Here is a 71201-nt window from a genome sequence, read left to right on the forward strand (position 1 = left end):
TTTAATTATGAAGACCCAGCTGAGCACATTAAAGTAAGCTCTCTCTATGAACTTGATCACTCAAAGTTGCCTCATAAGTCTCCTGATCAACTCCACAAAATCCGGGTTGCCATGGTATTTATTATCAACATTCTTTAAAACCCCACTCCATTTCCCACTTCTTTGTCTTAAATATTTATTAATTAACCGGGTTAAACTTTTACTAATTATTTCAGGTGAATGAAAAGACCAGAATGAGAGTTTCTCTGAGGTTTCCAAGCATCTATTCTCTAAGATCTTACTTCAATGAGACTAGTGAACATACTAAAAAGAAAGACTTGAGGAAGAAACTGCCAGCATTCGATGACAAGTACATGATAGGATCAGAAGTTGCAGCAGAAGCTCTTTACAGGAGAGTCTCTTCTCAAGAAATTGCGGACAAGAGTAGCTCATGGAGTTTCTGGGTGCTTAAAAATCCTTCGGTTTCACCTCAAAAAGTGTCAGACTCACCTAGAAGAAGTGCGAATGTTAATGTTGGTGCAAGAAAATTGTCTCTCATAACTGAGCTTAAGGGAACCGGTATGGCTAAGTGGGGTCATGAGCGCCGGCGGGTCAGGTTCTTGGCTAAACACGTAGAGGATAAAGATAAACGTGAAATTGTGGCTGTATCGAATGACGTAGTTAAAGGCGAAGAAGAGAAACACAGTGATGGTGGCGATGATACAGAAGAAGAGGAAGAGGAGGAGGGTGATGTTAAGGTAGTAGTAAATAAATCGAGAGAAGCTAAAAGGAAATTATGTAAGAGAAAGGGTCAAGGTGGGTCTGGTGGCAAATCATCACCGAAGAAGAAAAGGCCTAAAAGTGAAAAGAAGAATCAGGTTGCGGTCTATAAGCAAAAGAAGAACAAGGTCATAAAAAAATTTATTGATAGATGGTCGGCTGAGAGGTAACATAGCTTTTAGTTGTTAACAAATTAAACTCGTAGCTTGGTTTATATCAATTTATTTGTTAGTGTTTATATGTAGCTATCTAGCTAGTAACTAATTTGGTTGGTTGATTTACGTGAAGGTATAAAATGGCTGAGGTTAGCATGTTGAAAGTAATGAAAGAGCAAAATGCAGTGTTTGGAAACCCAATTCTAAGGCCAGAACTGAGAGCTGAAGCACGGAAGTTGATTGGGGACACTGGATTGTTAGACCATTTGTTGAAACATATGGCGGGGAAGGTAGCTCCAGGAGATGAAGAGAGATTTAAAAGGAGGCATAATGCAGATGGGGCAATGGAGTATTGGCTGGAGAAGGCTAATTTGGTTGATATTAGGAAAGAGGCTGGTGTGCAGGATCCTTATTGGACTCCTCCACCTGGGTGGAAACCTGGTGATAATCCTACTCAGGATCCTGTTTGTGCTAGAGAGATCAAGGAGCTCCGAAAGGAAATTGATGAAGTTAAAAGGTAATTGGTCTTTCTGTTTTGTTAACTAGGATTGATCATGGACTTTGAATTTTGTGGTCTTTTAGTTTGTTAGTACTCGGTACTACTGATCTTAGTATTGGTCGTCGGTTTTTCTCCGTTACTGTTGGGGCGAGTTATGTATGCTCGTGATTCCATTTGTCGCGTATTTGAGGTCTTATTGCTATTGGTGCAGGGAGATGGTGTCCAGAAAATGTGGGAAGGAACTAGCCATTATGGCAGTACCAAATTCTTCTCCTGCAAGTCTGGACATGGAGCATGGCAGCTTACTAATTCCAGTGGAGGTAATAAATATGAAAGTTTGACTAGATTTTGACCGACCCAAATTCTTCTGTTGACAACCCGTGTATTATTTTTGCAGGAAATGTACATTTATTTGGTGAATAAGAAGGTAAAGATGGAGGAACAACTAATGGGAATTTCACATTCTTTGTGTGGGATGGAGGTAGGAAATCGTGAAAATTTACCCTTTAATAATTATCGTTTTCTTTTAGTATAGCTAAATTTAAAGCTGAAAATCCTACAATAAAATCGTTTCATAAATGATGAATGTTTTGGTGGTGAACTTTCGCCGTCCTTGGCAGTGCTTTCTAGTCTGGATAACATTTATATCGTAACAATGTTATGATTAATGATGATTTTAGGATGAATTGGTTATCGTATCAATGTTATGATCAATGATGATTTTAGGATGAATTGGTTACTCGTGATTGGTTTGTCCTTACAGTACAACAGGGAGGCTTGGCAGTGTTTATTGTCGTAGCATATTATGTATTGAACCGTGGTGTTATGATGATTGAAATGTCTAATTACCGCAGGAAGAAATGAAGAAGCTAAAAACCGGAGTGAAAAAATCAAACAGAACAGAATCAACAGAAAGGCCAGCATTATTAATGGGATCAACAGAATCAACCACACCAGCTGGATCTGGAAGAAAGGGGAAAGAAGTAATGCACCAGGAAAAAGAAGAAATGGTTTTAGGGGAATTAGCACAAGAACAATGTCAGTCATCAGGAGGCAACATACCACCAACAACAAAATCAGCAGCACCAACGGAGGACAGGGCGGCAAAGATAGAAAGGTTGAAAAGTGGGTTTAGGATATGCAAACCCCAGGGAAGTTTCCTGTGGCCTGATATGACTACCTCAACCCCTCACCCTCAGGGTGAGGTACAACTCCAAGACCTCATTGCAGTGCACACGCCTCCTTCTGTGTCCTCCACTTCACCAAAACAATCTTACCTTCTGTTTACTCCCCATGGACCCCGCCATACTTCCCCTGTGAAGGCATCAGCTGAGAGAAGGCCTGTCACCATTTCTCAATCCACAGCTGCCACAACTCCAATTACTTTTCCTCCCCTTGATCGAATGATTCACAACCAGTATGAGAAGAGCAGCATTTCCACTTCTACTACCATCACCAACACTATCAAAACCCCTCTCATCAACCTTAATGAGCCACTGAATACCAATCAAACTGATGATTATGGGTTATTATGTTGGTCTCATTCCCATGCCCATGCTCATGCTCATGCTCATGCTCAAAGCTCCCCTTACCCTGTCACTTACCAAAGAAGACATCATCAAGATTTGACTACCACTATTGCCGTGCCAAGGGTATGTGTGCTGACTGATAAAATCCCAGTTTCAGTTCGCACCCATATTTTGGTGATATAAACTTGGTATATATGCTGACTCCTTTTTCATGTTCTGTATGTTTTACACAGTTGGGACCTACAAAGAAAGAGATGTTGAGCCAATGGGAGGGAGGTAATCCAAGAAAAGGAATGATTAGGAACTGTGAGCAGGCGCAGCAGCAGATGGGATGCTCCTGTGCCTCATCCATTGCATCTTCTTCCATGTCAACGGAAGTAGGGACTTGGCTAGCTCTGGCTTCTTCTAAGCCTTCCGTGGAGCACAAATCTAAAAGGGGTTAAACATTATATATCAACAATAGCAGCAGCAGCAGTATTGGGTAGTTTATCATGCTAAACAAATTACTAGTGTTAAATTTAAAACAATTAGTTAAGCCCCTGATAGAATACAAACAATTAAGTTGGGGATTTACATTTTGCTTCCCTTGTCTTGTAGATGGGCGCAAAGAGCTCTAGCCTAAAGAGAAAAGATAAAGGTAAAAATCAATACGATATTTGAATAAGATATACTTCGGTTACCCTGATGTTGAGTATGTTTGGTATTGCGGTAGTTGTTGTGGTTGTGGTTTTAAAAAAATTATTTTATAAAAAATATTTTTAGTTGAGGGGTTTGAAAAAATAGATGTTTGGTTAAAACTGTGGTTGAAATTGAGGTTGAAGAAAAAATAGTTTAATATATTTGGTTAAAAATGCTTTTAAAATTAAGGTTATAAAATAATTTTAATATATATATATATATATATATATATATATATATATATTGATGGTTTTAAATTTAAATATTATAGAATTAACTACTCCTATTACATCATGAAATAAATAATACTTGATATAAAATATTTTTTATTATTTCATTAAACTATTTAGAATTCCATTACATACAAAATTCAGCCGATAAGAACTACAATTTTTATAATTTTGTGAGCGTGTAATAAAATCAGATAAAATATTATCAGGTATAAAATTAATATTACAGTGCGAGTAAATTTAATTCACTCTATACTAGTTTTTTGGGGGAAAAATATTGTTCACATCACAATAGGCTTTTTGTTAAATATATATTGTTATTATTATTATTGGTTTTTTTATATATTTTTTGATTAAATATATATTTATGAAAAAAAATTCAACCTATTTTGAATCCTTATTTTGAATTGCAGATTTGAGGGATTATACCATAACATCTATAAGCTTTTTGTTTTTGTTTAATGCATTTTTTATCTCTTAATTTTAATTTTTTTTTACTCTTTATTATTAATAATTTGCATTAGTTATCTCACTCCCACACACTTATCATAATTGTTTTTTTAAAAAATATTTCATACAAAAAAAATCAACATGCTTTTTATTGTCATATAAATTTATTAAATTAAAAATAATATTTGAAATTAAAAAAATTATTGAATTTGATAACAACAATCTATTAAATAAAAAATAATATTTAAAATTAAAAAAATTATTGAATTTGATAACAAGCAAGACTTGCATCGTGACTTTAGTTGTTCGACTTGAATTTATTTGGATTTTTTTAAAAAAAATTTTTTTTACTAATTTTATTCTTCAATACTAAATTAATTGTAGATTTAACTTTATAATCTATTTTTTTTTAAAGATTATCTCTGTAAATTTCACATGTCAACATAGGTTAACCCAGGTAAATTCAATTAAAATGCTTCCATCTCGATATTAGATAAAAATATCATTCAATATACACCTAATTTAAAATTCTTTTTTTTCAGAAGATACATTAGCAATACTTAGAATTTTTTTTACATTTGAAATTTTCTTTTTACTCTCAATGGACTAGTATACACCAAAATAATCATCGGAAAAGGAGAAATAAATTACCGTGTGATCATTTTGATGCATGCTAAAGGCTTTCTGGGATCTGGAAGTTCACTGTGATTGGAGAGTAAATTAATGGCTGTCTTTAATCGGCATGGCAAATGTGCTGCCCAGTGATCACTGGTACTATTATTGTACATGAAGAATAGTAGAAACTAGAAAAGCCACTCTTAGATTATCGTATGCTTACACCGACTCGCAGAAGAAATAAACAGAAATGACTAAAATCAGTAAATCTTATTAACAATACCTAATCCTCAATGCATGCCAAAGGTGTAAGTCAGCATCTCATTTGCTTTGCTACAATGCTTCTTGCTTCATCATCCTTGGTCAGAAACAATGGTCTAAGATAATTTCTAGAGCCTAGCAGTTCCTCTCGAGTTACAGAGACTAATGTCTTGAAAGTTGATGCAACAGGATAGTGCTGCTGTCAGTTTCTTCAAATCATCTGTTGTATGTGTTGCGCACAAAGTCACTCGTAACCTGATTTTGAAAAGAAAATAATCGGATCAAAAAGGATTTATTCAGGTGGATAGAAAAAGTAACAACACAAGGGCATCCAAGTTGGAACCACATGTTGACTCAAACCTTGCCACGATTAACGGCATTGATTTTTCTTAGCTCCCAGATACAGTACGTTAATTTTTAAATCGAACCTAACTTGAGGTTTTGAAATATCTTGAAGAACTTTCTGATATCTGTTGGTCTGCTTAAAATAAATGACTTCTAATGTCAACTTTCTCTGCTCAAGTGTAGAACCATAGGTGACAAATAAGTTCTTGTGTAAATAAATCATAGCACAGCAGGCCACTGCTGACTAGCACAAACTCTTCGAGTGTGAAATATGAAAGATGCATCATGTGTAGGCATTTTGCGCTTTATAAGGCACTAGTTTATATTTGAGCCGAGCATCATCAACCTATATGTCTTTTCTGATAAGAGTTTGAGCAAGTGTGCATCAAATTGCATTCCCTGACACTGAAATTGGGTGAAAAGGAGCACTACGTCGAAGGAACCACAAAGAAAGTGCATCTAAAACAGAACAGATATCCTTGCACAAAAGAACATTAAGAGGGTCATCATGAATATGCAACAAAACCTGCATGAGTTGGGAGGCACGGTTGGGGGCCTGATTGCAGTCACGTGAAAACCAGATTTCAGCAAGTGCCTGATCCATCAAAATTATTGTAGTTAGTAGCTGTTGCAGCAACCACACAAGGTCTGTGCATGTGCAAAAGAGAATTCATTTTGAGAGAGAGAGAGGAAACCGGCTGGCTTTGAGGGCTTTCTCTTCACTCCCTACAATAAGCGAAATTATGGGACTCGTGATGGGAATTCCAGTAAGAGCCCGAAACTCTTGCACCCTGTTCCAGATTGCCTTTCTACGCCATCCTTCCTTTTTCCCAACAATAACAGCAGCTGTCAGGTTGTACACAAGTTGTTACAGCAGAAAGTATTTTACCAAGAAAGCAAAGGCTATAAGACATGATAAAATTAAGTTCTCAGCTAATTGTAAACAACTACGGAATTTCAAGGTTTTTTGTCGTAGACTTCCTAATTAAATGAAAAATTACTAGTATCCCCACCAAAGGCCGAGCAAGCTGCACACGAATGACCTGCAGAAAATGGCATCAGAAATCCCACGAGCTGCAAGTTCTTGTACGTGGGAAATTAACCAGATTGCATGATGTTAGGTGCTGGGAATCAGTCAGAGGTCCCATATAAAAAGAAAAGGAAAAAAACAAGAAAAGAAAAGAAAGAAAGAAAAGAACCAACAGACTGAAGTTTACCGTGAGCAGCAGCAACAATAGGGACTGGTGAAGAAGTTGAAAATATGAATGAGCGGCCTCTTGATTGTATGAGTTGCTTCCACTTTTTGCTGTTCATATAGCATTGACATAACTTCATCAATTACTTTCATGTGCAATGCAACCTAAAGTAAACTTTTAAAAGTAGAGGACACAAGGGTAATAACAGGGTAAGTAGAACATGAGAGTTGTTAATTTAAACAATGTTAGCAAAAACACAAATAGTCCTTCAATGTATCCTCTTTCAAAGGTTTAAGGACTATTTTAACAAGAGACAAATATAATGAAAGGTTTCGTTTTCTTGGGAAATGAGAAACAAGTGTTATTGTAGTGATGCATCACTATTGCTCTCCACTAGTACCTGCATGCTATAAATCCACCATGGCAACCAGCAGCCTTACTCAGAGTTCCAATGCATATGTCAACTTGCCTATCACAATTGAACTCCTCAGCCACTCCCCCACCATGTTTCCCACAGACAAAAGTTCCATGAGCCTGAAAAAACTCTTAAGTTTAATTCTTTCATTATTCATAGCATTTAGTAGCATCAAAGTAAACTGTCAGCAGATTTTTATTTTCTTGATAAAGACTTTACGTTCTCTAACAAAAGATTATTATATTTCACGTTTGCAATCCATACCATAGAAGTTAAATCTCAGAGCTTCAGCCCTTGGACAAGATTCATGCGTGCAAGACAGTTTGAAATAGCTTCTTACATACATCAGCCTTCAAGAAAACTTACATCATCGATGACTAACAAAAACCCATGCCTCTTGCGTAAATTCACAAGCTCAATCATTGGTGCAAAGTCTCCGTCCATGCTAAATAAGCTGTAATAAGAACAGAAAAGACAACATTCAAACCCACCTTGTCCACACTAACAAGCACTCAAAAACATACCGCAAGAAAATTGTTAGCAGTTTATCAAGGATGCTATCCTATAAAAGAAATAGGATAACAATAAAATTCAAACACGCAACAAGCATACTGACAATGGATACGAGTCAGAAAAGAAAAATGGGCATCTGTGGTTGTTTAACAAAATAATAGTTGCTTATGATTAGCCAACACTTGCAGCAAAAGAATAGAAGTTGGAATGGCATGCTAACCTATCAGTCACAACAACTTTCTTCTTCAACTCACAACTTGATCTATGGAAAAAAATAATAAAAACAAAGTCAGATATGAACTCTGTGAAGAAAAAATGCAATGCAAAGGAAAGCACCAAAGGAGTAGATAAAGGTAAAGAACCTACAACAATGAACTAAGGTGGGACATATCACAATGCCTGTAAACATACACATCAACAGTATGTTGTCGTTCAGCAAGACGAATACCATCAATTATTGAAGCATGGTTCAGTGCATCAGAAAAGAGAGCAATCCTATCCTCCTTCATAGGTTTTTCAGCTGCAGCTAAAAGAGAGACAATGTTTCCAAGAGCTACCATCACTGCCATATTGGCAGCGAACCCTGTAGGACAAAGAAGACAATCCTAGCATATATTAAGAACAAGCATGCATCAGTGTTTCAGTTGAATATCCCAAACATTCAAAAGAGTATTAAAACAAAGCATTGTGTTTCCTAGAAATCAAACCGAGTTTCATGGATTTTCATTACGTGACAAGATCAGGCAAGCACCCTCTTAGAGAGTAATATAAAACTATCTTGGAGCCTCACCTAACAGCTTAAGCTGTTAAATGAGGCCCCAAGATATGATTTATATAATTCTCTAACACACCTCTTTAAATGAAAGTTCTTTGAGCTTGAAACTTGCACAAGCTTATAATACCTTCTGCTATTAATTAGAAGAGAGAATGAAAGTGGTGAGATTCAAACTTGTGACCGTTTAGTAATCGAGGCTATAATACCATGTCAAAAAATCATCTCAATTCAATAGCTTAAGCTATTAGGTGAGACCCCAAGATAATTATTAGGTGAGCCTTAAGATAATTTTATATTACTATGCGAAACACACCCCTACCTCCCAAAAGCAAGGGGATAAAACAAAGATGAAAATAATAAATGAATGAATGAATAAGTTGACAATAGTTTTTCATTGTCTTCCTTACTTTCCTATAAATCCACATAACATGATGAAAATCCCATGACCTGAAACTGTAAGTGAAATGTATAACGATTGATCAATTTAATCATGCCAGAATTGTTCTCATATAATGTATAGCTTGATAAACCATTCTTATTTTTACCAATAATGTAATAATCATAACGATAAAGTGGTTGGATAGTCTTATAACAGCAATTGCAAATCACTGAACTGACAGAAGGCATTAAAGCCATTGAAGCTCATACCTCTTTCTTCTTTAAGTCCGCCAAGGAAGACTCAAGTAACCTGTGGTAATTTGTATATCCACAGATTAAAGCAGAACCTCTAGGCCCCATTCCATGCTCTTGTGCTGCCTGATATAGTATTAAATCATTATATCGTCGAAGCAGGGAAAAAACAAATAGCAAAAGTTTTTTTTTAAAAAAAGTACCTTTGCAACTGCCCTGGCAATAGTGGGATGAGAACTCAAGCCCAAGTAATCATTTCCAGAGAACAAAAGTAGCTTCTTGAACCGTCCATTAGCTTCTTTATTGTCAGCGACGCCATTGCTCCATGTATCCTCGTCTCCTATAAACCTCATTACTGAAATTAGACTAGAATACACATTTTCTTGAAATGAGAGACAAGAATCTAAAACAAGGAATAAAATTTAAAGAGAAATGCACGATTACTAACAATTCTAAGAGCAACCATGTCTTTATTTCACTCCAATAATGCATAACAAATTTAAGAAATGAAGAAGAGGATACCTGAACTGGGAATGTCAAGGAGCCACTTCTGAAAAGTGGGCTCTGAAATGGAGATTTCAACCGAGGATCGATCCCAAGGCTGCATTTCGTCGAACACCTGATAATCATCTTCACAGTTTTTGTGAGGTTGAGGGGAAAGATTAATGGGTCTTAAAGATCGAAGTAGTTTTAAAGAATGAAGCTTTGCAAGTGCCTCGTCTACCCATGAGTCCCATGAGTCACCATAATTGTTATCATTCTCCATTTTTTGTAGAGAGAGAGAGAGGCGGAGAGGTAGAGAAGACGGAAGCTCAAGCTCAAGGAAGTAGTTAGCAGTTGTTATATGATGTAGGTAGGTGGTTTCTAGGCAGAGCAAGTCCTGTCCTGCCTGCCGGCTGCGTTCACGTTTTTATTATATATATGTATATGTATATGTATTCATTTGAAATTGAACACCGAGTCCTAATACGAGGCAACTTCTTTTTTGGGTTTAAATTTCAATAGGATGGATTCACACATCTTAAGCTTTTGTGTTTATAGATTACAATTCTTTTATTATCTGGGTATTTTTATAATTGCTTACATACTCTTTCTACATGTGTGTGGGGTCTGCATCTAGCAGTGTTTCAATCATTTTTAAATTTCCAATCGTGTTTTCTTTTTTTTTTATTTATCGTGGGGTGTCCGGGCCAGCTTGCGCGCACTACAACTATTCCCCACGGTCCACTGAGCATCTTGCAAGCCCAGTGAGCAGGTAAGGCACTGCGGGGGTGACAGGTGTGCACATAGAGGATCGAACTCAGGACGGGGGCGGAACAAGTCACACGGTTAACCACTGAGCCAAACCCTCAAGTGCCCAATCGTGTTTACTTTTCAATACGCCATGTGATGGAACTATACTTGGAGTGTAGGGATAAAAAAAAAAGAAGGAAAAGGATAATTTTGTAGAATATGTCTTCTTTTCCTCTATAAGATACAAGTTCAGATTAGATTATAATAGCATACAAGACATTATATAATTACATTAAAAGGAGTAGCAAAAGACGTGGTATTTGTAGAATTTGATCGTCTTTCTAATTTTATTCATGTGAATTTTTTAAATGATATTGTTCCACGTTTACAAACTCATGGAAACCAAAGGCCTTCGCACATCGATTTTGTTTGTGATAGAATTGCAGCAAGTCAATGTTGTAATTCGTATGACTGTTTTTACAATATATTAATAAGAAAATGCATATTAATATAATTACAAAATAATAAATTAATACATGTCTGTTTAGATTATTTTATTACCAAAATTAAGTTCAACCATAATTTTAATCAAACATCATGAATATGTTTTTTGTTAAACAACAACTTTAACTATAGTTTTAACTTAATACATATTTTAATCAAATCAACCACAATTAAAAGTGATTTTTCTAAACTTATTTTTTTCAGACCACAACCACAAAAGCTATCACAATACCAAAACATACTCTATTTCTTTTTCTCTCCCTTTCTTATCTCTTTCCTTTTCTTTCCTTTTTCCTTTATTTTTAGTTATTTTATATAAGAAAACTAATGTGATATCAGACCACTAAGAACACTAACAAAAATCAGTCTTGTGCTAATAATAAAGATGACATCATATTATGTTAGCATAATATAAGCATGTAAATTGACATTCTTTTCTTACTTCTAGAAACTCTTTTATCCAACAACAAAAGCCATGTGGTTTCAATAAAAATTGATGCATTTACTTTGCCGATTTGTAAAAAGATGGTTTGATAAAAAGGTCATTTTTTTTTAGTACAAGGGACTAGTTGATCAAGATATTTAGGGGTTTTTTAAGATATTTTAAGCTAGGTCTACCTTTGTTTTAAGGATCAGTAAAAGTTAAGTGGTCTCTTATAGAGCTGAGATTGATTTTGGTTCAATTGTACTAATTTAGACATGGTATAAGTAAGTTCAGGTGGAAACTCGAAAATATCATTAATGAGAGTAAAATAAAAGTTGAGTTAGAGCTCTTAGTGATAATCCCTCACTTCAAATTAGTCATGTCAAACTAGATGGAAACGATTGTCTTGATTGGTCACGTTAATGCTTATTAGTTATCAAAGCTTGAGAATTGTATGGTTACATTATGGGAGAACAAGTAAGGCTAGTGATAAATCATGTATCATTTAATCGATGAAATTAAAAAGAAAAATCATTAGTTATGTCTTGGCTTGTTAACTTCTTGTAGCCTTCTATTGCTCATGGTTATCTGCTCCATGATTCCGTATCAAAAATTTAAAGTGTTCTGAATCAAATATACTTTTAACTTAGTAATAATGCACAAGTTTATGAGCCGTGTAAGAAGGTGCATGAGACCAAACAAGATGAGATGACAGTAGCTTAATATTTTGCAGAACCCAATAATTTATGGAAAAATTTGGATTTCTATTAAGATTTTAAGTTGATTGTCCCAATGATGCAGTTAGATTTCAGAATTTAATGGAAAAGGAATGAGTTTATAACTTTCTTGTTGGACTCAATATAGAGTATGATCAAATTAGAGTTCAAGTTATTAGTAAAAATATTTTTCTTTCATTAAAGCAAACATACACACATGTTCATGTTCAAAATGAAAAGAGTACGAGGAATGTTATGTTATAACTTGTAATTCCACAAAGATTAACCATGGTTGTCCACTCTTCTCAATGAAATAACAAAGGACAAACTTGATTTAGTAATCAAGGAGTATCAAACAAAGAAAAATTAAAATAAATTATTGTTGGCATATTAAACACACTAAAGAAACCTACTGAAAATTTCATGGACATCCTATGAGGGGACATTGAGGGAAAATGGTTGGACCTGTCGCGGGGTGCGAGAGCCGGCATGACATCGTCTGGTGACGACGGAGGCTCTCAGTCGTTCCTCCCGTGTGAGGTGTGGTGTGTTGGGAAGGTTTTTTGGATTTAATCATAAAATTATGATTAAAGTTCAGGAGTCGCCACGTAGTATTATGATCACTAGGAACCTATAGTTTGCGAGAGTCTGAGTAAGGGACTGGTTGTGTAAGGGGAAGACACATCACCCCTAGTGCACCCTATCTAAGGTAAGCTGCATTGTTGTTTAATTGTTTTTTTCTAAGTCGAATTTCTATTCCTTGGTCTTTTCTAAGGCTCAAGGCAGATCTATCTTCATAAGAGAGTCTCTGCCTTGTCAGGTTAAATCCTAACCGTTTTAAAGTCTGAATTTTAGTATCATAATTATTTACATCTTGTATGTTTAATACCTAAGCGCGTACTATATTGTGTAATTTTACACCCCATAAATATTAAAGTCTACATCTGGATCCTAAAAAAAGATTGGAAAATAATTTTTAACATGTTGGCCAAATTCTAATGGATAATCATAAATTGGTTATGATATCCATTTTTTGATTTTTTTAAACATGAAAAAGATGCAATTTGTTTTGTTTTTTTTTTTATGAAAAATATGTTTGGAAAAATTTTAGGATTTGGCCATATGCAATAAAATATTTTTTCTTTATGAAAATGTTTTGAATTTGTTTTTTGTTTTTGAAACATTTTGGAGAAAACTGGATATTTTAATACCGGATTTGTATTTCATAATTTTCTCCTCCCTCAGGCCATCAACTTAGCCTCTATTTATAGGCGGTGGAAGAGGGTAATCTCGTCTACACTGGGGTAAAATTTCAGCCCTTAATTCTGTTAAGATGGATCCCAACCATTAACTCAAAGTAGGCATTGTGCATTATCAAATCTGCAGAAAAAGCTGCATGAGTTGGCATATTTAGGTCGGCGCCAGCGTCGATAGGTTGTCAATTTATGGTAAAAATAAAGTTTTATAATTTATGGTTCTCTATGTTTTGTTTCTGGGAAAGGTTTAGTTCAATGCATTCATACATTATCCTTGTCTTCAATTCTTGTTTTTTTTTTCTTATTTTTCAAATAATTTGTTGTCTGTTAATAAAATAATAAAATATCTAAATTGTAAAGTCTTATTTTCTTTTCTTAAATTATTATGTTTTTTAAGACTTGAAGACTAGGAAGGTGATTGGCTATGGTAAGGTGGAAAATGGCTTATATCTACCGAATATGGATCTTGTTCATCTGGTTGGGATAAGTATAGCTAAACATGCTCAAAAACTTTATTCTTCTATGATTGCTCAACAATAGTTATATCAATGGTATAATTGTTTAGGGCATTCTTCTTTTGTAGCCTTAAATAAGATCTTTCCAACTTTGTTCAAATAATGTAATATAAAAAGCTTATTACGTAATGCATGTGAATTTACAAAGCACACATTTTATATATTCACCTGTTAATAAGGGAAGTATTACAACTTTTTATAACTATTCATTATGATGTTTAAGGTTCTAGTCAAATTGTTCCATTGCCTAGTTTTCAATGGTTTGTCACTTTCGTTGATTGTTACTGTCACACCACTTAGATTTACTTGATGCATAATAAAAGTGAAGTGTGCTTATATTTCTAAAAATTTCATAAAATGGTGTGCATACAATTCAATACTAAAGTACAAGTTTTAATAAATGATAATGATACAAAATATATGGATGGAACCTCTCAGAGTTATCTTGTTGATCATGATATTGTTCATTAAACAAATTATGTAGACACACCAAATTAGAACGGTGTGGCTGAACAAAAAAAATCAATATCTTTTAGAAGTAGCAAGATCTTTTATATTCATAATGAATGTTTCAAAATCCTATTAGGGCGATGCAATCTTTCCAACAACATACCTTATTAATTGAATGACTTGAGAGTTCTGGACTTTAAATCTCTTGTAGAACTTCTATAAGGAGTTTGCTCTTTTATTGTTCCTCCTAAAGTGTTTGGTTGTGTATTTCTTTATTTGATATAATTGACAAATAATTGAAAAATTAGATCCTAAAGCTCTAAAATATGTGTTTATCAAGTACTCTAACATTTAGAAAGGTTATATATGTTATCATCTTGCTAGTAGAAAAATATTTGTTAATATGGATATGATATTTTATAAGAGAAAGGTCTATTTATGGAAGTTATCTCTTTAGAAAGAAAGTGGTATATCATAAAACATAGTTCCAAGCAATTTGATATTACCAGTTATAGTTAAATGGCTAATAAAATTTAATTTAGATTTTTTAGATATTCAAATAATCTTACGATATATCATTTTTTATCAATCATTATATATTATCTCATGTAGAAAGTTTGAGAAATTAAGAAAAGAGGGGAGGGGGGGATAAGAAAAATGAAACAGATGAATGAAAAAAATGGGTTGCATAACATTTTATGAGAAATTATATTGAAATTCTTGAAAACTATAGTAACATCTACAAAAGGTGTTTACTGTTAGTACAAGGGCCCAGATTAACCTCGCGTCCAACATTTCAACGAGGTGATTTAAGCCTACAAACAATTCAACAACAAAAGACCCTTGATGGAAAGGTTAAATGGCAATCTGGGCGCTCGCTGGAAATGTTAAATGAACTCTGCTCTCATGTCTCGGCATTTGGTGAGAAAACCGCTGCTAAACCTCACTCTAATGAATTGTATAACCTAAGGTCAACGGGTAAGCTGGTATGGAACCAGCAACCAAACAGCAAAGATTCAGGTCTAGCACTATCTTTGAACATAGAGTTGATGTAAGGAATCTAAACTCAAGTACTAGTTTTGCTTAATTAGCAGAATTAATTTGACCTAGAACAAATGACCAGCACTCCTCCTTCATTCCTGCCCGCTGCTGGCCATCAGATTACAATTTAAGAATTAATTCAAATTTCTGCTTGTTGATCTTCTGAGGATACAACTTTAAGAAAATAATCGCCCTTCCAAGAACACAAGCTATGGTGTTGACCCTGTAAACTTGTCCTCGCTAAGCTATTCAATCAAGTATATAAACATATAAATGAAGGTCCGTCTCTCTGTGTTCTGATGTCTCTCTACATGCTAAACATACCAACCAAACTGAAAAGTCCAACTGATTTTTTTATCTATCTCTAGGTGATGCATGAATCCCAGACTTCTATAGAACTTCCTGTTTTTGATATCTCTCGGACCTTAAATCCACCTGCCTCTCCTCCCTTTCTCTAGCCTGCAAAGAATGGGGTTTCTTCCATATAACCAACCGTGGAGTTTCGAAAGATGTTTACAGGAAACTCTATTCCCTTTCAAATCATATCTTTAGCCTGCCTTATGAGTCCAAAGTCAAGGTAGGTCCATCATCACGGGTAAAAACCTACACCCCTCCTTTTAATGCATCTCCATTCTTCGAAAGTCTTCGTGTTTCCGGACCAGATTTCACTGCTTCGGCACAAAGTTCTACAGCAATTCTCCCTGACCAGTCAAACCCTGAATTCAGGTAATAAATAGTCACAACTGTCACTTGACTCTCTTTTTTTCATTTATTTAATCAGTAGAATGAAGCATGAAGCTAAGCGAAAATTGCAATCTGTTATATTCTTATTATACTCTTGTTGCTTTGTGTTCACACCAGTGAGACAGTTGAAGAATATGGGGCCAGAATGTCAGAGCTTTCGTTATACATCTATTTCTCAATTTAGTCTTTAATTATCGCAAACAATTTTTTTTATTTCTTATTGCAAATTATTTATTATTTATTTAAATAAATTCATGCATAGGATTTTGGGTTTGTGATTATAATTTTTCCTTGGTGCCAAAAATAGCTTTGTAAACGTTTGCACATCCATCTTTTTGGCATTGAAAAAACAATTATCTAGCGCAAGATGAAGCGCGAACTACAATACATATAAAAGAGAGAGCAAAGAAAGAAAGCGTAAATAATTATTGTGTTTGCTACGGGGAAATAATAAGATAATCTTTTGCGGGCTTTGGTAAAATTTCGAGTAGTGTTATCTTAACTAAGTTATTGATACATGTTACAGTGCAGGTTAGATTAAATTTTTTTAATATAAAAAGATATCAAGTCATTGCTAATCTCTTTTCCAATAGAAAAACATTTAAACCGGGTTATAATTGATGTTATGTAACTTGATAATCTTGATGGATTAAGGTAAACGGAATGATTAATAATAATATAATTTGAATTAAAATAAATATTTAGAATGAGATTTTTTTATAAATATCATGATAGAAGTATATTGGATCGACTTGGGTTAACTCGGTTTAAATCGTCAATCCACATACCACGTTATAAGATCATGATAACCTGATAGAAAACAATCAAAATAAATTATAAAACTCAATTTTCAATGAACTCAATGTTGAATGATAAATTGAAAAGAATTCAATTAAAAAAGACAAAAAAAAATGACTCGAGTTAACTTACCAAACCCATGACTCAAGTCATCAAATATAGATAATACAATAGAAAGTAAACTGAAATAAATTATAAATTTAATTCTCAATCAACCTAGAGTTGATCAAAGCTGAAATTAAAAAAACATAAAAAAATAACTCAAGTCAATCTGGGTTAATTTACTAAATCTATGATCATAGTCATGAGATGGAGATAATTTATAGAAAGCAAACCAAAATAAATAACAAAGTTTAATTCTCAATCAATTCAATATTGAATGATGAAATTGGAAAAAAAAATCAATTGAAAAGAAGAGAAAAAAAATATCGAGTCAATCTAATTAAGCTTAATTTTCAATCAACTAAATATTAAAGGATGAAATTAAAAAAAATCAATTAGAAAAAAAAAATCGAGTTAATTGAAATAACTCATCAAACTCATTGTCCAAGTCATGAGACTTAGATGATCTTATAAAAAATAAATTAAAAAAATTATAAAGTTTTAACTCAATAAATTTAATGTTGATGAATAAAATTAAAATTAAAAAAAATTATTTTAATAAATAATATTCTTCCACGAGAAATACAATAAAATTCTAAATTTTTGAAGACATAAGACGAGGATATACAATAAAAAAACAAATAGTCTCAAGCAACTAAATTTTATAATTCATCCCAATATCAAAGTTAAAATATGAAATAGGCAAACTAAGAGCACGGTGCAAATTATATTTTATAAAAAAATAAATTTTTTTGTGTTTGGATCGTTTTGACGTGCTGATCTCAAAAATAATTTTTAAAAAATAAAAAAAATATCATTTTAATATATTTCAGCATGAAAAATATTTTAAAAAACAACTATAACCATACTTTCAAACATATTATTAATTTGATGCTTAACCTCATCCTCCTTCTTTTCTTCTAGCAACAATAAATCTTCATGCTTGACCACAAAGTAAAAGAAATACAAAAATTCGATTGTTTTACATGAACACACGTTATCAGACATGATTCTTTTTGATATATAAAGTTACTAAAAATTATGGTAGAAAAGAACAACTTTTTGTATAAGCAAGATTAAATTCCTGCCAAATTAGCTGCTATAGTCAATGGTGGCATTATGATAACTTTTATGAATATAATTTTTTTAAAAATAAGTTTTTAAAAATATTTTTAGTTACAATTTTAAAAATATATATTTGATTAAAATTATTATAAGATGAATTTTTATTTACAAAATAAAGAAAAAAAATAGATCTTCATGAATAAAAAAACATGTTATTTTAGATTTTATAAAAATAAAATTTAAAATAAAATTATATATAAAATTCAATAAAAAAATAAAAGATATTTAGCCATACAATAAATCTTTTGGTGATTAAATAAAAAAACAAAAATTAACATAACGATGTTAATGAAATTTACTAGAATTTCTTTCTAGCAACTTCCTATTTAGTAAAAGAGGAGGAGGGGAGGATAGATAGAACACAAAGATAAGGATAAGAGCGTGTTTGGCAGTGTGGTTGCGGGTGCTTTTTAAATAACTTTTCGTGCTAAAATGCATGCCAACGATGTTTTTTCATTTTTTAAAAATCATTTTTGACATCAGCACATCAAAACGATCCAAAACATACAAACCATATTAAATTTTAGAAAAAAAAAAATTTCAAATTTTTTGGGAACGCGGCCGCAGCCGCGTTCCCAAACGGTGCCTAAGTCAGATAAAAAGAAACGGGGTGGTAATAAAAAATAAAAATGTTACAGGACCATAAAAAAAGTGCCACGAGAGATTAAATCCGAAAAAGTTTTAAATCTCAGGGACTAAGAGCATAGTTTGGGTCAAATATATTTTTTTTTAAAAAAGCCATAACCTCTATCCCCGCAAAGCTAACTTGACAAACACGCCCTCCCCCCTCTCTCTCTGCAATTTCTAGGGTTTGCTTGATTTCAATTCCCAAGGTTCGATAAAAAAATTGAGAGAAATGGTGCTATCACAGAAGATTCACGAAGCATTCAAAGGAACAGTAGAGAGAATCACAGGTCCACGCACTGTTTCTGCCTTCAAAGAGAAAGGCGTTCTTAGTGTCAGCGAATTCATTCTCGCTGGTGACAATCTCGTCTCTAAATGCCCCACTTGGTCCTGGTAATTTACTTCCCTGACACCCCCCCCTCCCCCATCAAAGCATCCATCTTCGAATATTAGCACCAGTTTTTATTGTAATTGGCGTTAATAAACTTTAAACACGTATTTATTATGTTATTTAGAGCTGCCAGTGACTAAAATTCTGTGCTATATTCTTCGGTTTTCCGCTTCGAGTGGTTGTTGATCATAAATTAGTGAGCTTTGTTCTATTATATGGTTTAGTTTTGGTTTGATGTTGATTTTAACAGGGAATCTGGAGAGCCGAGCAAGAGGAAGTCATACTTACCTGCAGAGAAACAGTTTTTGATCACTCGAAACGGTAATTGTCACCATTATAAGCCATGCTTTTTTTCCGTAACAGCATCTACGAAGCTGTGACTTTTATATGGCAATTAGTAACTGAATAGACTTGTAATAATTATTGTTCTGTGAAAGAAAAGTAACGAGGGAAATTGCGGTTTACATTGTTTTGAAAGTACAGAAAGATGCAAAGTTAGCCAATTCGCACACATCAGTTTATTTGAATAAGTTTGCAGTGTTTGCTTTATTGTAGTTTGTTGATGCAAATCTTTGTTCTTAGTTCCTTGTCTACGAAGAGCTGCATCTGTAGAAGAAGAGTATGAAGCGGCTGGAGGTGAAGTTCTACTTGATAACGAAGATAATGATGGATGGCTGGCAACTCACGGGAAACCTAAAGGTACCATTTTAACTGGAGCTCGATATCAATTACTGATGTCTTCTGAGTTCTGACTTTATTATTTGCCTTTATTCTAGAAACCAAAGGTGATGAGGATGAGAATGTGCCTTCAATGGAGGCTCTAGAAATCAGTGCAAAAAAAAGTCTTATCCAAACAAACCCTTCATACTTCGGGGGAGAGGAGGAGGAAGATATTCCTGACATGGCAGATTTTGAAGACCCTGACAATCTGATTGAATCAGATCCTGTAACTTGCTATTTCTGCTCTTCACACCCTTGTTGTTGTCCAGATAGAAAGTTGAAAGTTCTTATAACTGTCTATGTAAATTTAATTGATGTAGGCAACACTTCAGACTACATACCTCGTGGCTCATGAGCCCGATGATGATAACATTCTGCGCACCCGAACATATGATGTCAGCATCACGTAAGATAAATTTTGATTGAAAACTTCTTAAATTTGGATGTTTTAACAGTTCTGGAACATTTGCCATGCTCTGTTGAACCATGTGATTTATCTGTGCTACGGTTCTCAAAGCTGAAGTCGTCACACTTTCTTTTAAATACCAATACCAAAGATGTCTTGGTTGAAACTTGCTGCAGTTTTTAGCCTATTATAACATTTTATTTTATCTTGTACCTGCAGGTATGATAAATATTATCAAACTCCTCGTGTATGGCTTACTGGATATGATGAGGTTTGTTTCTGTTCTATCAAATCTTTTTCACTATTGTCAGCTGGGAAACAAGTGTAAGAACAATATATTTTACCAAAAAAAGATATTTTGGTGCAATAAAAATGCACATGAAGGTTGTGATTTCTATTTATTATAGTCTGTGAAATTGATATCTGAACATGGTTACAGGCAAGGCTGTATGGGATTGAATTGAACTTGTTTCTGTACATCATCTATGCAGTTTAACTCATTTGTTGACCGTCTTCTTCTTTCACATGGCAGTCAAGGATGCTTTTGCAACCAGAGCTTGTACTTGAAGATGTTAGCCAAGACCATGCACGCAAAACGGTGCTGAGATTTTGTCATTCTGTTTATCAATTGATATTCTGCACATTGGGTGTGTTTATTTAATACACCCGCTTTTAATGATTTCATGGGATCTCACTCAAAATCGAAATTCTTAAAAGTAATGCTACCCACCATGCATCACAGTGGAATTTTAAGGTTGTTGAGAATTGCCTTAATTTAGGCTTTGCCAGTTTTTACAGAACCATTTTGTATTTGTCTGTATCTCTTCTGATTTTTCCCCCTCAAGTTTAAGTCAATTGAGAAACTGAGAATTCTTTCATTGGTCATTTTTCTGCTTGTGCTGATATATCTCCTGATGTTGGCCTCTTGAGAGGTCATTTCATAGAGAAGTTTTAATGCATGTGTTGCTTCTTATAATCTTTTTTCCTTGTAAATTTGATCACGCACAGGTGACTATTGAAGACCATCCCCACTTACCTGGGAAGCATGCATCAGTGCATCCTTGCAGACATGGGGCTGTCATGAAGAAAATTATTGATGTTTTAATGTCACGTGGAGTTGAGCCAGAAGTTGACAAGTGAGTTGCATCTCTGATACCATTCAAGAGAAAAATGAGATTCAATACAGTTCGTATAATTGGAAGCATGTCCTTGACTATTTTCATGAAAACAGCTCAGTAATTAGGTTGGGGGTTTAAAGACAGGTCTGAGTGGACTCCGTATTGTTTTATCCAAATGTTTAATGAGTTTCCTAATAACAAAAATGAATGTTCTCTACGTAAACCAGCCTAGTTTCTTACTCAGTTGAGGATAGTCACCAATCTAGCTGGGTTAAACTATCCTTGTCCAAGGCAGTTCAGTTATTTGTGGTTCCAGTATATATCTTTGATAATTCAGAAATGAACTGTCGCAATAAGATCCAACAACTTGTATTTTAATAACATAATTGTGTTTTCACAAGAAGGAAATTTGACGTGATTTTCTAGTGCTGATGACAGACTCAGCCCTCAGACATCAATCACCAGAAAATATGCTTTTCTTCCTTCCTTGCTTTCTTTTCTTTGAAAAAAGCTCCTAGTATGCAATATCTACAACCAATAAGACATGTGATGTCTCTGGATCATTTAACCTTGATCCTGTCCTGCCTCCTATCCTGCTGTCACATTCAATGAAATCTGTGAAGTATTGTGCAACATCTATGGTGCATTATAGTTTATTTGCTCAATTATGACTTGTTTATATGTTTTTCTACATTAGTTCATGGTTAAGGAATTTAAACAGCGATTCTACCTTCAAAATCTGAAGCATCACCAACACTTAGTGGATACAAAAGACACACATACACACTCAACAACCCAATCCTTGATATATACTCCTTAAAGCATTAGTGGTTATAATGGGATTTATGCTAATTTTGATTTCTGAGAACCTCATTGCTCACTTCATGCTATTTGATTGCCTGATCTGTAATTGAAACATTAAGTGTTTTGCTATCAAAATCTGTCTGCTATCAAAATCTGAAGAGGTAAAATAACGGCAACAATTTCTCCAAAAAACTATTGTATGAAATGTAGTAATTGCTCTCTCTTTCAGAGCTAATTTATTGCTAGATTTATGGCATTTTGTTCTAGCTTACAATTTGCCTGTCTTTGTTTCAAATTTTCTAGTTCTGTCATCTTATAAATATAATGATTGATATACCTGCCAATACATCTTTTATAATCTCCCAATTATATTTTTATCCCGTCTATGTGTATCTTACAATTGCAATTTCTTACTTTGTAGGTACCTTTTCTTATTTTTGAAATTTGTAGCCTCTGTAATTCCAACTATTGAATATGATTACACCATGGATTTTGATCTCGGTAGCTCAAGCAGCTGATGTGAGGTAATTTCCATAATTAACTTTCTCCTTTCTCATCATTGTTCCAACATCATTGAAAATTTTGAACCAAAAAAAACCTTTTTCGTTGGTGGTTAATAATTGTGATGCTTTGTAATATGTGACAGTCGGACATTTTGCTTTGCCATTATTGTTCCTGCTCTTCAAATGAAAGAATGCATATAAAAAGTATGTCAATTGGCCTGGGTGATGTCCTATTATTGATAACATGTCTTCAAATGAAATAATAACATGTCATATTATTGATTTACTCATTAAAGACCTTTGGTTTCTTGGCATCACTTGAGCAGATGGGTTGTTTTCTTTTGTTCTTTACCACCTTGATCCTCCATTGAAGTGCAACCTTAGAAGCCTTTTTCTCTCTCGAACAGCATTGCTCTTGACTTGTACTTTTTTCTTCTTGACTTGATCAAATTTACCATTACGTCTGTTCTTTTTCTTCTTGTATTACTGCCTATGGTCATAAAGTATTACCGGATTCTTGGCAACTTTCAGTGCAAAGGTTTAGTCATCCTGCAGAACTCTGTGCGCACTGAATGATCATGAAGCAGCTAGATACACCATCTTTGTTCTGTCTACTATGTTTTAATTTAGATATCTATACATTATCTATTTATTGAATTTGGTGACAATTTTTAGATGATGTTTGTTTATTCTTGCCAGGCTGAACCTCCAGTAAATTCAAGAAATATCTTCTGGGGTGTTTGCAAACAATGCCCTGTACCCCTTCCACAACACTCGTTACTGCACATAAATCCTGTAAACAATCCACTCATATGCCTTGTATGATCGGGCATAACTGTGAATCCTTTGTGATCTTATGGACATATAGTTGTTTATTATACAGTGTAAATGCACAGATTAACTTCATTAGGATCGTTTAACGTCACACACCATGTTCAATAAGCCTAGGTGTGGTAACTTGCTCATTGCAGGCATGAATATGATCTTGTTTCAGTGGGAAAAAATTGAATCTTATTGTCAATTGTGTGATATAGAAATAGTTATTTTTCTTGGGATTTTTATGTTTTATCGGTGGAATGAGGGTTGAAACATAAATTCTACCTAAAATAGATACAATACAATTATCAAAAAACCAATGGCTAGGAACTGGAGAAGTTCCAGGATACATTCTCATTACAACTATAACAAAAACTAAAGCTTGTGGACGCTGTAGGACTCACTCATAGTTTACTGAGTGAATTTATTCTCTCTTTTTTGGTCTTCAAACTTTTTTTTCTCTTTGATTGAGTCCTTTTAAGCTTGAATAGATAGCCAATTGCTTTTGATTTGTTAATCAATGCTTAAATTCAAAGTTAGAGGATTAAAGTGAAAAAAGCATTGAACATAGGTGGTGGTTTTAAAATTAGCATAAAAAGTTCATTTTAGTCCTTATACTTTTATAATATAGATTTTTGGTCCTTTTAGAAAAACTAAATTTTAGTTCATAACTTTATTTTCTTTGTATTTTAGTCCATGGTATGGAAGAAAAGTGAGAGTAGAAAAATATAAATAACACTGATTTTAGTCAAGAAAAAAAAAATATTGATTTTCGTGTCATTGCAAGGAGGTCATCTAAGGTGTTCTTTTACATTTCTTAACCTAAAAGGTAGATCTAACCTTTAAAAAGTTTTTGAATTCGAGTTGATTTTAAGTATTTTTATCTTATATAAAGTTGTTTAAGATTATAAATAAATTTATCAAGATTTATAGAATGTATTTTTTAAGTGTTTTGAATAAAAAAAATAGATTGAAAATTTAATTTTAACGCATAAAATATCTTACCCTAATTATCTGACAACTAGTTGAAATCTGGAGCATGGATGATAGGTTATTGGTGTCTTTTTTTTTTTCTAAAAAAAATAAAGGTTAGATAACGTTTTATTGACCCTCAAATATAAAAAATAAAAAAGGGCATGCTCGTAAGTAGGCTAGATGTGTGGCTTGATTTTTTTAAAATGTTTTTTTTTTATCTAATTTATTTTGAGCCCTTTAAAGTTAAAAATGATTGATAAAAAAAAATCCTTTATTATTTAAAGGTATTATTTTATTTCACTTAAAAAGAATTTTTTTATTATTTAATTTTAAAAAGATCGTTTTCTTTCCAGTATCGTGCACCAACTTGATTATTATATAATTAAATAAAAAATAATATTAAGAAATAAAATACTATTAAATTTAGTGGGATGCATGAGTTAAATTGTAAGTTTAATAAATTAATTCAGATTTATTTATGTTAATCTTGATTGTTAATTTTTTTTTTGCATTTTCAGTTCCTAAAAAAATCATCCTTTGTTACTTAATTTTTTATTTACTTGATTTTAAAAAAATTATTATTTATCTTGAGAAAACACATCATTTGTTTAGTCTCATGGCCTCTTTTGATTGTTATTTTTAAAGATTTTTTTTATTTAATAAAAAAATCTCACCTATATTGTTATGTAATTAAATAAAAAATAAATTAGATATAAAAAATTATTAAATCCAGTCAAATAAATAATTCATCATGGCTTCATCTAAAATTGTTGTTGTTTGTTGTGAATTTAAATGACCAATTTAAATCAATTCAAATTAATTCAATATATAATGATATTAATATTAAAAAAAACAAAATATTATTGATGGTTGCCTGATATTTTTTTTCCAGGATTGCCAAGTCAGACAATAAGCCAAGGTTTTTATTGTTTCTGCATATCCAATATACACACACACATCACTGTACGTAATCCTCCACGGTGGAGCATGCGGTGGGGGGGAAGATTGATGCCGAAGGAGAAGAGTCATCTCTTATCCTCATTGAATAAAATAAACTGGAAGCAACTATAGAAAATCACCTAAATCTAGAGTTCTCGATTGATGACATCATCAATGCTAGGACCCTGGAATCCAACGGTCACAAAAACCTCGTCTTCGTTTTCTTTCTTCGCAAAGAGTCAAAGACCTTCAGCACCACACAGACCCTCAGTTAGGTCGGTTTGCAAACGTGATTTGTTTTTAATAAATTGATGTAGAAGATTACGGGGAGGGTTAGCTAATTGGGCTTTACCACGCAATCTTTTTCTTGCTACGAAGCCCAACTATCATTTAACCCAAAATAGATGAAGCCCATAATCACTGCCACCAAACCTAACCGCCATAAAATAAAAATCAAATTCCATCCAATAAAAGAAAATCTTAAGAGTCAGTGTCCGCAGGGAACTAGGAGTACTCATAAAGCAGAAACCACAATTATTGACTACGCATCTGCACTCTCTCCCTCCCTGGTGAAACCCCTGTGGCTTGTGCTCTCTCTCTCTCTCTCAAAAAATTAAATGGACTCCCTCCATCAAACCCCAAACCCTCATTTCCAAACCCTACAAGACCAATCCAATCCTCCACCACCACCACCACCACCACCACCACCACCGGGGAACTTTGATTTCATCCCCGTTTACCCTAATCCCCCCCCTCCTCCTCCTCCTCCAGCTGAAGAACCCCAATTTCCTGACCCTGACAATCAAGACAAAACCCTAATTTCAAATCCTCCTCAATTTGCCCCTGAAAATGGCCACAACCTCCAAACTACCACTCCAAAACCTGAGATCCCCAAACCTTTACTTTCCGAGAACGGTGTCGCCAACACTAACAGTGGTGATAGGGACTATTCCGGTGGAGAAGAGGAAACCACCAGTCGACGCCGCCGCCGCAGTCGTTGGGACCCACCGGCGGATTCTGGTACTGATGGTGGTGGAGGTGGTAGTAGTAGTAATACTAATAATAATGATTCGGGTAGCGGTACGAGGAAGCGAAAATCGAGGTGGGCTGATGATGAACCGAAGCCGGTGATTCAGTTGCCTGATTTTATGAAGGACTTTACTGGAGGTATTGAATTTGATCCTGAGATTCAAGCTTTGAATGCTAGGCTATTAGAGATTAGTAGGATGTTGCAGTCTGGTTTGCCTCTTGATGATAGACCGGAAGGAGCTAGGTCTCCTTCACCGGAACCTATTTATGATAATATGGGAATTAGGATTAATACTAGAGAGTACAGGGCAAGAGAGAGATTGAATAAAGAAAGACAAGAGATTATTTCCCAGATTATTAAGAGAAACCCAGCCTTTAAGCCGCCAGCAGATTATAGACCCCCTAAGCTTCAAAAGAAGCTTTATATACCTATGAAAGAGTATCCAGGCTACAATTTTATTGGTTTGATTATTGGGCCGAGAGGGAATACCCAGAAGAGGATGGAGAGGGAGACAGGTGCCAAGATTGTGATTCGGGGTAAAGGGTCAGTGAAGGAAGGGAGATTGCAGCAGAAGAGGGATTTGAAACCAGATCCATCAGAGAATGAAGATTTGCATGTTTTGGTTGAGGCGGATACACAGGAGGCATTGGATGCTGCTGCAGGGATGGTTGAGAAATTGTTACAACCCGTGGATGAAGTTTTGAATGAGCATAAGAGGCAGCAGCTAAGGGAACTTGCTACTTTGAATGGAACGATTAGGGATGAGGAGTATTGTAGGTTATGTGGTGAGCCGGGCCATAGGCAGTATGCATGTCCTTCACGTACCACTACGTTTAAGAGTGACGTGCTTTGTAAGATTTGTGGTGATGGTGGACATCCAACCATTGATTGTCCTATGAAGGGAACAACTGGGAAGAAAATGGATGATGAGTATCAGAACTTTTTGGCTGAATTAGGAGGGACTATGCCAGAATCTGCAACTAAGCAAACCGCTACCTTGGCTTTGGGGTCAAGTGGTTCTGGAAGCAATCCTCCTTGGGCTAGCAGTAATACTGGGGGTCTTGGTAGTGCCAATCAAGCAGGACTGGGAGCTAATGGGCTTAAACTTAAAGAATATGATGATACAAATTTGTATATTGGTTACTTGCCACCTAATCTTGATGATGATGGTTTGATTGGTTTGTTTTCGTCTTTCGGTGAAATTGTGATGGCCAAGGTCATTAAGGACCGGATCACTGGATTGAGTAAAGGTTATGGTTTTGTGAAATATCGTGATGTTCAAATGGCCAATAATGCAATTGCAAGCATGAATGGTTACCGCATAGATGGTCGAACCATTGCTGTGAGAGTTGCTGGTAAGCCACCTCAGCCTATCGTCCCCCCAGGCCCCCCTGCATCAACCATGCCTGCATACCCTGTTTCAACTCAACCACTTGGTGCCTATCAATCCCAGCAGTTTACAGCAGGCGGTCCCCTTCCGAATGGTCCACCCACCAGCTACACAGGGGCTCCTGCTAATTATACAGGAACTCCGGTTCCATGGGGATCACCAGTTCCTCCTCCTTATGCTCCTTATGCTGCTCCTCCCCCTCCACCTCCTCCCGGGTCAACCATGTACCCTCCCATTCCTGGACAGCCTATGCCTCCTTATGGTGTACAATATCCTCCACTGGTTCAGCCAGTTCCCCCGGGTGCACCAACTCAGACTGTGACGCCTAGTGAGGCTCAACAAAGCTACCCACCAGGGGTGCCATCTGAAAACAGCACATCTGCTCCGCCTGCAACATCGAATGTGTATGGGCAGTCTGGTGCTCAACCTGCGTACACAACTTCTTTGGGTTATTCATCTTACTACAGTGCAGTGCCGCCTCCTGCTCCCCAACCAACAACTGGCCATTCACAGGGCATGGGTAATGTGCCTTGGGCCTCAAACTTGACTGTGCCACCTCCACATTCTTCTGCAGAGAAGACAAGCTATGGTCCAGATGCAGAGTATGAGAAGTTTATGGCAGAGATGAAATGAGGCTCTTTTCGGAGTTACCTCTCAATTGAGGTAAATGAACATATCCACTTTCATGTTATTCGTTATAATTCTTGGATTTTCAATGGTATGCATCTTGCACTCGACATGCACAGCTAGACATGGGACTTCCAGCCCTTTTATAGGACCGGAGGCAACAGGAAACCTATCAAATTCTGCCCCCCCCCCCCCCCAAAAAAAAAAAAAAACAAAAACATAAAAATTGGCCTTTTGTTCGCTTATATCTGTTAAAATGTGATTGTAACTAGCAAAATTCCCATTTCTGTTGACATGGGGTAGTGGAAATTTTTGCTTTACATTTCACCTCCACATTCTGGATTCTTGACTTTTTTTACATCCAAAGGTGATTTAAAGGAAGGAGGTTATAACTTTTTCAGTATGTTAGGCTACCCTTCTAAATGTAGTGGAGGCTGTAGATAATCTGTAATTTCTTTTCGATTGGCATTTAATTTTCTATTTGGTTCATTGTGATATTCTAACCGTTCTCTTTCTTTGGAATGATATTCTTAGCATTGTCATGCCACAGTGGTAGAGCATGTGATGTTTGCATGAGGATTTTTTGGTTAACAGATATCACATATTTTTTTTATTTTTCTTTATTAAATCTGATTTTCTTTTACTTACTAAAGAATGATAAAATTAAAAAAAATTCCATATTTTCGATTCATTCTCACTTGGAAAAAATCCATGAAGTCCACTTATCAACACATTTTCTTTTATTGCCTTCTGTCTACATTACTTGACCTTTTTGCCACCATTGAATAATTTTTACAGGACTGATGTTTATTGGCGCAACCTGATTTCTTACCTCTTGCCATGACTTTGTTGGAAGTTTGGGACTCACATCTTTAACCTTGCTGTACTGTTATGACATTTGCAGAGATTTGGGCTAGCGAGTTCACACAGCTACATCTTAGAGAAGCCACTGAAAGCTTATAAATATTTATATATCTTGTCTTCTTTATTGAACCTGATTTTTTTTCTTATCGATGTTTGTTGCCTCCTATTTAATGTCTCGTCACTAACTTTTATTGTTATTAGCTTAATTGAATTTTCTGGAAGAACTCACTGACATTTTTGTGTTACATTTGGTTATCTTTGGTTTGCTTAACCATTCTCTCTCTTGGCTGTAATGTTATTTTTTATTGTTGTGCTATTATTCACCATTTCTTTCGAGGATAATTGAGGTTATCCTTGTAACCTTGCTGTTGAAGCGTCCTCTGGTTGGTTCATCCTATATTTCAGGAAGGTGGGCATGTCTTAGAATATGAATGCCTTTTGGGTATGTGGAAGAAGCTTTTCAATTCACGTGTTTGTTAATTTATTAACTTTTCTCTCCTGTTTGCTTGTAAGATTGTTCTGATATCTCTTCCTAGCTTTTACATGGCAGGTAACAGATCTCAAACATGTACTGGATTTTGGTAGTGATACTTTTATCAAATACATGCTATCAGATTTAGGATGTTGTTGAATAAGGCTCCTGATGGAGCCAACTTTTCATGTGAATTAAGGGAGTTATCAGTATTCTGTTTAGCTGAGTCGATGAAGTGTGATTTAGGGCCCATTTAGAGCTGCAGTCTGAAAAGTAGTAGTGTTTCACACATTTGCTTTTGTGATTGCAGCCCCAAATGGGCACCTAGTGGATCGCCGTGATAAAGTTTGCTTAAAGGTATTGCATGATGATTTGAAAGCATTATTGTCCTGTTGGTGGTATTTTGTATTGTTGGTCACTGGGTGGATCTCAGCCTAAGAAAACATTTTAGCTCAGCTTTTTTTTTCATTTTTTTTCTCTAAAAGCTTAAATTTCTGCCCGCTCTCACCTTTTTAATCTACATGTTCTTACATCAGAAAACCTTTCTAGACTTCTGTCATTTCTTCTTTACCCATTTGCACCCTTCCTGAATGTGCATCTGTAACTCTTTTTATAATAACTGGTGAGCAGTGAACAGATGTAGGCTGCCCATCTGATTTCTCCAGCTAGATTTTAGTTTGCAGATTGGAGCTTTCTAGTAGCTTAACTTTCCTAAGAAGTACTCATATTTCCAAATAAATAAAACTGTGGTGAATCCTCCTTTTTAGCTAGGGGATTGGTGTTTTGCTGAGCTAAATTGATGTGGAGAGGCTGATTTTAGTTGCAGGAAGGTTCTAGAGATATGGTGTAATTGTTGAAAAAATACTCAATTATTTTGTAGTTAAGCTGTTTTACGATCGGAACCCATCACCCTGATTGTAGAAGAACTCTTAAGAGTTCAGTGTTTGCATGTATTCAACTTTTAATTGCATCAACTGCTGGTCACTGGCACATATGTTTTCATGGCATCTATTTTCATTTCTGGTGGTAATATGGCATTGTGGTCCTTCGTCAAAACCTTTTAACTGGGCATGGATGGGGTAGGCAGCTACCTGTATATTATCAGTATGGCAACATATTACCTCATATATATATATATATATATGCATGCATCTGCTTCATTTGCTAAATTTTGTGTTTGCCATTTATTTATAACCTTATATTTTCTAGCTGCAGATCTTTCTCGCCCACTCTTGACGTGTCATCTCCCTTAGTTACTACCTTCCTCCGCACCCTGTCTCTCTCTGAACCAAGAATAACTGCCTTTTCTTTTTTTATCATTTGCTGATCATATGTTCTTCTTTAACTAGATATTTCAAATGATTTTGTTGGTCTTAAAACAGATCATCTCAGTCTCTGCTGGTTTAGAGATGTTCACTGGTCTGGATGGTGTCGCTGTCTAGGACATTGTTATTTTCTAGGAATCTATCGGATGCTCAAGCTAACTCCAATTCTCATATTCAGACTTCTAACGCCTGGTTAAATTTAAGTTTCACCTGGTTTCATATGACTATATGATGCTTTTTAATTCTTAGTATGGCTTTCGTTTTATCTGATCTGCACAATATGGGTGTGATAGCTTGCTCTCTGAGGGACGGCTCGCTGCAAGGATGTTTATATTCCTTGATGTTCTTATGATTTTTTTTCCCGATCTATTTCAATTTACGTGCTAACTTTGTTGTGTGCAAGTTGGTCAGGATTTAGTTCCTTGAGCTGAAAAGAAGTTATCACAGGCATCATGGACCTGCCAGATATTTGGTGGTCACCGCCTAATATAATGTTTTAGGGATAGAAGAGGGTTATTTCTGTGATCAAACCCCATATTCTGAATTGGACGTTATGCTAATTAGGTAGTCTGTCATATAACTTTCTGTAATGTAAGCTGTCACTCGTAATTGTATTAAAATATTTAATGGTTTCTGGTTCTTCCGACTTTATATTTTCCCGTTATTACAAGTAGGGCTACTCGCTGCATTCATCACCCTTCACCCTATATGATGCAGAGTGCTTGCGGCCCTCGTTTCCTTTCTGTAGATTCGTTGTTGGATCCCACGTGTGCTGCTTGGCTTTCCATGGGTTGTGGGTTTTTCTCGTGTTCCATTGCCAATGCTTGAAGTTTTTCTCTTGACTGATGTGTTCTCGAGCATGTCTAATGGCACGAATGCATATGATCCTGAAGTATTTTTTTATTTTTTAAAATTTATTTTTAATATTACTGTATCAAACCGATGTAAAAATATAAAAAAATTAAAAAAAGCGAAATGGTGGTTCCAGTGAAGTTTGGACCAATGGCGAAACCCGACTGTTTGTTTGGACTGTAAGCAAAGCATTGAGAAAAAATCAACCTATTCAGTATGAAGGTACCTGAAACAATTTGTGCAGGGCGGAATCTACGAGGAGGAAAACCGAGCGTGAACAAAATGCTTGGCAATTTTACACAACGCTCTTCCATTCCATGTAGTGGAGGGGTCGCTGCAGAACACTGCTGTGTTCACCAGTTTTTTTGTTCATGTAATGGTGGGTTTGAATTCTTTGATTTTTTTACCTTTTTTCCCCTCCTCAAATCCAATCGGTATTGATAAAATAAACTTCCCCTGATGGGATTACTAATCTGTATTGATTTCTATGAATCAAGAAGGTGAATAATCTATGTGGTAGTCTATCGATTTTGAACTCGACGTTATTTGAATGGTAACAGGTGAGGAGGCCAAGATCCTTCTTGACAAATCTTTCTATTATTCAGTAGTAGAAATTTGTCTGCGGTTCTTGGTTGCATAGGGATCATAAAAGCAGTCTATATAATGTGACGGCATGGCACAGCGAATCTTGCTCAGGTGATTAGCTACATTATTGCTTGCGCTGTCAGCTTTCGGTAGCAGATGCTTGATATGATATGCCTACCCCCCGAGTAAAAAATGTTACAGAGGACGAAAAAATTGAAGCAGACATTTATAAATACTTAAAGGGTCCGGCCTTCATCTTCCATCTCATAATTATTAAAACAGGATCGGCTTACAAATTTGTAGATTAATTCAGATTTTTTTAATCAAAATAACATTGTTTTCATTTTTTAAAAATAAAATAAAATAAATTTTGATCCTGGATGCTCCATATTCGTCGTGCACAAAGTAAATTTAACTATTGTTCAAATGAAAGATATAGCTATGGATAATAAACATTGTAATATAAAGTCAAAACCTAACTTATAGCCTGGGTGGCACTTTAGCCTCAAATGATCCCAGTGGTCTGGAGTTACGTCCACCTTCAAGACATAGAAGACCTGCCGTCCCCAAAACATACCCTCTCTCCCTCTCTTTCTCTGTTTTTTTTTTTTTTTACCGGGCCATGGAGTGTTTGATTGAGATGTTTTATCAATTTTGCCCTATTAATTCATAATTAACATTATTTAAATAAAATAAGCTCATATCCATAATTTTTTATAAGTAATAAAAAATATAATTAAGTCTATTCTAATGACTAAGAAAAACTATATTTTGTTAACAAATTCACATAAAATGCTATATCAAATAATTTATTATTAGCAAGATATATCAACGTATCAATTGATCAAACAATGATTGAGGTACTCAATGGATATGCTTCATCCATATAAAATCTTTTAAGAACCTTCTTTTTGTAAGTTGACTAATGAATGAGAATTTTATTTACTAAATACTCAATCTGCAACCCAAGATAAAATCTTATTTTTTCCAAATCTTTCATCTCAAATTTTTTTTTTAATAATTTATTGTCTTTGGCATCTCTCTAAGTGTTCTAATAATATTTAAATCATCAACATACATAACAATAATGGCAAAATCATATTTTGACATTTTTATAAAAACTCATGGGTATATAGGATCATTGTAATATCATCCTTTAAATAAATATTCATTAATACGATTATACCACATGCATCTTGATTGCTTTAATCCATATAAGAATCATTGCAATTTGATTGGGTAAACTTTTTTGGGATTTAAATTATATACTTTAGGCATTTTAAATCATTCATGGATTTTCATATAAATATAATCATCAATTGACCTAAATAGATAAGTTGTACTGCATCCATCATACACATACTTGGTCTTTCATGAGTTGCTAGATTAATAAGATACTAAAATACAATTGTATTTACAACAAGATAATACGTTTCATCATAATCAATGTCAAGTTTTTATAAAAACTCTTATGCTGGTAATTGTGTCTTATATCTTACAACTTTATTTTTCTCATTTAGTTTTTATATAAATACTCTCTTATATCCAACTAACTTTACACCTTCAAATGTTTGGACTATAGGTCTAAAAACTTCATATTTTACGAGTGAATTTAATTATGTTTGGATTGATTCTTTCCATTTTAGCTAATCATTTATACATCGATATTCTTTGATATATTTAGGCTCAAGGTCCTTATTTTCATTAATGATATCAAGCAAAATATTTTATATGAAAGAATGTTATTGACAACTATCTCATTTCGATTTTTTTTTTTTTGTAGAGATAATTTTTTTTACTGTATTTAGGTACCTAGACCTCTTCCAAGGCTTTACGATTAGTTATGTTTGTATCGTTATGATTCTTTTCCTCCTCAATAATGCCAACTTGATTATTTTCTCATTTGTTTTTAAAGGATTTTCTTTTTTTGAACTGGTTGGTCTACCAGACTTCTGGTATGCTTTAGATTCATTTGCTATAATTTTACAGATTATCCTATTAGGACTTCAATCCAGGCTAGAGCATTTACAACTAGTATATAAGATTTGATTACTTCTTTTGAATCAGTGAATGCATTTGGTAGCTGATTTGCTATGTTTTGTAAGTGAAATATAAGTTGAACTTTTCATTCTCATTGTTTTATACAATGATCAAAATTTAATAATAATAATGCATTCCATGTAATATCTTTATCCAACTATTTAATTTCTATCCCTAATACTAGAAATATAGTTTCATAAAAATGACAATAGGCAAATCATGTCGTAAATGAATCGTTTGTTAAAAGTTCAAGATATTTAATTATTGATGATGACTCAAACCTAATATATATTCTTAATTTTCTTTGAGGATCTATATTTATACGTTGTGGATAAATTTAAACATATACTGCACAACCAAATATTCTTATATGGGAAATAGTTTGCTCATGATCGAAAACCAATTGTAATGGGGAGAATTTGTGATATGATGTTGGGTTAATATATATAAGTGTTGGTGCATGTAAAATAGCATGTCCCCAAACAGAGACAATGAGTTTTATCCTCATGAGTAATGGCCTTGCAATTAATTGAAAGTGTTTAATAAATGATTCAGCAAAACTGTTTTGAATATGAAAATAGACAGCAAGATATCCATTGCTCATCCCAAGTGACATGTAAAAATAATTAAATGCTTGGGATGTGAAGTAACCAGCGTTGTCAAGATGAATTGTCTTTATTATATGATCTGGAAATCACTTGTAATCTAATAATTTGAGCAATCTATTAAAACCATAAAATATCTAAATGGTCTACATGGTGAGTGAATGGGCCCATAAATATCACCTTAAATATGTTCCGGAAATTTTAAGGGTTCAATCCTAATTTTAACTAATGATGATCTAATAACCAATTTACATTGAGAACAAGCATCACACAAGAATTCTTTAAATTAAAGAATATTTTGGTTTTTCAATGGATCTTTATGAGAATTCTCAATAATTCTTTGCATCATTATTGAATTTATAGTTCATTATTACATTGACTTCAATTACACTAGTACTTATGTGGTACAAACTTGAAGATAAAAGTAATTTTTCTAATATTTGTTTTTTTAGTAGAGATATTTAATATGATATGAAGACCATTGTCATTGGCAATCTCAATATGGTACCTATTATGACGTATATCTTTGAAACTTAACATATTGCATATTGATTTAGTAGAGAACAAAGCATTATCAATTATAAATCTTGTTTTCTTAGAAAGCAATATATTACTCTTTTGAAGTTTTCAATCAAGTCTGTTAAACTTGATATTATATTTACCTTTTCTTTTATCTTTCTTAGATTATAAAAATATTGTTTATGTCTGAAAATAATGTGTGTCGTTGCACTATCTACTAAGCATATATTTTTACCATTGATATTGAACTCATTTATACTCTAATGCAAGTTCATATTTTCTTCATTAGAATAAATAAATAAATAATAAGTTCATAAGAAGACAAAGTTCTTAAAGTTGCATGTGACAATTATTATAACACAATCCTTTAGATTAAATAAGTCAATATGAAAGGAACAATTCAAAATACATTGAAATATACTAGTGTAAAAGAAACACACCCAAATGATTAACTTAATTTTAAATTTTGTCACTCTTATATTTAACTAACTAATTATTATCATTACTAGAAATATCAATTTTCTCATTAGTTTGCTAAAAAACTCAACAACATCAAGATGTGTTCTATTCAAATGGTCAAGATAAATATCATAATTATCTACACGTGGGTGAACAAATTTTATTTCCAAGTCCATCTCCATTCTTTTCAATGAAAAATGATATATATCAACAAGATGTTAGGTCATAAGAAAGGTACGTGATCAATGTCCATTCATTTCACACCTATAACAATTTTTTTCTATTTTCTTGGTACCTTCATTATATATATTCCTCTCGCCTTTTCTTGTTTCTTCTCAGTCTGTAAAGGTTTATTAGAATTATGACCATTATAGTTGTAAAAATTAATCTGTTCGCCCATGGCCATGTTTATGGTCTCTACTACGACCATAACTATTATTATTATTATTATTATTATTATTATTATATCTCGTAGTATTCACTTCAGGGAATGGAGTTGAACCAGTCAATTGTGATTCATGAGTTTTCATCAAAAGCTCATTATTTGTTCAACCATAATCAGTTCAAAGTATTTCTTAAAACCTCGAGGCATGAAAAGTAGATAATGTTTTTTTTTTTAACATATCTCTATATAATTTGAGTTTTGAACTGATATTGAACATTGTAGAATTACATTCACTTACCGATTTAAAAGCATGCAATCATAAATGCATTCAATCATAATAAGCTTTGTGGAGAATAATTGTTCTTTGATAGCATATCTTTCTTTCAAGTTTTGCTTAAAAAATAAAGGGATATGTGATTATGAGATACTCAATTTTCAACTCCTCTTGAAGATGTTATAAGAAAATCATAACATTTGCCTTATTTACACCAAATGCGTAATAAACATTCGGTCGAATATTGAATAAATTTGTTATGAACTTAAAAAAAACATGATCCACTTGAATAACTAGAAGGATTCGAAAAAATAAATTAAGTAGATAAACATACCTTTTATTTTTTATCCACAAATCAAATATAACTATTTGCTTCAAGATGAAAGCAGTGATGAGTAATTGTGCAGATAATGCATTATAAAACTATATATTTAGAAACAGACAATATATTTAATAAAGAGTAAATAAAATAACTATATAACAATAGAGATAGAAGAACACAAAGAGAGCATTCGTACCACTACATTAACTCAACAATACTCTTATTCAAGGTTATGTTTGTTTCTCGGAATTCACTTTTCGGGAAATCACTTTTCAAACTTTCCTGTATTTGTTTGATATTAAAAAGGTTGGTAAATGAAAAACACTTTCCAGTCAAAGAAAAATTTGGCTTGGTTTCCAGGAAAGTGTTTTCCTGGAAAATTTGAACAGAAAACACTTTCTGAAAGTTGTGAAAAAATTAGAAATGTCATATTATTTGCTGATTGTATCAAATTTGATCTTCAAACTTTTGATTACTATATATATTTTGTTTTGAATATTTATTTTTTAATTTCATCTCTTAAAATTTAATTTTTATATTAACTTTGATCCTCATTTTTATAATTGTTATTTGCTTTTCCCTTATCATTTTTTTATTAAAATTTGTTTGTCTATCAAATTTAGTCCTTATTCTTTTGATTGTTACTTATTTTTTTTGAAATAATTTATTAAATGTTAATTATTATTATTTTAATTTTTTCATCTTTTATTTTTTTTATTTTTTAGGTTTGATCTCTATTGGTTTGATTATTATTTATTTTATTTGAGATAATTTATGAAATTATTTTTTTTTCAATTTCATTCTCATTCAACTTTTTAATTTGTAAGTCTTGTTCCTCATTATTTTAATAAACTTGAGATAAATAAAATATTAATAAATTATTTTTCAGCTCATTTTCCATGACATAACCAAACATTGGAAAATATTCTCCAATTTATTTTCCATTACTCTACCAAACATCAGAAAATAATTCATTTTTCCGGAATTCACTTTCCAAAAAAAAACTACTTTCCAACAAATAAACAAGGCTTTAGAGTGTAATGTATATTAATATTTATAAGCTCAAAGGTTAGAAAAAGATGTATAATTCAAATGAATTAAGAGATAATAAATGAAATGAAGAATGAAAAATAAATAAACGAACATCCATTTCATAACATGATATTATTTACTTGTTTAGTAACTCTTTGTTTTCTTTCCCCATTGGATTTGGAGGGTCAACTATGAAGTTAACGGATGTGGATTGTTTGTACAAAAGATGAACTGATTTCAAAATCATCTTATCTGGGCTCAAAAAAATTACAGCCATATATAGACCTCAATAATGAAAACATAAACGTAATGGATTCCATGGAACATGAATTTGGAAACTCCACCCCACTTTACAAGCTAGGATTGCTCAACAAAAACAGCTTAACATTCACAAACCAAATTATATATATACAACCTGCCAAGAGAATTCAAGTCCACAAGAGCAACCCTCTTGCCAAACAAGTTAAATTCATTACATAACATGCACTGCCATGTCCACGAGCATAACTTGAGCTGAAGGACTCAAGTTAGGCAACCCATTCGGGACCTTCCATAGTAAAAGTCACCACTGGGAGAAATACTACCTGTCGCGTCATCAAATTATGGTGGTCAAGCCTTCTGGACTCGAGTCACAACCACGATCAGCAGGACCATAATGGAAAGCAGGAACGAGCTTCTCAGCTTGTCCTCAAATGGATCCTTGTCTCCTGCTGATGTCTTGTCATCAGCTGGTGGCTTAAACAGCTCGTTCACCAGCTTTGTTACTGTCTCGATCACTTCCACAACCCTCACTCTTGTGTTGTCAAATATCCACTTCACAAAATTCAAAGCTGGATTGGTTTCCTCACCAGTCTCGTCTGAGCTCTCAGAAGTTAGTGGATCAGTGTTTTCATCTGCAAATATCATGGAAATTACAATATGAAATACAATATTGCACGCAGGAGCATGCTTTTAATAATCTTGAATGTGGCTCCGTAAGGATGTCATAATTGTTCTGCGTGATTTGTTGTGTTTGCACATCTCATGTACAAGGCAGGCGCCTGAACCTCCAAAGACACGCTTCTAGTGAGAGATGAAGCACATCTAAAATGGTAATGTGGACTCCAAATATAGACCAAGTTGATCTAGTGTTTTAGGTGTTGGTTTTTCCTTATCCTTCCTGCTTAGAATTATTCTAAAGTTACATTAAAAAAAATCATTCCAAAGCATGAAGTTGTGATGAAAAATTCAAGGGTCAGAGATCCACTTCAAAATGCAGGGCAGTGCTTCACAATAAAAGTATGCATATCCTGTTAACCAGTTACATTGAATATATGACCATTGAAGTTCTATATTACAGACACCCATACAGACCTGCATAGTAGGTTTCCCGCAGCTCTTGAACAACAGCATTATTCAAAACAGCATCCCAAACAGCTTTATCGGATGATATCGAGACAACCATTTTCTGCACAGAAAGGTTGCATCCTTAAAAATATAGAAGTAGTTGATCAAACTATACCAAAAGATTAAAAACCAGCAACATGCTACCACTTTTTCCATTACTTCTTCTCTTAAAAGGAAAGGAAAAAAGAGAAGGGTTTTCCATTAGACTGAATAAACATGTTTCTGTTTTCCTTGGTACAGCAAGTGTACTATTGTGCACCACGCTTGAAGTGCACAAAGTTGATTTTTGCTTATGAGAAGGAAGTTTTATCATGCAAGCTTCTGATATATAACTGTCAGCAACACTAGGCACCTGAACAGATGGTTCTGTCAGCAACAAATGGAAAGCTTCATGAACCGTGTGAGATCCATAAGAGTGCAATGCTCTTTGATTACACAGAGCAGGAGAAGGCTCCTTCCAATCGAAATCTGACCCAACTGAAGAAACTTGGCTCAGTACGGTTGGGCTTGAAATTTGATCAGCTATATCCTTGTCCACAGTGCATGCAAATTTATCTCTAATGAGTTGGGAATACAAGGGGGCATCAAATACGCTGCAATATAACAAGCCAAAAAACAGGTTACACATACAATTTGTAACTATCAAGGAAACACCAATTTTGCACAAATTTAAAGTTCATTTTTTTTTCTCCCTTTAGAAGGGGGATAACATTGAACTGATAAAGCAAGATATTCTCATCTATATCACAGCAATTAAAAGACTAAAAAGGCAAAAATAATAGGTTTATTTTGAGCCAGAAACTATATTGAGGAAGTGAAATGAAATTGAGAACATAGATCGTTTTGATAGTTTCTGAAAATAGGGCATCCAAAGTTCAACCAAGAAAAACAAGGGCTGAGACGGTATCTTGCAGAGTCACAAAAAAACTTCATTCACACAACCACATAAAAATATGTTTTTCTACTATATCAACTATTTAATCTTCTAAAGCTCCAATATACTGTAACTTCTGAGTACAGGCAGCTGCCTTGGTTTGGACTGGGAAAAGGAAGTTCTCGGTAAACAACATTATTAGGCTGCCTCTGATTTGGCATCATAAAACCACATCAGCATGGCGTTTTCTTAGCATCATAGAACACATGATTCTTTTTGCACTGTTTCATTTCTCTCTTCTTGTTTCTGCATTTTGACACTCACAGTGATCCTAATTCTCATTTCTCTCAGCAAAATCCACCCTCTTGCTCACAAACAAAACACGTGCAGACATGGCAGCCGAATCTTATTTTACTTGCGGGGAAACCTAATTAAGTAAGTTAAGCAGATGAAACAGGATAAGAATTAAATAATAGCACTTGTTCTGGACACATCTCATGGATTTAAAGAACAAACGTGCAAGTAATTTTTTAAAACAGTTACCCAAGAAAATTCAAATAGACCAAGTTTGCTTTCAAATCTTCCTTGGGTTCTCAGAAGTTTCTCTGGCTAGGAAATATAAAGAGTAATCTAGCAGGTAACCTTAATTTTTAAAGCTAAACATCATTATCGCCATCACCATCATTCCCATCATAAGAAGAACGATTGTAATATTAAATTCGAAACAATCATGTTTGATCTCTAACACCTGTTTTAAGGAACTTCATTTGTTGAAGTAAGCAAGGGCAGTCGTCAAACCTATCGCCATCACTGTGACAAATGCCACATCACCACCAATCAATTATCACCAATAATAAAACTTGTTTAGCCCTCAAAACATCAATTATCGAAACACATAGTATCCAAATTGTAACTGCATGCATGTCCTCCCAAACCGAGTAATGGAGACCAAACCAATCACATTAATACGGTCACCTGCAATAATTAATTTTGATTGGTATAGTCTACAAATTGTCTAACAATTTTCCCCGGAACTGCTAAGTCATGACTGCACAAATCCGGTCCGCGCATCGACCACTGTGGAGTCCACCGCACTCATGAGCCGCGCAAGGTTTGGATTTGTCCAGCAGGGACTTAGCATCTTTTTTTCCTCCCACCAACCACCGCATCAACAGAAAATTTATTTTTTTAAAAAAAGGATGCTAATAAAATCACAATAACTAGAAGCCAGTAGTTTCTTCCAAAGCAAGAAACTACATGGGTGGATATCAAAAATTAGAATAAAGAAAAGTACCGTATGTTTGCTTCAATTAAACCAAAAACACAGTTACCATGCTAAAACAGCAAGAAAAGAAACTCACTGCGTAAGTGCAGTGACAGCATCGTGAACTTCATCCATGGAAGGAACAGGACCCAGAACAAAATCATCATTAAAGCCAACAAGCCTCTCGTCTTCACTTCCATCAACAGAAACCCATTCATAATCATCAGGGTAAGAACCAGTAAAAGAAGGACACCAAGTAGAAATGGGTCCACCAGAATTAGCAGATATTGGAACACTCAAAACAGAACCAGAAGAAGAAAGACTCAAAGTATTATTATCATTATTAAGAGAATTGAGCTTTCTAGTTGCCCTTGGTGAAGTAACAGTAGTAGTAGTAGTAGTGTTAGAAGATGATGTGCTAGTAGAGATAGGTTCTTGGAAATTAGTAACACCAGCCCTAGCAACAGCCCGACCAAACACCCTTAACATGCTACCTCCTCCGCTTCCACCGAACATTATAGGAGTCGTATAGTTAGCATGCGTTTCTGTGATGTTTTTGTGAGTGTATTTATATATGGAGGGGAGAGTGGAGACTGTGCTTGGATGGGGATTGATATTTGATACTTACGAGGCTTGTCTCTTTTCTTTTCTTTTTTGCATTTTGGTTCCTCGAGTCTCTTCAATGTTGCCTTCAATCCTTACTGTTTAAATCTTTTCATTATCTGTCATTGTCATCTTCAATAATTTTACAGTGCACATAGAATAATTAAGATTTTTTTAAAAAAAATTGATTAATAAAAAGAAGTGAATTCATCCTAAGAATATTTACATATAAAATCTAAAATCTAGTATTCGTAAAAAACATAATAAGAATATTTTCATTTCTTTAAGCCTATAAAAAATATAAATTTTATGTTAAATAAATATTTATGATTATTTTCCATAATAGACACATAGTAATTGAAATAAATATATTAGATTTTCCATAAAATCCTATAATATTATTTGAGAAAGATGACAAAATTGAATTATAGTTTTTTTTAAGTGCATTTAAGTCTAAATCTAAAAAAACTAAAAGCAAAAAAAAATAAAATTAGGCGCACGAGCATAGTTTGGGTGGCCGATAGATATATTATATTGGCTCAAATCAATCCAGGTTAGCCCGGTATGTGATCTAATAAAAAACATAAATTTTATGTTAAATAAGTACTCATGAATTTTTCTTCATACTAGACACATAATTATTGGGAAAAAAATGTTAAAATTCCCATAAAAAAATGAATAATAGTTTTTACATTTAAATCTAAATCCAAAAAAGTTTAAAATAATAAAAAATTAAAAAAAAGCCTTGCGTGCAAGCCTGGTCTAGGTGGCTTAATGATATATTGAATTTACCCGAGTCAATTCGAATTAATCTGTCAAACTTATGACTTATGAACTCTAGTGAGTTCAATCATATTTTTTTTATTTATATATTAAAAAATATAAAGACTAATTCAAAATCAACCAAATATTGAATGATAAAATTGAAGAAGAAAAATTAATAAAAAGTTTTTTAAAAAAACAATGTTGAAGAATAAATTTAAAAAAAATAGATCATATGTGCGAGCTTGACATAGGTGGCCTAATATGCCTGAGCTTTAAAAAAACTGAGGTGTGTAGCATGCCTTTCAGCCTATGTTTACATGTCTAGATCATTTTATTTTATTGTTTTTTTAAGGGACGAATGATCTATTATAGTTTTTACATTTAAATCTAAATCCAAAAAAGTTTAAAATAATAAAAAATTAAAAAAAGCCTTGCATGCAAGTTTGGTCTAGGTGGCTCAATGATATATTGGATTTACCCGAGTCAACTCGGATTAACCTATCAAACTTATGACTTATGAACTCCAGTGGGTTCAATCATATTTTTTTAATTTATATATTAAAAAATATAAAGATCAATTCAAAATCAACTAAATATTGAATGATAAAATTGAAGAAGAAAAACTAACAAAAAGTAAAAAAAAAAAAAACAATGTTTAAGAATAAATTGAAAAAAAAAAAGGTCATGTGTGTGAGCTTGACATAGGTGGCCTAATATACCCGAGCTTTAAAAAAGCTTAGGCGTGTAGGCCTTTCAGCCTAGGCTTGTGTATCTAGGTCATTTTATTTTATTTTATTGTTTTTTTAAAGACAAATGATTATTGTTCACCCTTATTATTCTTGAAAAAAGAAATGAGATAAACGATGCGTTGTTGGCTTGTATAAAATCTAGCGACCATAATGATAACCGGAAAATTAGAGCATATTTTTTTATCCTAAAATTCATTCTTAATCTATTTTCACAACAAACATCCACTAAACACCTTTAGAACATAAAAAAAAAAACCAATTTATCAATCTAAAAACTCAAAAATATACAAAAACACAAAATCAAACCGGTCAAAAACTTTCTATCCCCACCTCAATCAGTTTTTCCAGACAAGATTGAAATTTAAAATCACCACCATCAAACTCTATTTATTGAGTGATCAAAATTGATATCAGTCATTACAATAAATCTAACTCTCTTCTCTCAAATCCAATAACTAAAACATAAATAAAATGAATGTCTTTCCTAAATTTTAAGTTGGCCACAAGGTTTCTTAGTGTTTCATATTATGATTCTCTTTCATTAAATTTTCTTTACCTTAATAAATTTTGACAAATTGATCATAAAATTCAGAATGGACGATTAAAATTAGAAAAATATCAAATAAGAAACTGAAAAAAAAAGGAGTTCATTGCTATAGTGAATTCCTAACTTATTTTAAGCTAAATAAAACCTAATAAACACCTTTATGATGTTAATAAACAAAGAAATCAACTCAAAACATCTAAAAACATATCTAAAAATACAAAATCAAATTGAAAGAGAAAATCATCTCCCAACCCTAATCTACTTTTTTTTATTGCAAGATGAAGAGCAAAATACACCTTAAAATAAGTTAATTGGGGAAGACAACCCTATTTTTGTTAAAAAATAAAAGTAGATGAAGTGTCGTCTGCTGCGACAAAAGATACGTTGCCTTCTTGCTCAATTTTTGAATGTCATAAAAGTGGTTTGAAAATCAAACAAGTGTTTTTTTATCTAAAAATTCATTTTCAACCCATTTTATGCTAAAAAACTAACAACCACTTTTATAATGTCAATAAATGAACAAATCAAACTAGAAAAAACCATTTTCGAATCTTGATTTACTTTTTTTTTTCTTATAAGATAAAAGGTAAAATACACCTTAATAAAATTCCACTTGTTGAATAGAACTCTCCAATATAAAAAATATTATTTTTTATAAGTAAAATATGTCGAGCTAATGACTTTCTCTCTCTCTTTCTTATTATTTTTTAACAACTTTCCATCTTATTTTTCAAACACAAGAACTCTAATGTAATGAAAATGAAATTTAAGACTGAAATGTTAACTTGCTAAACTAAAGGATTGAAAATGATTTTGGCCCAAATATTTTGGAAAGCGGCACAAATTGAACAATAAAATTAACCATTGCATTCTTGCCTCATTGTAAACTAGGTCCCCTAAAAGTTTTTTTTTTCCACAAGCATTCAAATTGATTTTTTTATATATAAAATCAAGAATTAAATCTAATATCGGGATGTTATTTTGGTATTATAATAATTCAGAAAAAATAAATCAAAATAAATAATCCAATTAAATCCCAAAAAGCAATATTAAATGATGAATTCATTAAAAAAAAAAACAATGTCCAAATTAGAAAAACACCGAAAGCAAATAAAAAGAAAAAAAGTGACTTTTTAAACAGTATAGAAACCCTGCATTCTTTCATATTTTGTTAGATTAATCCCTCAACTCTTTTTTTTGGCAAGCAATACAATTTTTCTTTATAAATCAAGAACCGTCCAGTGTTGAAATGATTTTTTAATACCTCAATAATCTCATATATAATAAATAAAAGAAAATCACAAATCCAAATTCTATTCCAACACAACATCAAATGAATTTTTTTAAGAAAATGAGTGACTAAATTAGAAAATAATAATAATAACAAAAGCACTGCTGCAATATAAGATCATTGTATCCTAGTGCATAATGGATTGCATTTATAAGAATTGTTGTAATTCACAGTTCATTGTGTCTTGAGCATGATGAATTACATAATGTTCTTGGCACGGGATTTAAGTGAAAAACAATTCTAGCTATCAAATTAGACAGAATTAATAAAATAAAAAAGCGGTGTTGCAATTTTTTTTTATTAATATAAGTCTTCAGCTAGTTTGTATATATTTTAATTAATTTTATAAATTCTAAAATTAATAATTATTTAACCCTTTAATTAACCTGAAATTTATACAACTTCAACTGCTGAACTCTACAAATAAAATTCAAGACACTGCGACAATTTTTAATACATGGGTCTTGGTGTACACTGTTTTTAGCATTGAATTTTGGTTGTTGTTAATTATTATATAATTAATTAAGAGTATATTTTTCAGTTGTTGCTTTTTAAATAGTTTTTTATGTTAAAATATATGTTAATGATGTTTTTTTATTTTTAAAAAATTATTTTTAATATCAACATATTAAAACGAACCAAAACATATAAATTATATTAAATTTTAATAAAAAAATTTAAATTTTTTAAAAATATAATTTACACTGGATTTCAAAACAGTTTCTAAAAATTACATGCATGTTTACGAAGAAGCTGAATTTGAGTGAGTGAAAGTTAATTAACTGGGCTTCTGAACTATTATTGAACTTCATATGAAAACTCATACGAATCTTTTTAATATTATGATGCGTTTATATAATGTGGTTATTTTTTAAGATATATTTTGTTTAAAAATATATAAAAATGATATATATATTTTTATTTTTTAAAAATTTATTTTTTATATTGGTATATTAAAATGATTCAAAACGCTAAATAACATAAGTTTAAAATAAAAAATTTAAATTTTTTTAAAATATAAAAATAAACAAGTTTAGATTGTTGTTGATATGTTTGTTAAGGTGTGGTATGAATACTTTTTGTAAAATTATTTTTAAATTTAAAATATATTTAAAATATTTTTTAAAATATTTTTTTAATTCTTAATATTCTCATATTAAAACTATAAAAGATTACTTAAACAACATCAATTAATTACTTTTATGCTAGAAAAATAATTTGAAAAAGATTTATTGTGTGTTTGCTTCTGCTTTTTCAATTACTTTATAAAGAAAACATTAAATTAATTTTTTTTTAAATATTTTCAATTATTTTAATGTCTTGATTTTAAAAATAAAAAAATAATATTTTAATAAAAAAATATTTTTTTAAATACACACAAAAACAAGGTTGGGTTTGGTTAGTACGGTAGTGAGTTTACCCTTTATTTCCTTCTCGCTCAAATAAGCCAGTCTGTTTCTTTATGTTCCAGCTGAAATAACAAATCTCAGCTGCCGGAGAAATCAGAGCCTGCAAAAGACGATCCATTCTTTTGATATGTCAAAAGCAGCAGCCAACGTTGCCAGTTTTTCTCACACTTTCAAGTACTTATTGGGTCAGTGCTCCTTTTTCTTTCTTTTCATAATTATAGATAGATAGGTAGCTCTGTTTGTCAAAATATAATGTGGGTTTCTCGTTTTCTTCATCAGCTACTCAGTTCTTGTCAAGAGGAATCCCTTTTATTTTCAATTCCTGGATCGTTAGACACCTTACAGCCGAGGACTATGCGGTATTTATTTCTTGTTTTTGAAAATCGCCTCACGGGTTTTGTGATCTGAAATGAAATTATCTTGTTTGTGCAGTTATATGCAGTGCAATTTCATCTCTTTGTGACATGTGTGTTGTTTCTTAGTCGAGAAGGATTCCGGCGAGCCTGCATGAGGGCCGACATTAAATGGTTCGCTTCTTTAGTTACATTTGCTTATTTCCTGTTTTATTTTCGTCTAGTGTGAGAAAAATACATAAATCGTGAAGTAGATTGTTGAATTCTGCAACCTATGCATAGTCTCCTACACGGTTTTAGATGATTGTCAAACCCTTTTATTAGTTAGAATGAAGGCAGTTTCTTTTAGGCCAAACCTTGATTTAGAGTTGAACTTCTATCTGATTTATTGCAAAACTGTGATATATATGCTCCAGTGATGGTGCCTCAACCGAGGAATATGCAGCAAAGTTATTAAAAGTAGCTTGGATGACACTCCCTCTTGGAGTAGTTACAACGATTTCAGCATGTGTTTTTGTTTTCTGGTGGCAAGGATTAACTTATTCTGATCCATACGCACAAGCTATCTTGATCAATGGTAAGATGCTATAATTGCCTCGATCATTAATGATGTTGCGACGTGATTTTCTCTTTTTGAACTGTTTTCTCATATCATTCTTTATTGCCAGCAGCAACCTCAACAAAGTTTTAAACCCCCTGAACATGTTTTTCCTAAACATTATTTAGCTTGTCAATTGAGACTTTCATTTTAGTGCCTTTGGAAGTAGAAATGGGTCATAGGAAAGCTAGGGAACTACTCAAAAGTTGCATAATTTACAGCAAGTTTGAGAAAGCAGTGGCTTTGTTGAATGAAATTTTAGGAGAGGAATATAAGAGTAAAAAAAAAAAAACATGTGAATCAATTGTCCAAATGCACTGCCCTGTACTTTGCTAATGTATTGATAAATCACTAGTTTTCATTAGTTTCACCATTCATGATCCATTATCAGATCTTCATGATACTTTGCTGTAGCTAAGTATATATCATGTCTCTCCTCTTCCCACCCAAGGGACTCTTTCACATGCTTCTCCATGCGCTTTGTGCATTACATAGGATCAATTACTAGCTTACTAGTCCCTTTATAGTAAACTTGTTTCTTTTATTGCAATTGAATGTACTTTATCTCATCAGCATTATCCTTTTCCAAATTACATAAAAAAATGATTGTTAGCTCACTTTATGTCACAGGCTGTGCATGTATTTTGGAGCTTTTGGCCGAACCCTTGTATATTGTCTCTCAGAATTTGCTATTGCTCAAACTGCGGTTGATCGTTGAAACAGCAGCTACACTTTTGCGTTGTTTGACAATGTACATCCTGATTGTCAAGCAAACCAGCATGGTAAAAGTTTATTTGAAAAGGCAGCTGCTCTTTTGTGTTGTCTGACAATGAACATCCAGAAAGTTATAAGTGGTCAATCTTACTAATGGCATGTGGTAGATAAGCACTTGAATTCTTTTACAGGTAAAAATAAAGTGTCACCATCTGTTTTTGAGACAATCAAGGATGTTAAATGATGCTATATGCATCAACAACATCCCAGTCTGAAAGTTTGATGAGCGTGCATGTTTGTATTAATTGCATCTTATGGATTCACCATTTCAATGTTTTTGTATTAGGTGATTTAAAGGTGTGTTTGGGAGTACTTCCGCTTCTGCTTTTAGGTGTTTTTCAAAAGTTCTTTTAGCTTGAAAAAACTTTAAATTGATATTTTTAATGCTTTTTGATGGTTTTGATGTGGTGATGTCAAAAATAAAAAACAAATATGAAAAAAATTCATTTTGATGCATTTTCAAGCGAAAAGCTATTTTGAAAAGCACCTTGTACCACAATCCTAGACACACTTAATAAACAGATTTTGGGGAGAATCTATTCCTCTATGTGGTGGATATTGTCTGCTAATCAGTGTGCTTCATTTTCTCGTTCCACCTTTTTTTCTAAACTGAAATCGTCGATTTCTTCTCATCTCCAACATCTTGGATTTTTTTTTACTTCTTTTCTTGTGGAAGTCTTTGGGTGGATTTTATGCAAGATTTTTCTTCAACTTATGTTTAGGACTTGGTTATCTCATTTTTTTCTCTTTTGGACATTTGAGATAAATTCCTTGAAAACTGGCTACAAAATGGTAATTTGTTGCGCAATATCATTAAAAAAAGGTTGAATAAATGTATTTATTCATGTCCCCGTATCTATTTTTCTAAGTAATCTCCTCTATTTGAATTTCTAGTGGTATGACTCTTGCTTGTTTCTTGAAATTTGTGGAGCCTAACTCTATGGGCTTGTTCACAAAAAACTTTGACAGAAAGTTTCTAATTCTCGTAGGATAAGGGGATTGTTTTTGCGTTGTCGCAAACTGCATATGGAGCTTGTTTGTTCTTAGGATATTGGAGTTACTTTGTTCTTTTCCGTGCATTTAGAAGTTCTGTTCTTTTCCCTTTCAGGTATGATTTCTTTGTATGAACAAAATTGCTGTCTTCGGTATGATTTGATTTTCATCCCTGTCCCTCCAGTCTAAAAGAAAACAAAGCAAGGAAAATTGCTTAAGCTGATAGTGCAATGGAAACCTGTTTGATTTGTTTATTTTTTTACCCTGTCAAGCTTGACAGTGTCTTCAATTTGCTCATATAAACATGCTATCAATTTATGGCAAGGTTCCTTGACAATTGTGTGGCATTCACAATTATTTTGTTAACATATTAGTTAACACCATGTCTTTCAACAGACTAGGAACCATAATGGATTATGACAAGCAGCTCTCTAGCATGTGTGTTCTGTTAACCCTACAATCCTTTCAAAAGCTTATCCTTCAAGAAGGGGAAAAATTTGTTCTTGTATGGTTGGATACCCCATACAACCAGGCTGTATATGGACTTGTTGACAAGTTAGGTATGTGGCTGGATCAGATATTATTGGCCTGGTTGAGTGTTTATATAAACCAAAATGGCTGTGATTTGAATATTTTGCTTCCTTGATGAAGATAATTTGATTGATATAGAATGTTATAAATGCTAAATTTTCATATCCAGGGAGCTTAGTTGTCAGATTGGTGTTTCTTCCATTTGAGGAAAGTTCATATGCTACATTTGCCAGGTCTGCATCAGGTTTATTTCTCTCATTTGTTTTCTTAATGTTCTGATTTTGAAAAAATTGCTTTCATTGTTTAGATGGTGCAAGTCTCTTCATGTGCTCTGCATTTTCTTGCTTTGGGGTTTCATCATTTTTGTTATCTATTTGAATGCAGTCTATTCTGTTAGCTAGCCACTTTTTTATTTTTAGTTAAGAAGCACAGCAAGAAACTTTGTTGAGTCGGATAGTTGGGGGTCAGAAAGGGCAGGGTGTGGAAAAGGATTTTGTTTCATCTTCTGTATTTGAGTGTTCCAGAAGAAACGAAGTTGTTTTTTTTTCTGCTTGTCTCCACTGACTGTGGTGGCCAGGCATTAGTTGAAACTCGGTAATTCATAACTTATTTCTAGTCCGAACTGTTATAATTATGGCTAACACTACCATCACTAGCTTATCTGGTGTTGTCAAGCATTTGCCCTAGAATAGTGTGTGATCATCTCCTTTACTTGCCAGAATGGTTAAGAATTTGTAGATTCTTTTCCTTTCATTTCTTTTGGACTGAGACTTACAATTTGAATACATGCAGCATATGCATTTCAACATCAATTTGAAGTCACCACATCTCCATTTTCTGCCATAAGCAGCTGAATGCTTCTCCTTCTCATGACAGGAAAAGATCCAAACAAAAGCAGGAAACTGGGAAGCTGCCTATCAGAGGCCTTGAAGCTTGTTTTGTTAATTGGTGCATTCCTTCATTTCTTGTCTTTATATGCACCTAGTCAAATAGTTTTCAAGTTTCTGTTTACCCTTTTTATATTATGAAAATTGTCATGACAAACTTTTTCAAATTTATAGTACTGCAGAAAAATCAGCACATTCTTTCTGTCCCAAGTTTGTGAGCTTGGTGGTGATTAATGATCAATCCATCAATTTTCACGACTCCTTTTCTCTCATCGTCCAGGTGTTGTATTTATGACATTTGGCCCAAGTTACTCCTACTCTCTCATCAGAATGTTGTATGGCCGTAAATGGAGTGATGGAGAGGCATCGACAGCCCTCCAGTATTATTGCTTCTATGTCATTGTCTTGGCTATGAATGGTTAGTAACAACATTTTCCATTATCACCAATTGTCTTGGCTATGAATGGTTAGTAACAACATTTTCCATTATCACCAATTGTCTTGGCTATGAATGGTTAGTAACAACCTTTTCCATTATCACTCCTATAAACTATTATTTTTCATTTGACCACAAACAAACTGCTCTTTGTAATCCTTCTGTCATTCTCTCTCATTTTCTCCTCCTGTTGATTCCTGATTATGTTTTGGAAAAAAAAGTGCACAGACAATCCATGTCATGGCATAATCAGGTCACTGGTTTTTTATTATCAACTATGTGTAGAAATTTGCTGGATCAACTTGTAAATCGAGAGTTTATTGTTAGAAAAATGAAGAGATTAATGGTTATTATTTTACTTCTAGATCAGTAGAGGTTCTTGGTGTCATCATTTCTACACATTTGGACAGGAGTGCAAGCTTCACAAATGCACACATAATTTGCTTGTGAATCTATGAACGTTTCAACAAGCAACTTGATTACCACAGACAATGCATCTCTCAGCTTTGCTTTTATATACTGTTATGAAAATGTTGACCTTCATTTGACTTTGCATCAGGAACTTCCGAAGCGTTTCTACATGCTGTTGCAACAGAGAGCCAACTCAAGCGCTCAAATGATTCGTTGCTTGTGTTCTCATTGATATATGTAGTGATGAATGTCCTGCTGATAAAGTCAGCTGGTGCTGTTGGCTTGATTCTGGCAAATTCCTTAAGTATCCTTTTCAAGTTGCAGGCTTTTTTATTAGCCATTATTTCAACAGGCACCCATGCGTGCCCACCATGTGCATGTTATACACATTGTACATGGTCATGAGACTGAGTTTTGGTGAGTTTGACGCAAAATATTTGAAGCCCATTGATTGACACTGTTTCACTTGTTGCCTTATCATGATCGTATTTGTTGTCAGAATTTTGATTTATTTGGTAATTATGCATTTGTTTGAAGGAAGTCATGGTTGCCTTTTGGAAACTAGACTTCTAACTATAGTTCTAACGAGGAAATAGAAAAGAGCAAATCTTTTTTGATAGATGTTCCATTGCTTTCATAGTTACCAAAGGTGAAGGATTGCGTGAATATGCTATGTCCCTTTGACACTGGATTGCTCAACAGTTTGGTTGTGCCAGTGTTGTAGAAGTTGAATAATGGGAATTTAGATCTAGGCATAACTGTGTTTCGCCTAGGGTGTCCATATATAAGCAGCATAGTTCTGACTAAGAGTGCTTGGTAAGTTAGGCTATCATAAACAAGACCCCTAAGGTTTTGCAGTTGAGAGAATAAACTTCCATTCAAGGTAAAGTAATTTTGAAAAGCAGCCTGGATACTGTTTCAACCAATATTGTCTTCTGAAAGTGTCTCGGTTGCCAATTTTTCAACCTGTATTGTTCAGCTGTTGGGCAAGTGGCTTTGAAGGGGCTCTCCATGATGATATGTAACTCAGTAGTGACTAGTTTATGTTCTTCCTTGATTCCTAAATTCAACCAATTACCAGTGGTATATGCTTTATTAAATTTAAATCCTTGGGTCGCTGGTTTCTTGACTATTCTGAAGATATGATCTTGAGGATTATATACTCTGCAGTATTCATCAAATACTACTTTCAGGTATGGCTTTGATACTGCATCTCTTCCATGTTTTTGGGTACTTATATCAACCTTATACTGGATACTTGTTTTTCTCTCTGCAGGATTCTTCTGCATTTTCTTTTACCAGCTGCTTACCTTCAGGTTGGACAGTTCTGTTGTTTTCTGGTGTAATTACTCTCATCTCTGAGAAATTATTTCTGGACCACGAAAATTTCTGGCCAACATTTTTAATCCACTTCTCCATCGGCTTAACTTGCTTCTGCATTTCGTCTTTCATCATGTAAGTATCTTCTTGTCTCTTATTTCAATTTATGCTATAACCACGTGAACTGAGTTTCGAGGTGCGAATTCAGTTGGCCATTTAACTTTTCTTGTGCTCTTTTTATTTTTGTTTATTTTTGTTTTTATGTGGAAAGTTTCCTGTAATTTTATTTTCATTTATCATTAACAGTTACCGCCGCGAGAGACCTTTCATCAACAGAATTATCCGTTTCCGTGATCACATGGACTGAAGAATAAATAACTGTCCTTACAGCTTGTGAGTGTAAGATTTTATTTTTCAGATTACTTAATCAATTACTATTCGATCTGCTGTCATTTGGGTATATAATTAACAAAGAAGGGCCTTTGAATGCAGCACAAAAAACACAAGGGTGAGGATGAATTACACTCTGTTGAAGTCCATTCCATGTTACGGTGGGATTATTAGTAGCAAGGTAACTAACAATCAAAGTTATAATGTTGCAATAGCGGTTTGTTACTTACAAGCTAGTGTCATCACTAACAACACTACTCCCCTCAGTTCAAAAAACATCATTTCTCTAATTTTGAAAACATTGTTTTCAATACCATCATAATTGACTAGCAAGAAAGTTGAAAAGCTCGAGACAATTTTCTGAAGTGCAACTTTTGAAGGGTTGCAATTTGCATTAGATTTAATTTCGGATCTCTTTTCTTTTGTCTTTGATGAGAAAGTATGCCAGGGTCGTGGGTGCGAAATTTACGCCCAGGACCCCTATTCTGGCTTCTGCTGCCTCTGCTTGAATTTTGTTTTCCCCTTGCTCCCCTCATGTCAAGGTCATATAGGGTCTCAAGTGGCAGCACAATGCAATGTCTCCAACATGGCACTATGAATGCCCACTAACATACGCTAGTTTATTCTTGCCACTCCTTCACAATGCTTGGCAGACTTTATAGCAGCAGTTTTTATCGAAGCCAATGCCAAACTAGTGAAAAAAGGTTTCTCCTTTTACCAGGATTACTGGATACCCAACAAGGAACAATGGAACACACTTGCTCCTCAATTTGGGTAAGAACTTAGCGAGTCAGTAGAGCTGGTAATGTTGTCTTATGAAGATCATTTTCAAAATAACAACACACTGCATCGTTAAGCTTCTTCAATTGGGTTCTGCCATGGACAACCGGTAGACTGATGTCTGCTCATTCCATTGCGAAGTTTATGGTGTTGTTTTTGTGCTCTAATAACAGTTTTTCTTTGGATAAAAAAACATGAGAAGTTCGAGCATCATACTTTAGTAGAAAAAGGTGGTAAACGTTTAAACAGCCATGATAACCCGTTATAATGGTTCTAGTCAATGACCCCCCCTTTTTCATCTACAAAAGTAACTTTGTTCATCATAAATGCCCCATATTATTTGATGGACCAACCTAAATATAACATGAAACATGATACCTGTCAATCTCGAAAAAAAAATAAAATTCCCTGGTAGGTGAGAAATTGGGCAAATGAACAGGCCGGTCTTATCAAGAGCAAAAAAGTAAAATAAAAAATAAAATAAAGGGATGGAAGAGAGGGCCACAAGTGCAAATTTGATGATTCATAGGACACCCACGGGCGTGTTGGGTTGTCCTCCAGTGTCACTCCAGGAGCAGTGCTCAGTAATTATAAGCTTGAGAAAGAAAAAGGTAGATAAAGAGGGGGAAAACGAACTTACTATGATCAAGAAGGAGACTAGGTTTAGAGTTTAGACAAGCATCCACCGAACCCACGAATATAAAGTTGCTCCTATCTTCTAAAACAAAATGATGGTAATTTGAGAGTTTTGCTTGGGAGGTGGTGGATTGCATTACTTCAAAGTCGTTTGCTTCAGAAAGCAGGAATGAAGTGAGGGAATGCCACTCGCAACATGTCAAGGAGTGGGAATATAAGTTATACGAACATCTTAATATATCGAAAGAGGAAGGAGAAAGAAAAAAAAAATAATATAGGGGGAAGAGATGGCTCCAATAATGGATGATTCCCTTTTTGTCTCTTGCATACCTCTAATAAACAAAGGAACTCCAGCCTCCACAACCATTTTGACCACCGAAGGCTTTTTGCAGTTCCGTCCAAGACTTTCTTACGTGCGTCCACCAAGGATTTCATTGCGGATTAGACACTATAATGATCATTTTACATTTTCAAGACAAAATTATTAATCTTACTGTTGAGGGTAAGATATTCTCTTCATCAAAATAATCGGGCACAAATCAATCTTTCAATGTTTTTTAAGCATGATACGATGACTAGTCTATCTTTACAAGCAAAATTATACAACCGAGTTTTCATCGTATTTTTTTTTTATAGTTATAATCAAATTAAATTAAATTTAATATTTTAATAAATAAAAAATAGTTGACGCTATAGTTTTTAAACCCAGCTCAATGACCGGCATGGTCCAAGATCCGAGTTCTCAGTTTTAACCAAATCATCGGATTTTAGAAGGCAAGATATGCCTGTGCTATTTAGAAGGCACATGTTACATCTCTTGAAGATCAAACGCCGACTTACATGGTAGTGTTGAGAGCAACACATTAAGCTCTTCCAGGTGATGGGGCGCATATTCGCAGAAAACTGATGATACGGCCTTGAAAAATTATTTTTCTTTTCATCCTCCTTTCCTTTATCATTGCCTCGGGTTTTGTGCATGAGCAATAGGTTATTGTGCCTTGAGCTTCATGATTTTTTTTCTATTTTTCTTTCTATAAAGTTATCTTGATCTCATATCTTGAGTTGCGGGTTAGTTGAGTTAACCAGAATTGGCTGAAGCTTTTTTTCAATGTTTGTTTATAATTGATTTTTTTCAGTTTTATCTTTCATTATTTAGTTTTCTTGAGAATTGACCTCTATTGTTTCATTCAATTTCTTTTGCAAAGTGTTATCCTGATCTCATAAACATGAATTTGGCATGCTAACTCGAGTCAGGTTTTTTTATCTTTTTTAAAATTTGATTTTTTTTTCTCAATTTATTCTTTAACGTTTAATTTACTAATAAATGAGCTTTGGAATTTTCTCATTTTTTTTGTTATCAAATAAGATTATTAATTTTTTTTAAGAATATTTAGAGGATATATTTTCAGAAAATTTGACAAGCAATTTTTTTTTTATTAGCCATTGCCATTAGCTTTTTTATATAATTATATTGACCCAAATTTTTCTTGCTCATTTAAAAATATTATCATGGGCATATTTTTTATATTAGAAAAAATTTAACCCAGTTTGCAGTGAGCGCGCACCTATTTAACTGAGTGGTCTTGATAAAATAGTAGAATTAGTTATTTCAAGCTTGTGTTTTTCAAAGGAAAAAGCTTTGCGAGGCTTGGGAACTCCAAAGACTGAGGGCGGGCGCAAGTTGATCGTAAAAGAACCCTTCCTTGGGACCTTTTATTCTCTTTTGTGTTTTGCCATGGATATTGATGAAGCTTTCAAGAGACGACATTCTTGTTTAAAGTAGGGCTTCCCCGGAAACATGTTGTCGTTCACGAATCCCAGAGCTCTGGTTAAGTACAAAAGCTTGGAAAATTTACGTGGTTTTGTTAGATTTGCATGTCTCGCCCTGACTATTCAAAAGAAAAGGGAAGAATAAATTAATAACCATCAATTTACATCTCTGTAGCAGGTTATAAGAAGTGCTGATTTTAACACTGGCTTCAGGCTTCAACACACGATCGAATTAAGAAGAAACTAGTGGTACATGTTTAATATAAGAAGTCCCTAGCTAATACACTCGTTAATTTGTTGCCTTAATTAATTAATTATATATCGTTCGCATGACAGAGAATGGAGAACGACATGCTTAATTATCTGTCTTCTTACTCAAAGTTGTTACTACAAGGACAAGTTCCCAGAGCCCATCTTCCCATTTAATTCCTTAGTTTACCTCTCCTTTTTCCCTTAAATATCTAATTTACTTTAGAAGGTCTAAATCATTCGGTTGTCTGTTCTCATTTCATTGCATAAAACTCTCAAGTCTCAAGATAAGTGACGGTGCCCTCTCAAATATTGATGCTAAAGCATCTTTATTTCTCTCTTTAAACAAGCACCAAATGATAGAACATGACATGCAATGATGACTTGGGACCCTTTTTGGTATTATTTATCTTGTTTTGTATCTTGCTAAATCCTCTTGATTAAGCCATGAAGATCACCAACAATTAAAGGTTTCAAATGTGTGATTATTGCAATCGTTTCTTGATTACATGGATTATCTCTTAATTTAACCCTTTTACCTTTCAAATTCACCCCAAAAGCTCCATTTTTTTTTTTTTGAAGCTCTCATCATAAACAACCAAATTGTCGGATCATCAGGCGCCAGTGTATGCTTTTGTTTTTGTTGCTAGTGGACATCGTTATAAAAAATGGCATGGCATGGCATCAAATAGGATCAAACCCATTAAAACAATTAATCAATCAATTAATTTTTTGTAGTTTCTAAACAACGGTACACGGAAATTTGAAGTGGGTATATATTCATGTTCTTCTCCAAGATAAAGTTGCATCATGCATGTGCTGAACATATAGTGTGCTTTTGGAAAATAATTAAAGTGGCCTAAGTGATGTGATTGGAGAGTGTTTCTCATTTGAAGAATATCAGTCTTGTTAGGATAAAATACTGAGTTGGTCGAGCTATTAAGTCTACGTACGTTTAAGCCTTGACTTAATCAGAATCGGTCGCTCACATGCCCATTTAACTCACCTTCAAACCATCATGATTTTGTTCTCCACTTAGAGATTAGATAACAAGTTATAATGCGAACAGAAAAAAGAGGATTATGGTCATGAAAGAGGACTATTCATGACTCATGAGAGGGAGGGAGGGATCGGGGGTGACTTTGAAGTCGAACAGTAGTACTGAGGGGTGGCAAGACACAGATTTGTTTTTGAAAAATCGAGCGTGCATGGGTCACCCTAATGGACCCAGTTTTCATCGTCTTACCAATCTTATTCTCGAGTGTGTTCAATTCTTTCATCATTCTCTTGTGGAACCCTCCATCTCCTTTCTTTACCTTTCTATTACATCATCTTGGGTCTCTATAAGTGTATGTATTTTGATCACTAGCTAGTCATTTTGCTTTTGTTTTTAAAAAAATTTTCATCTCTATAAATTCTTTTTGCTAAATATAATGTTTAGATACGTATCATCAACGTAATATCCATAATTCAATCTATATTAGTTATTGTCCTCACGTTAGTTTCTAACGTAAGAGAACAAGACTCTAATATTATGAAATTAATTTGTTAATTAAGAAATAAAAAGAAGATACACACACATTTAATACAATAAATTCAAAAATACATGAACCAGTAAATCATAAAAAAGAATTATATATAAACGCTATTTAAAGATTAAACAAGAAAGTTTATCTTTCTACTAAGAAGCAAAAGATAAATACACATGCAAATTAATATTTTATAAGTATAGGCTACATAGAATCATGCTAGTTAACAGTAACATAGATGTAATAAATCATGGAATACAAGAAAGAATGAAGGCAGCAAGAGACTATTTTCAAAGCTAATTTTTATTTAATTATATGAGATTTAAAATAAATATTCAAAAGACTTTTAAAGATCTAAATTATAGAGAAAAAATGTATTTCTTTAGTCAAAATCTTTATTTTCTTATTTGTGCATTTTTCCCTTTTTTGATGAAATGTGTCTTAATTACTTATTGACATCTTTCTTCAATATAAACTAAACTTGAGGTAATTAAAATAATATTAACTAACAAGAATTTTAATGATTTAAATTCATTAAAAAATATGTATTTCTTTTAAAAAAACTTCCTTTTCCTTATTCATTTGCTCCTTTTATTCTTTGACAAATCCAGCCATAGGCATAAATAAGATTGAGTATAATATGATGATCATGTGTGTGCCATTTCTTCAGTAAGATTCAGAAACAGATCAATAACCTGATGAATCTAAGCTGAAGGTGCTGGAGAAATCCCATAAAGATAGCACATTAAATCCTGACTTTCAAGCAAAGGAACAATTTGACGGACGATGCCACAAGAGGAAATATGTGGGAGTGAGTTTGATATATAGTGACCATGTCCGCCATCGTATTAAGCAGAAGCAGCTGGTTGGTGAAAGAATCAACCATGATATATAGCTTGTAAGGAGATTTTGGCGAGGATTTCACTGACAACTCTGATACCATGCAAAGGTAAATGCCTCAAGCATGAATGTTGTGAGTGTTCTTCATTTATACAATAAATCTATACCAGAAAATAATTTAAACAATGAATATGAATATATGTTGCTCATCTGAATCTTGTGTGCTGGGTATAGAAATTGCTGAACATAAGTTCTTTATTGACGTGAACTCCTTTTATAGGCTCTGTACAAGTTGCATGTAATATAAATACAATGACTAGAGGTTTGTTTCAGCTGAAGTTGTATGTTGACAGGAGTCTTCAGAGGATAGGTATACAACATACGTGAGTTTATTTATCTGCAGCGGATGACTTTGGACATTGTTGTAGATAATCCTTAACACGCTCCCTCAAGATAGGCGGGCTGATGATTAAGCCTATCTTGTTAACCATCATCTGAAACTTGGTACGAGATAGAGGTTTAGTGAGGAAGTCAGCAAGTTGGTCATGTGTACTGACATGGAAGATGTCTAAAACACCTTTCTTTACCAGATCGCAAACAAAGTGCAGATCAATGGCAATGTGTTTCATGCGAGAGTGCATGACTGGATTTTGACTTAGTTGAGTGGCACCAATGTTATCACAATAGATGCTAGGACGTTTGGACATCTTGATTCCCAGTTCATGGAGTAGAGTGCGAATCCATATGAGTTCTGAAGTTGCTGAGGCTAGGGCCCTATATTCAGCCTCTGTGGAAGATCTGGCAACTGAATGTTGTTTCCTTGTGCTCCATGAGATTGGGCAGTTTCCAAAAAATATGAGATAGGCAGAGGTAGAGTGTCTGTTGTCTGGGTCAGTACCCCAATCTGCATCTGAATATCCGGAGAGATGAGGATTGACAGAGGGCGTTAGTGATATCCCATGAGTGATTGTACCTTTGAGATACCGAAGCACCCGTTTTGCTGAAGTCCAGTGGAGTTGACTGGGTTGGTGCATGAATTGAGCAAGCTTATTTACAGCAAAAACTATATCAGGTCTGGTGATGGCTAGGTACTGTAAAGCTCCTATGACACTTCTGTATTGTTTCTGATCTGCAGGAGGGTGACCATCATTGAGTTGAAGAGTTGGTTTGGTGGAAAGCGGAGTATGAATTGGTCTGGCCCCTTCCATTTTAGTTCTCTTGAGGAGGTCTCTGATGTATTTTTGTTGGGATAAGAAAATCCCCTCGCAAGTTTGCTGCACTTCGACCCCAATAAAATAGTGCAGGTCACCAAGATCTTTTAAGGAGACTTGGGCACCAAGTTGACGTATTATATCTGACATAACCTGGGAATTATTACCTGTGAGTAGCACATCATCAACATATACCAGCAAGAATAAGATGATATCCTTCTTTGAGTAGATGAACAAGGAAGAGTCGGACTTTGATTGCTGGAATCCCAGTATCAGAAGGAAGGAGCTGAGTTTGTCATACCAGGCACGTGGTGCCTGTTTTAAGCCATAGATGGATTTGTGTAGTTTGCAGATGTGTGTGGGCACTGTGGAGTCTACAAATCCTGGGGGCTGAATCATGTAAACATCTTCTTGTAGTGATCCATGGAGGAATGCATTATTTACGTCCAGTTGTTTCATGCACCAGCGATGTTGAACAGCAATGGATAACACAGTTCTGATTGTTACTGGTTTGACGACTGGACTGAAGGTCTCATTGTAATCAAGGCCGGGACGTTGATGATATCCTTTAGCTACCAGACGTGCTTTGTATCGTGATATTGTGCCATCAGCATTGTATTTGATGCGAAAAAGCCACCTGCAACCAACAGGGATAATGGATGGGCTGGATGGAACCAGTTCCCAGGTGCCATGTTTAACCAAGGCGTTGAACTCTTCAGACATAGCCTGTCGCCATTTGTGATCTTTCAAGGCTTGAGAGACACATGTGGGCTCTATAGGCTGTGGGAGGGGGTGCTTTGTGGTGAGGTGGATTTGCTTTGGTTTGTAAATGTTGTTCATGGATCTTGTTATCATGTTGTGTTGTCTGGTGAGGGGTTGTGAGGATGGGGGTTGTATGACTGACCTGTTTTCTGATGGTGCAGGGGGTGGAACCAGAACCTGTGTTGGTGGTGAAGATGGAGGAACAACGAGAGCAGCAGTTATCACTGTTGAATGCCTGGATGGTGTCTGTCCTGAAGGTGGAACTGTCGGGATGGTGGATACAATCATGGGGTTCCCTGCATGTGGTTGTGATGATATACTAGTGGATGCAGTGTAGGGAAAAATAGTTTAATCAAAAACAACATGTTTTGAGATGTAAATACGAGATGAGTGAATGTCCATGCATTTATATGCGTTTTGAGTGCTTGAATAACCAATGAAAATGCATGGTTTGGACTTTGGTTGCAGCTTGTTGTGATTGTAAGGTTTGAGCCATGGAAAACACTGGCACCCAAATGTGCGCAGTTTGTGATAGTTTGGTTGACGACCAAAAATGCTTTCAAAGGGACTTTTGTTGTTTAGAACTGAAGTTGGCATGCGGTTAATTAAATAAACCGCAGTTTGAAAAGCATGTGTCCAGTATGACACTGGAAGATGTGCTTGATGAAGCAACGTGAGACCTGTCTCGACAATGTGACGATGTCTTCGTTCACTTGTCCCATTTTGTTGTGGTGTGTGTGGAGCAGTTGTAAGCATGTTTATGGACTGAGCGGATAGAAACTGACGCAGACTCTGATACTCACCGCCATTATCAGAGTAGAGATTCTTAATTTGAAAGCCAAATTGTTTTTCAACAAATCCTTTTAATTGAATAAATATGGATCGAACATCATTTTTGTGATGAATCGGAAATAACCAGCAATACTTTGTGAAATGATCCACAAATAAAGCATAATATCGATAACCATCAATGGAAGTTGATGCTGCTGGCCCCCATATATCTGTGTAGATGTATTCTAGAGGATGTGTGCTTATAAGTGATGTTTTGGAAAAAGATAATTGATGACTTTTATTGCATTGACAAGCTGAACACAGAGATGATAAAGTTTGGCTGGAGCCTACAACTGGAAGGGAAAAACGATTAATTAGAAAACGACATATTTTGGTGGAGGGATGACCAAGTCGTGTGTGCCAAAGATCAAGGGAAGTTCTTTCACCGACAAGTGCAAGTGTTGTAGGTTTCTGGATTGATGATAGCTGTGGCAGTGGATAGACACCATCCTGGCAGTCACCTCGAAGTATTGTTGTCCCCGTGTTCCGATCCTTCACAAGAAATTAGAATGGATGAAATTCTATGTAGACATTATTTGAGCGGGTAAAGTTATGAACAGAGACTAAATTCTTGTGTATGTTTGGAACACAGAGAGTATTATGCAGAAGAAAAGATTTTGACAATGAGCTCAATGACATAGAGCCAACATGTGTTACTTTCAAACCTGAGCCATCACCAATGACTACTTCATCTGTTCCATCGTATTCAGAATGAATTGAGAGGTTTGTAAGATCAGAGGTAATGTGATGTGATGCTGCTGAGTCCATGAGCCATTTTTTCTCCTGTGTCCCATTTGTAGCTGCACAATTTGCAGACTTCGGCCGTGGTACCTTGCGACATGTCTTGGCTGAGTGTCCTTTGGTGTCACATAGTTGACAAATCAATGGAGGCTGACTGGATTTGTCTCTGGGAACGTATCTACGTTGGTTGGATTTGTAGTAACCAGCATGAGGGTTTGAAGATCGTGCTGGTTTGAAGTATCTGCTGTGTTGAGCTGCATTGACAGTGGCTATCAATCTGGAGTTGGAGGCATCAATACGTTTGAGATAATTTTCATGACTGATTAATACATCATGGAGTTCTTCAAATGTGAGGGATGTTTCTCTAGTTCGTATTGTGGTTGCTATATCACGAAATTCTGCTCCTATTCCATTGAGAATATATAACGTAATGTCATCTATACAGATGGGAGTATCAATGACAGTGAGTTCATCAACTAGTCTTTTGACAGTGTTGAGATAATCTGAAACTGGCTGGTTTTCTCTTTGTATAAGGGTCAATTCTTCTTTGAGTTGCATGACACGCGTGCGTGATCGGTTTGCATACAATCGTTGTATTTTTACCCATGCATCACGAGCAGTGGTGGAAGTGGCAATGAGTGGCAGAACTGGTTCTGAAACAGATGCAAGGATTGCATGAAGGAGCAAGTTATCTTGCCGAAACCAGCGCCAGAAAGCAGGATTGGAAGTACCTGCAGAAAATGATCCAGTAGTTGGATCATGTAATGTTTGTGATGGACAAACAATGGTTCCATCAATATATCCTTGTAAGTTGTAGCCTATGAGCAAGGACATTAATTGAGCACGCCAGGAAGGAAAATTTGAGGGTGTTAGTTTCAGGGGAAGTTGAGAACTAGCATTGAAGGCAATGAGATGAGTATCACCATTGCCATGTGTTTCAGAGTTTATGATGACAGCGTCTGTAGTTGAGGCCATGTTGGGGAGTCTCGTAAGAGAAAGGGTAGGCTCTGATACCATATAGAAATTGCTGAACATAAGTTCTTTATTGACGTGAACTCCTTTTATAGGCTCTGTACAAGTTGCATGTAATATAAATACAATGACTAGAGGTTTGTTTCAGTTGAAGTTGTATGTTGACAGGAGTCTTCAGAGGATAGGTATACAACATACGTGAGTTTATTTATCTGCAGCGGATGACTTTGGACATTGTTGTAGATAATCCTTAACACTGGGATACTCTTTAGTACATGGCAATTATTGATGTAAAACAATGAATTAGGCTGCTAGCCGGCTATATATATATATATATATATATATTCAGGGGGTGTCATATATATATATATATATATATATATATATATATATATATATATATATATATTCAGGGGGTGTCTGTGACAATAATAAAGTTATTTTTTAAAATATTTTTATTTATAAATAATATATTTTTAAAATTTATTTTTGATATTAATACACAACTAAATAATTTAAAAACACAGTTGAATCGCACTCCAAAACACTAATATTGAATTACACACCAGCCCAACAATTAAGGAGGCAATAAGTGAGGAGCCCTAGATTGCTACAATTGGAAGATTAATGTTGTTTTTCATGAGAATTTGGCACTTAAATACCTTAAATTATTTTCTGATGTATTATTTAATGCATGGTAACTATCTATCTATCTACAAGGATATAGATCAGAAAACAGAGGGGTAAAGTATTTCAGTAATAGAAAAGCCCCACTCAGGCACTCACATGTTTTTGGCCACAATTGCTTTGAAATTGACGGTTTTTAACGGTTGTGATGTTTGCATAACCCTGGCGAACCTCCGGCAGCCTTGAGATTTCTTCATCCCAACTTGTCAGCCAACAGGTTGAAATGAGCTTTGTTGTTGGTAGGATGATCGGAGATTATTACATGAAGGTAGACGTCTGAGGGATCAAGCCAAATGCTTTGTTTTTATATTTTAAAAATATTTTTTAAAAAATTAATATTTTTTATTTCAGATTAATATTTTTTAATATTTTTAGATTATTTTAATGGATTAATATAAAAAATAATTATTTAAAAATAAAAAAATATTAAATATATTTTTAATTTAAAATTATTTTAACAAACAATCACAACTACTTTCTCAATCAGCGAATTAAAAGCTGTTTTGGTCCATTAAACGGATTTCATAAAAGAATTCAGTACTGAAAACTTTTTATTGACCTACTGATGCAACAACTAATGCAATTGACTCATAAATTTGGCTCCTGCTCTAGCTAGCTAACCATCATCTGGACGAGATTTGGTAACTGGTCCAGATTTGGAATTTGCGGCCCTGTCAAAGCAATTAACCTGTAAAATTTTTTTAAAAAAAATTTAAGTATATAAACTATTTTGATATGTTTTTTCATATATAAAAATTTAAAATATAAATAAAAAAATCTTATTCAAATATCTAATCAAATAAATCGGTAATCATCTATATAAATAAAATAAAATCATTAATAGTAACTAAGAAAAAACTAGAAAAATTAAGAAATGAATGTAGATTAAGATATTTAATTTCGTAAATTAAAATATTTATACATTTGTTCCTACTGAATTTGTTTATTAAAATAAATAAAATATAGTAAAAATATAAACACATATGAAATAGAAAGGATAAAAGAAAAAGAAAAAAATATATTATGCAAGACCGGACATATTAGAAATATTATTTTGAAATAACTAATTTTTTTATATAAAACAAAGCTTATCTATATAAAATTAAAAAAAAACCTTTAAAAAATAAATAAAAAAACAAAAAATTTTGAAATAACAAAAGGGAAAAGAAATCAAAAGAATGAGGGTTAATTAAATATAAAATAACATAAATTTTAATTGAAAGATGAAATTGAAAAATATAAAACTTTAAACAATAAAATCAATAAAACTTAAAAAAAGAATGAGGGATATATATATATATATATTCGTTTTCTTTTTTTCCAGGGTCACCAGGTTAAATTGATGTATAGCATGCAGGAAAAAGTGAGGTGTGCAAACTTTATGGCAAGTCATGCCACAAGCTTACAAGACAAGATGATTGTGTTCGGGATTTGCAGTTTGGTCCTTGTAGTTTCTCTTGCTTTATAAATTGGGAAGTTTTATCTCCAAGATTCCGCATTGCGTGTGTGTCTGGTTGGTTGTACCAAATTTTACCCTTTTACGAGACATGCCATCCAGGAACCCCACTACGTACATGACATGTGAGAGATACAAGGCAGCTTACAATTCCACATGACCAGTGCCTCTTTTGCCTTGTGTATATTCATTCATTCATTCTAGGACCACTTGTACAAATAAAAGTGATAATTTCCTCAGGATCTAGCAGCTTATTCTATATATACTCTGTGTTCTTGGAAAACTGAAATCCAAATGTGGAGTCTTGCTGCTGTTATTTCTGTGGTTATATATGGCACACAATTCATATATATATATATATATATATATATATATATATATATATATATATGATTAATCAAATTATTGAAATCCTATGAATTGGATCAATAAAATAATAGGGTCTCTTAATCATTGTTGGATTGAATGGGACAACCCAATCTTTTCATGGTTTTAGAACATATTAAAATAACTAAATTATTCTTTAAAATAAAATTTATTTAACTGAAAATTAGGGTTTTTTTTTTAAATTTTTACTTTCTAAAGCCCAGTAGAATAATTAAATTATCCTTAAATGCAAAACTCTTAAAATAGCATCTAAGAACTTTTTTGTATTTTCCAGTAGTTTTTTTTAATTATAATCAAGTTAATTGAAAAACAAATTGATATCTTAATAAATATTATTTAAAAAACCAAAAATAGTTGGCTTGTGTAACACCTTTTGTTTTGGATTCGAGGAAACCCCACCTCCCGGAAAGCTCATTTTGTGGGCCTAGGTGAGTGAGTAAAATCCCGGTTGTTCCATGCTCTTACAAGAGGTGCATGCCCTGACTCGAACTCGAGACCTCTGTTCAAATCTTAAGCCCTTTGCCATCATGCTACGCCCCCTGGGAACAGCTCGTGTAACACATCACACATGTACCGGCGAATGGGAAACGCCTTCGCTATTTGGGTGGTGCATGAGGTGTCTTCCAGCAGCCAAACACTGCTTTCTGCGATGACATTGAAAGTGTCCTGGCATGCTTTTCCTAGTGATAAGGTACGTGTACACAACGACACAACAATGAAGCTCTAATGGAAATTTTTCTTCTCTCTTTTATCTTATTTAATTTTTGCTTTGTTATTGAATAAGATCATTGAGGTGTTTTTAAAATATTGAGAGGATGTCTTTTTATAATATTGACAAACATTTATTTTTTTATTAATTATTGTTATTTTACTATCATTGGCTTTCTTTTTATTATAAATTTACTATTAAATTTATTAAATTTATTAAATTCATTTGAATCAAACATCCAGATCCTAAATTTTTCACACTCCTTTCAAAATACTATCATCACTTATAATTTTTTAAACTTTTAAATTTTTTTTACCCGGTCTATATCATAACGGGAGCCACCTATATGCTATCTAAGCAAGTCTTGTTCTTCAGTGTCTTCCATCGAACTATTAATGATACTAGCTAGCTCATAATTGAATGTTCCTCGTCCAAACATGTCAATGAGTGCTTTTTAATAATCTTGATTGTTTGTTTCTTGAAAAATCATCATTAAAAAGAAAATTGTCAATACTTTTTTAAATACAACAAGTAATTATAAACAATTTAGTTTCATGAAAACCACCTAATATCAATAGGCTTGGAAGCTACGTTAATATAAAAAACGAATCGATGTGCCTTCACCTTTACTTCTGAAACAAAAACAATAATCACAAGCCACATTCCTCCAATGAATTTGTTTAAAGGGGCTGCGTTCGTAATTAAAAAGTAAAAAAAAGGGAGGGAGGGAAGAGGGAGGGAGGGAGGGAGGGAGGGAGGGAGGGGGCTGGGGGGGCAGTGAGATATTCTTGTCTTTAGCTGAAAAGAAAGGGATGAAACCGTCAAAGAAAAAGAGAATCACAGAGAAGAAAGAGCGACCGTTAAGGGCGGAAATTGAGACAAAAGAACGCGTGGGCATGGGACACCTCGCACCCCTACCTACACCATCACCATCATCATCATAGGATGTTTTTTGTGTAGTAGGGCCACGCCTGTCACGCGAGAGAAACCCTAAAACCAAGACTCCACAAATTGCAGAATGCCCAGTCACGTTGCCAATCGCCAGAGGCAAGGCCACAGACACCATCCATGCGTCCATACAGACATACCCACCAAACCAAACCATTACTTATGTAAAAACTAATAAAAACAACAACAATAACATACTAACATGACAATTAATTTAACTGATTAATTTTTGAGTTTATTTTTTAATAATCATGAATTCAAATTTTCTCAGAATTATTAGATACTTATATAATTATTAATTTTAAAATTTATAAGATTAATCAAGATGTGCAGTCTAAAAAGCTACAGTAATAACAACAATACTATCTCATGTATATCCATACAATTTTTCCTGTTTCGAATGAAGGGTTCGAAGGAGACAAAAGCACCTCCGGGCCCCACCTTCCCCTTACCATACCCTCCACTGTTGTTCTCTGCAATTTGAAGAGAAGGGCGGAAAGAGAAGAAGATACAATCGTCCTCGCTGATGCACGCTCTTTTTAATTAATGGGTATTTGTGTCCTCTTCCAGGCATGATCAACTCGTTGAGTATTTGTTTTAATTCATGATGATGCTCAAAGTGTTGACTTCTGTACATCTCAAGGTCCCAAACAATGGCATTATCAAGACTATATATCTGGCTAAGTACTATAATTGTTTCTGATCCAATCAATTCTAGCAAATTTCTTCTCCCGTCTAGGGATGGTGATAGGGTTGATGGACGAAAAGCTATGGCGTCATATATATATTTATTGAGATGATTCGATTTCTATTTCGTTGAGTTGGTATATATAATTGGAACGTTTTTATCTCTTTTTCTCTTATTTGTGTACTCTGATTTTTTTTTTCTGTTCTTTTGTATATCAAGTTAACATTTTAAGAAATTAAAAATATAATTCACGCGAATAAAAAAAATATATGTAAAACAAGAAACATAAGGATTATGATTATGGTGCATATACATCTATAAATTCAAATAGATTATAAAATTATAGATTGAACTCTCCGGTATAATTCTTGCATGGAAGCTGGTTATCCCTCCAATTGGATATTATTTTTTATTTACAGAATTTTACCCCATTTATTCCCACCTCCTGAGAGACACTTGTGAATGTAAGGCTCTACTCAAAGCCCTACAATGTCCTAAAATTTGTCCATAGCCTTCGATTAATGTTTGTTAATAATTTACGTTCAATGGCTCTATTTCAAGCAACAATATGGTGCCATTTTGAGGTAATTTCAATAGAAAACCTCGAGACTCTTTTTTTTACTGATAAACTAATAAAATATCATTAATTATTTAACGAGCATTAATTATTCAATTTACTAAAAATAATAAAAATACTTTCATATGTAGTTTTTTAATTTGACCAACAAGTTCTATCTGGTAATCCATAAACCAAGAGCTTTATCTAGGTCGAGTTTGATTTTAAATTAGATTAAGAGTTGAGTGATTAAATTTAACGGTCTAACTAGTTAACTTATGATCTAATTGACTGAGTTAAATTTAGGTGAAACTATACATAGAAAACATTAAAAAAATATGAATATTTTTATTTAAAATAACTTTTTTTATTCAAATAAAGTTATTTTGATATAAATTTAAGTTAATCTATATTAACCCGATTAATTTACAACCTAGAATTTGTATCCAAATAAACTCTAAGTTGTTATAATAACAATGTTTTCGCGAACCACTTAAAATCATATAATTTTTTAAATCTTCTCCCTCATGTATTTTTTTTATTCTTGTATTTATCTTTTCTTTATTAAATAAATATTGGTAGTCACACTTTAATACCAAGAAATGTCTAGCACGCGCTATACACAGAAGCAGGCGCTTAACAAAGTCATAGAAAATGCACGATTCCTATAATGCCCTCAGAAAAGGGACTGGACGAGACGTACGGTTTATTCCTTGTAGATTAAAAGACTGCAAAAACACTTTAATTCTGTTTTTTCTTACTTGTTTATTTCCGATTGTTCAATCTGTTTATCCATTATCCAAAGTTTTTTTTAAAGAATGAATAAAAAACCGTCAGTTGATGATCACCTTGTTCAATTCTTGTCTTACTATAGGATGATTAATTTGAGTTTTTATTTATTTGATTTTTATTTATTTGATTAATGTTTTTATCAATTCTTTACTAGATGCTGATTTTCTTAATTACATGGTGGCCTTGCAAAGCAAGGGAGGTTGGCACTTGGATTCGAATAAGAAACGCGACTGAAATTTGAAAGAAATCAATGCACTACTGGTAATCTGATTATTGCCGAAGAAAACTTACAAGGCGACAAAGGAAGATGCTTGTTCATTCACTTCTAAGCCAATTTACCCCAAGTTATCATTGCTGTCGAGCTGGGAACCTAACTAATATATATATGATCGCTAATTATAGATAACATGCATAAAGAGGTTGGTCTACTGATTTCTTCCAACAGAGATAAAATCCACGCCTGATCATTAGACTAATTAAGATTATGTAAATGGGAAGGTATATAGAGTAGACAGGCACAAGCGTTAATTATCTTAAATATATCCTTAATTACAGTACTAATTGTATGGTTTGAATTATCATTATATCGCCAGCTGCAGGCAGCTTCCTGGCCTTTTTCAAGCGGAGCTATCATTGTATGGCAGCCCCATGCACCTTCAAGCTAGCAGGCTCGTTTCTAGCAAAAGACAAATCTTATGCTTACATCCATACATTAATCTCGTAATCAATAAAAGATCAGTTGATTAATTGACAACACATTAATTTTAGAAAACGCCCAGCCAGTTATGAACAACGTCGTAAAAAGATGTTGGATGGAGGTATTCCAAAGTCGAGATCTAGCTGAAAATTAATAAATTAAAATACTGAAAAGTTGGAGGATAGATGATTCTGCTTGGAGCTTTGTCGTTATCGTGGGAAATACTGTAGCAACATTAATGATACAAAGCAAGTTAATAAATAGTCATCATGGTAAAGCCTTGAGCAAAGTCAAAAAACCAGCACAAAAGAGCAATCACCGTTTTGGTATACTTGATGCTGTGC

At 33.8% G+C, this 71201-nt stretch overlaps 6 protein-coding genes across 12 annotated transcripts; 4 read left to right on the forward strand and 2 right to left on the reverse strand.

Moving 5' to 3' along the window:
• The first annotated feature begins 220 nt into the window (after window positions 1-220).
• On the forward strand, window positions 221-3402 carry LOC133684318 (protein DYAD-like). The gene is made up of 6 exons (XM_062106828.1): window positions 221-925; window positions 1048-1431; window positions 1625-1733; window positions 1811-1894; window positions 2268-3065; window positions 3176-3402. Exons 1-6 carry the CDS (start codon window positions 234-236, stop codon window positions 3383-3385), a joined length of 2277 nt encoding a protein of 758 aa, XP_061962812.1. The 5' UTR covers window positions 221-233; the 3' UTR covers window positions 3386-3402.
• A 1606-nt stretch (window positions 3403-5008) lies between these two features.
• LOC133697416 (8-amino-7-oxononanoate synthase) lies at window positions 5009-10059 on the reverse strand. Of its 3 annotated transcripts, none has more exons than XM_062119951.1 (11): window positions 9573-10059; window positions 9254-9390; window positions 9069-9176; window positions 8012-8250; window positions 7866-7907; window positions 7499-7586; window positions 7118-7251; window positions 6739-6827; window positions 6217-6367; window positions 6048-6116; window positions 5009-5431 (listed from the first exon to the last, which is right to left on the reverse strand). In XM_062119951.1, exons 1-11 carry the CDS (start codon window positions 9814-9816, stop codon window positions 5305-5307), a joined length of 1428 nt encoding a protein of 475 aa, XP_061975935.1. In that variant the 5' UTR covers window positions 9817-10059; the 3' UTR covers window positions 5009-5304. The 3 variants fall into 3 exon arrangements, with proteins under 3 accessions (XP_061975935.1, XP_061975926.1, XP_061975943.1); XM_062119942.1 differs by having other exon boundaries at window positions 9254-9405; window positions 9573-10057; XM_062119959.1 differs by having other exon boundaries at window positions 9254-9416; window positions 9573-9692.
• Window positions 10060-18688: 8629 nt separating this feature from the next.
• Window positions 18689-23545, forward strand: LOC133700464 (autophagy-related protein 3). Its single transcript, XM_062124035.1, has 10 exons — window positions 18689-18975; window positions 19224-19294; window positions 19556-19672; window positions 19750-19919; window positions 20014-20099; window positions 20319-20370; window positions 20632-20697; window positions 21108-21235; window positions 22443-22545; window positions 23224-23545. The coding sequence occupies exons 1-9, from the start codon at window positions 18815-18817 to the stop codon at window positions 22537-22539; spliced, it is 948 nt and encodes a 315-aa protein (XP_061980019.1). The 5' UTR covers window positions 18689-18814; the 3' UTR covers window positions 22540-22545; window positions 23224-23545.
• Window positions 23546-25735: 2190 nt separating this feature from the next.
• Window positions 25736-29436, forward strand: LOC133675933 (splicing factor-like protein 1). Its single transcript, XM_062097501.1, has 2 exons — window positions 25736-28337; window positions 29100-29436. The coding sequence occupies exon 1, from the start codon at window positions 25872-25874 to the stop codon at window positions 28305-28307; it is 2436 nt and encodes an 811-aa protein (XP_061953485.1). The 5' UTR covers window positions 25736-25871; the 3' UTR covers window positions 28308-28337; window positions 29100-29436.
• Window positions 29437-38422: 8986 nt separating this feature from the next.
• On the reverse strand, window positions 38423-42144 carry LOC133702323 (uncharacterized). Its single transcript, XM_062126647.1, has 4 exons — window positions 41657-42144; window positions 39774-40014; window positions 39389-39482; window positions 38423-38928 (listed from the first exon to the last, which is right to left on the reverse strand). The coding sequence occupies exons 1-4, from the start codon at window positions 42073-42075 to the stop codon at window positions 38645-38647; spliced, it is 1038 nt and encodes a 345-aa protein (XP_061982631.1). The 5' UTR covers window positions 42076-42144; the 3' UTR covers window positions 38423-38644.
• Window positions 42145-46926: 4782 nt separating this feature from the next.
• LOC133680542 (uncharacterized) lies at window positions 46927-54677 on the forward strand. 5 transcript variants are annotated; one of them, XR_009836342.1, is made up of 16 exons: window positions 46927-47108; window positions 47203-47282; window positions 47356-47450; window positions 47693-47853; window positions 48505-48656; window positions 49638-49756; window positions 50038-50201; window positions 50342-50416; window positions 51049-51120; window positions 51340-51477; window positions 52055-52210; window positions 53047-53099; window positions 53183-53361; window positions 53533-53625; window positions 53719-53797; window positions 54338-54677. XR_009836342.1 is itself a non-coding variant. In XM_062103562.1 (15 exons), exons 1-14 carry the CDS (start codon window positions 47051-47053, stop codon window positions 53591-53593), a joined length of 1563 nt encoding a protein of 520 aa, XP_061959546.1. In that variant the 5' UTR covers window positions 46927-47050; the 3' UTR covers window positions 53594-53625; window positions 53719-54020. The 5 variants fall into 5 exon arrangements, 3 of the variants coding, with proteins under 3 accessions (XP_061959546.1, XP_061959537.1, XP_061959560.1); XR_009836341.1 differs by having other exon boundaries at window positions 53533-53619; XM_062103562.1 differs by lacking the exon at window positions 54338-54677 and having other exon boundaries at window positions 53719-54020.
• The last annotated feature ends 16524 nt before the right edge of the window (window positions 54678-71201 follow it).

This window comes from Populus nigra, chromosome 1 (assembly GCF_951802175.1).
Source record: "Populus nigra chromosome 1, ddPopNigr1.1, whole genome shotgun sequence".
Taxonomy (NCBI): Eukaryota; Viridiplantae; Streptophyta; class Magnoliopsida; order Malpighiales; family Salicaceae; genus Populus; species Populus nigra.

Bases quoted from the DNA above. Each gene is read 5' to 3' on its own strand.
- LOC133684318 (XM_062106828.1), top strand. From the start codon at position 234: ATGAGAGTTTCTCTGAGGTTTCCAAGCATCTATTCTCTAAGATCTTAC. The intron at 1,734-1,810 runs GTAATAAATATG...TTATTTTTGCAG, and splicing joins GCTTACTAATTCCAGTGGAG to GAAATGTACATTTATTTGGT. The intron at 3,066-3,175 runs GTATGTGTGCTG...TGTTTTACACAG, and splicing joins CCACTATTGCCGTGCCAAGG to TTGGGACCTACAAAGAAAGA.
- LOC133697416 (XM_062119942.1), bottom strand. From the start codon at position 9,816: ATGGAGAATGATAACAATTATGGTGACTCATGGGACTCATGGGTAGAC. The intron at 9,406-9,572 runs GTATCCTCTTCT...GTCTAATTTCAG, and splicing joins CCTTGACATTCCCAGTTCAG to TAATGAGGTTTATAGGAGAC. The intron at 9,177-9,253 runs GTACTTTTTTTA...ATACTATATCAG, and splicing joins TTGCCAGGGCAGTTGCAAAG to GCAGCACAAGAGCATGGAAT.
- LOC133700464 (XM_062124035.1), top strand. From the start codon at position 18,815: ATGGTGCTATCACAGAAGATTCACGAAGCATTCAAAGGAACAGTAGAG. The intron at 20,100-20,318 runs GTAAGATAAATT...TTGTACCTGCAG, and splicing joins ACATATGATGTCAGCATCAC to GTATGATAAATATTATCAAA. The intron at 20,371-20,631 runs GTTTGTTTCTGT...TTCACATGGCAG, and splicing joins GGCTTACTGGATATGATGAG to TCAAGGATGCTTTTGCAACC.
- LOC133675933 (XM_062097501.1), top strand. From the start codon at position 25,872: ATGGACTCCCTCCATCAAACCCCAAACCCTCATTTCCAAACCCTACAA.
- LOC133702323 (XM_062126647.1), bottom strand. From the start codon at position 42,075: ATGTTCGGTGGAAGCGGAGGAGGTAGCATGTTAAGGGTGTTTGGTCGG. The intron at 39,483-39,773 runs GTGCCTAGTGTT...CTTTCTGTGCAG, and splicing joins TGACAGAACCATCTGTTCAG to AAAATGGTTGTCTCGATATC. The intron at 38,929-39,388 runs GTCTGTATGGGT...TGATATTTGCAG, and splicing joins GCGGGAAACCTACTATGCAG to ATGAAAACACTGATCCACTA.
- LOC133680542 (XM_062103562.1), top strand. From the start codon at position 47,051: ATGTCAAAAGCAGCAGCCAACGTTGCCAGTTTTTCTCACACTTTCAAG. The intron at 47,451-47,692 runs GTTCGCTTCTTT...TATATGCTCCAG, and splicing joins ATGAGGGCCGACATTAAATG to TGATGGTGCCTCAACCGAGG. The intron at 53,100-53,182 runs GTATGGCTTTGA...TTCTCTCTGCAG, and splicing joins TCATCAAATACTACTTTCAG to GATTCTTCTGCATTTTCTTT.